This window comes from Artemia sp. Qi Xiang Cuo, chromosome 5 (assembly GCF_049724085.1).
Source record: "Artemia sp. Qi Xiang Cuo chromosome 5, ASM4972408v1, whole genome shotgun sequence".
NCBI lineage: Eukaryota > Metazoa > Arthropoda > Branchiopoda > Anostraca > Artemiidae > Artemia > Artemia sp. Qi Xiang Cuo.
In genome coordinates, this window is record NC_142798.1 from 67,388,291 (window position 1) to 67,460,379 (window position 72,089).

At 33.9% G+C, this 72,089-nt stretch overlaps 9 non-coding genes across 9 annotated transcripts; all 9 read left to right on the forward strand.

Annotated features, from left to right (window-relative positions):
- The first annotated feature begins 24,876 nt into the window (after positions 1 to 24,876).
- On the forward strand, positions 24,877 to 24,958 carry TRNAS-GCU (transfer RNA serine (anticodon GCU)). Its single transcript has one exon. It is a non-coding gene; the product is annotated as a tRNA-Ser (tRNA).
- Positions 24,959 to 25,240: 282 nt separating this feature from the next.
- TRNAS-GCU (transfer RNA serine (anticodon GCU)) lies at positions 25,241 to 25,322 on the forward strand. The gene has a single exon. It is a non-coding gene; the product is annotated as a tRNA-Ser (tRNA).
- A 2,446-nt stretch (positions 25,323 to 27,768) lies between these two features.
- Positions 27,769 to 27,847, forward strand: TRNAS-CGA (transfer RNA serine (anticodon CGA)). The gene has a single exon. It is a non-coding gene; the product is annotated as a tRNA-Ser (tRNA).
- Positions 27,848 to 32,082: 4,235 nt separating this feature from the next.
- TRNAS-CGA (transfer RNA serine (anticodon CGA)) lies at positions 32,083 to 32,164 on the forward strand. The gene has a single exon. It is a non-coding gene; the product is annotated as a tRNA-Ser (tRNA).
- Positions 32,165 to 33,012: 848 nt separating this feature from the next.
- Positions 33,013 to 33,094, forward strand: TRNAS-CGA (transfer RNA serine (anticodon CGA)). The gene has a single exon. It is a non-coding gene; the product is annotated as a tRNA-Ser (tRNA).
- Positions 33,095 to 33,364: 270 nt separating this feature from the next.
- Positions 33,365 to 33,446, forward strand: TRNAS-AGA (transfer RNA serine (anticodon AGA)). Its single transcript has one exon. It is a non-coding gene; the product is annotated as a tRNA-Ser (tRNA).
- A 5,056-nt stretch (positions 33,447 to 38,502) lies between these two features.
- TRNAS-CGA (transfer RNA serine (anticodon CGA)) lies at positions 38,503 to 38,584 on the forward strand. Its single transcript has one exon. It is a non-coding gene; the product is annotated as a tRNA-Ser (tRNA).
- Positions 38,585 to 39,467: 883 nt separating this feature from the next.
- Positions 39,468 to 39,549, forward strand: TRNAS-CGA (transfer RNA serine (anticodon CGA)). The gene has a single exon. It is a non-coding gene; the product is annotated as a tRNA-Ser (tRNA).
- A 1,403-nt stretch (positions 39,550 to 40,952) lies between these two features.
- Positions 40,953 to 41,034, forward strand: TRNAS-GGA (transfer RNA serine (anticodon GGA)). Its single transcript has one exon. It is a non-coding gene; the product is annotated as a tRNA-Ser (tRNA).
- Positions 41,035 to 72,089: the final 31,055 nt, after the last annotated feature.

Genomic DNA, 72,089 nt, shown 5'->3' on the forward strand with positions numbered 1-72,089 from the left:
AACAGACATGCAAACAGAGAAAGACAGTTGCTTTAGATATACAAACCAATAAAAACAATTGATAACTTTGGAACCACGATAATGCAAATTAGGCTATAAGCATTCAAAAAAATTACATGTACTGAAAAAAAAAGTATGGTCTTAAAGCCGAAACAAAATTTACATAAATGGCATTGCACAAACACGTGAGGCATTGAAATTTGTTTCTAATATTTTATAATAAAGAACGACCTCTTGCCTCTGCTAAATTTTATAGGCCACTTATTTATAGTATAGGCTAGTACAGTTATATTATATTAAAAGACGATCATTAGGATACCAAACCATTGAATATATTGGATTCTTCGAGGTTCGTCTCATACTATTCCAAATAAGAAAAACCTTAGGATTTTTCCTGTTTGTAATCATGGTTTATCAAACAGTTCGTGGCAAATAACTGTATAGTAAGGGCGACTCGTCTCAATAGTAACCAAAACTCTAAAATATGGAATTTTTACATTTTATGATGATTTTAAATATTTGATAACCATATATGACGTAACCAGTGATTACGTTAAGATTAAAAAAATCAATTTTAATCTTATTTTAGTTTTAGTTCAGAATCGATAAGGTTATAAACTGCAAAAATATTTATGGTATTTGAGCAATAATTTTAATCTTGTATTTTAAACTGGAAAAATACCCGAAAATTTTAAAATTAGTTTTATTTTTGGTTAGGTGTTTGATATTTAATACGTTACTTAAACACAAAGTGTTAGATGAAATTTAACTCAATATTAAAAATTTTTTATTGGAATGGTTTCACAAGCAAGAAAAAGGAAAATTAAGCATAAGAAAAGATATCAAAGTCGAGCTATACAACTTAATGGCTAAGGCAAAGAGAAGTATGAGAAAAACAAGGACCTTCTCAAATTGATTGCCAAAAACCGATATTAGCAGGATGAGAAAGCAGCAGCTCTTAAAAACGTCGTGTTTTAATCAAACAGTTCTTAGTAACGAACTGTATAGTAAGAGCGACTCGTCTCAATAGTAACCAAAACTCTAAAAAACGGAATTTTAATATCAATAGATATATCAAAATAATTGGAATTTTATTCTAATTTAATTTATGATAGGATTAATCATTATTGGTCCTTAGGTCATTTTCCCGTAATAAATTGTCACCAAGCTCAAAGGTAAAGTTAAATATATACCTTGCCTTAATCAAACCCGCCAAATGCAACACCAAAATGAACCATATTAATTTGTTAATGTTAGTGCTGAGCTCAATCAACAAGATACTTTCTTAAAGGAAAAATAAAAGCTAAAATCAGGCGATTCTAATTTCAGGCGATCAATACCATTCTTATTCAACGCTGAAGGGAAAAAGTTGGAAGACCCAGAAGCTATAGCAAACTTGCTTAACACTACCTTCGCTTCGAACTTCTCCTCAGACTCATCAGCTGAACCCTCATGTCCTGACCCCAGACATATCGAACATCCTATGCCGAAACTCATCATCACGACTGAAGAGGTTAAGAAAAGACTATCAAAGCTGGACCCTAACAAAGCCAAAGGACCAGACGGCATCCATCCCAGGCTGCTCAAAGAAATCTCTGATATAGTCACCGAACCGCTCTGCTCCTTGTATAATCTGTCTTTGAAGACAAAGAAACTACCACCTGATTGGCGTACAGCAACAATAACTCCAATATTTAAGAAAGGTTCCAGAAGCCAGCCAGAGAACTACCGGCCCATAAGCCTTACCTCAGTCGTTGCTAAGCTGATTGAAGGAATTGTCAATGATGCCGTTATAGCTCACATGACAAGGAATGGTCTCCTTTACAGCGGCCAACATGGCTTTAGAAAAGGAATGTCCATTGAAACGAACCTGATCCAAGCTTATGAATCAATCACTGAGGTTATCGAATCGGGATCCCCTGTAGACGTGTTCCTACTGGACCAGGCAAAAGCCTTTGATAAAATGTCCCACCGGTACCTGATGATTAAACTGTCAGCATATCACATTGATGTAGACGTAGCCCAGTGGATCCATAGCTTTCTGTCTGATAGAATCCAGATTGCTGCAGTCTACGACCACAACGGAAACCTCGTGTACTCGGCACCAGTAAATGTCAGAAGTGGTGTGCCACAGGGAACTAAGTTGGGCCCGACTTTATTCAACCTCTACATTAACGATGCTCCTGAGGTTGTCCAGAATCTGCTGGAACTATATGCAGACGATTCCAAACTTTTTGGACCTGCCGCTTCTGACGAAGACTGCAATGCCCTGCAACAAGACTTAACAAACCTCTGCCAATGGGCCTCAACTTGGACACTAGAGTTTAACCCAAGCAAATGTAAAGTTTTACATCTTGGACTGAACAACCCTTGCCATAGCTACCATATGTTGGACTCTACTGGTGCTATAACACCCATCCAAAGCGCAGAGGAAGAACGTGATCTCGGGGTAATCATAGATAATAAGCTGAAGTTCCATAGTCACTGCCGAACTCAAGCCGCAAAGGCAAACAAGATCCTAGGCCTAATCAAGCGATCAGTGACTAGTCGCCACCCCAGGGTCATTAAGAAGCTTTACACAGCCCTTGTCCGCCCTCATCTTGAGTTTGGGATGGCAGTTGCAAACCCCCACTTCAAATGCGATGCAGAGTTGCTTGAAAAAGTCCAGAGAAGAGCTACTAGGCTCCCATTTGTCAACCAACAAATCCCATATGAGCAACGCCTAGAAAAGCTTGATTTGCAAACTCTGACCTACCGTAGAAAAAGGGGGGACGTAATTTTGGCATATAAGTTGATGAATAGCAGTGTTATCAAGCCCATTCTCGAACAGGACCAGTCTAGCAGAGCGCGAGGTAACCCCATAAAACTCCGCCAAAGATTCAGCAGAAAGCGTGAGAAATATAACTTCTTCACCAATCGCGTTGTTCCGTTGTGGAATTCACTGAGCGATTCAACTGTTTCCGCAGCTTCAGTTAACAGCTTCAAGACTGGCGTTGACCATGACTGGAGGAACAAGCCATGGAGGACGCAGTGGGATGAGCCTGCATCCACCACTAGGGTCTATTAGTGTGTGATATTCAACTGTCCTGTATACGTGTAGGATGTGATGATCCATTAATGAATTGTGCAACGAACTCCTGTCAATACTACCTGGCGACATCTACAGGTTCCTGCAACCTTAGTCGCTAGAAGATGCGATTTAAGGTAATTTAAGGTAAAACCTCAAAGGTAAGAAACCAGTGTGACATAAATCAAATAATGTAATTTGGGGTCACATCCGTGTTAATCTTCGTAAGAAATAATGTAACTAGCAATTTTTATTGTTAGTAAGAGCTTTGCTTTGTCCTTTAGTTTGCAGTTACCCCTTCAACCATGATGGTTGTAACCTTTGATTGTGACTTCACCCATCATTTGGTTTGCAAAATCATGATATGTTTGATAATATCATATTAAATAACAGTTGCCGTAGCGTTATGGCAAGGAGATAATCCTTAAGACATAAAGGATTTGATGTCAAGCCTTTCTACGGTAACGGTTCTAATATAGTGACAGCCAAGGCATTTGTAGTTTTGGTAACTTTCTTCAACATTTCTTCCAAACGATCCAAAAATTTTGATTCCTAAGAAGAAAAGAACTGGCTGATATCCTACTTCATAAAACCAGGATATTTCAAAATAATTTGCATATAATACCATTTTGAAGTGAATCAAATAATGCATAACAAAGTAAATGGCAAAGTAAATGACGCAGTAGGTTTTAGACTTTTACAAGAGAGAGAAGGAGGCGATACCCAAACTCTCGTTTGTAGTGATTTTTGTTCGTTTCAAGATTTATTTATTCATTTACATTAATATCTATTGATGTTTGTTTGCAGTGATTGTTTATTTAATTTCGGTTTGTTTAAGTTTCATTAATGCTTCAATATCAAAATATTTTTTTTCGTTTTAAGCTTGATTTTGATGTTCAATCTAAGCATTAATCGCTCTAAGATCTATTTATTTTATTTATATTATTACTTGTTGTATGTTTTTGCTATGATTGTTTATTTAATTTCTGTTCGTTTTGGGTTTCATTCATTCTTTAATAGTAATTTCAGGTCATTTTGGCACGGATTCGATCCCTGGCATGGCCAGTTATTTGGGTTTGGGACGCGGGTCAGTGGTGTGACTCTATAAGCTTATCCAGAGTCGATCCAGCTCTAAATGGGTACCTGGAGAAATCTGGGGAAGGTAAGCAGGAAGGGTGTGCGAAAGCACAGGATGACTTGCCCCCAGCCCCCCATTGTACTTCCTGGCTGAAGGGCCATGAAACGGAGATCAGCACTGCCAGTTTGGTTCTTAAGGGTCTAGTGCCGTCATACTTCCTTACTACTTACTACAGGTTATTTTGAGTTTGAATTTCAACAGGTATTTGTATCTACTGAGCTTAAGTTTAAAATGGTCTTTACTTTTTCTTTGAAAAACTTATTTTTCAGAAAGTTTTTTTTTAAAGTAATAATAATAAAACACTGGAGCCATATGGCCTTTACTATAGGCCATGCTATAAGGTTGCCTCTGATTAATGTTTGATGCAGTTTTTTTCAGGTATTTGCCTGTAAGTGTTTTGATTGTACCAACTGTTTATATATTTAATATTCTGATATACTCTGAATAAATGTTCACTATTTCAACTGTGAAAATTGATTCTTGACTTACATAATTTTTTAACTCATTTTAATTTATTAAAATTCAAATTATATTAATCATATAATTTGAATTGGGGTTTACAGACAATCGAGGACTATCTAAGGCAGAATTACACAAGGATTTTCAATCAACCTTTGGTAGCAAAGTGGATTGCTCTTTGCTTGGCAATACGGAGCCCAGGGTTTGATCTCAGCTATTGCAGGGCAAACGGGGAGAGGCAGACGGGGGAGCAGTCATTTGCATGTATTCCCATAATGCATTATTTGATACCATATGTGCCAAACATGGCCCATGAGGAACTATTTATTATTTTTCCTAAAAGATTTAAATCTCTGTGACAGGAGAATCAAAACGTGTCGCCTCAGTCCCCTTCCCTCCCACAGCCAGGATTTGAGTAGAAAGATGTGCTTATTGCACCTTGTTCGCACCGAAATAATCCGAGGATTTTGGAAGAGCAAACTGGGCCCGTGGCTCCTAACATAGCACCTTGTCAAATCTCTTCTACAACAAAAGGTATGTTACCCCATGTTTGAATCAAAATCACGCAATTATTTTGAATCTGCGTTATTGGAGCCATAAAGTGGCCCTATTTTTCCGTCAGCCACCATCCCCCTATTGCCCACTTTTTAGCTGAAAGGTGGGGGGCAGGGGGAGAACATTATCCGAAGCTACACCTCGAAAGGATCCAAAACCTCTATGATTAGAGAAACAAAGTAAGCCAGTGCCCCCCCCCCCCGACTCAAAAGAATTCCCGCCAAGTTTTAACGGAAACGTAGGCAGTTTGGACCTACTCTGAACCAGAATCATGCATTGAAATTCTGACACGTTTGATTCTAAGATCAAATTGGAACTGTAGGTCTTCTGATGCTCCCAAAAACTATTTAGCAGATAAGTAAGCATATTGTAGCCTGTTTGAACCAGAATTCCATAAGGACTTCCTATCCGTGTCACTGTACTTCACATAATCTCTATTTTCCTAAGCCTCTTTAGATCTTGATGGAATTAAGGCATTCGCTAAAGATCTCGAGGTATCAGTACTATTAGTCTTAAATTCTGTCCATGCTGACATTCAATGCCTGTGTCTTTCAGAACCATCATGTTTCTTTAATATAGCAGAACTTTCTTTCAACTTGCAAAATTCTGACTCAATGAAAGCCCTTTTTCCAGCAGTTTCTCCAGCCCTTAGAGTCCTCATAGAAAAATAGCGACAAGAAAAACAAATCATGGAATTCAAGCTTCTTGAGCATTCAACCCATTCATAAGTCTTATTGTAATTTGCACTGAATTTCCTACCGTTAGAAGTGGAAGCCGGATATATCTAAAGAATAGGTTGAGCTGGTTTTTCGTAACGCGTCATAGAGATATCTGAGAAATGTGTTGGACCACTACGGGAACCCGCAAGGGGTTCAGGGACTCAGACCGAACTTTCATGTTTACCTGAGCCAGTTATTGTTCCACATATTTCCGAAGGAATGTCAGAGGTGGGGGAATTTATTTCCACTAGCCCGACACTTTGAGCGCTGTTACTATTGCCAGTTTCTTCATTTTTCTTTCGCATTTTCACCGTAAAAAATTTAAAGTTTGCTGTCACTTTTTACTAATAGCTTGATTACGGACTCTTCGCAAGAAACAATAAAGAAATACTGACCAGCTGACGCTTAGTTTTGAACAAACCCTACTCAGAAATTACATTTCCAGTCAAAAATTGTGTAATAAAACAGCGTAGACGAGCTCGTAGACATTCCAAAACAAGATTGTTGCCTTATGGTAGAATTAGGCTGGTACAAGAGTGGGAAAGACGGGAAATTTCAAAACAAGGTCATTATAAAGTAACAGTGCTATTTAATAGCTGTGCAAAACGATGACCAGGGGCGACCGATAGAAATGACCAGTTAGCCAGTCTCGCTGGTTTAATATAGCAAATGACTAAGATAGAAAATGGCTGCGAAATATAAATGAAAAGTTATTTTAAAAGTCTAGGAGGGCATGTCCCAGCCCACTTACACCCCCCCCCCCTCTCAAAAGCAAAACTTCAGATTTCAGTCTTGATTCTTCGATACATAGCCATCTATAGAAGACGTACAAAACTTGCATAACGTGCAAAATGTATCGAGAATTACTGCAAAATCTCAGGATCTATCAAAATAAAATCAAGTATCTATTTACTTATACCCCATGCTAGCGTTATGCAGCTAAACTATTCAATCCAGGGACATAAAATTTTTGCAGGATAACTTTGGAATCACGATAAAACAAATTAGGCTATAAGCATTCAAAAAAATTACATATACTGAAAAATGAAAGTATGACCTTATGGCCGAAACAAAATTTACATAAATGGTGCACAAACACGTGAGGCATTGAAATTTTTTTCTAATATTTTATAATAAAGAACGACCTCTTGCCTATACTAAATTTTATAAGCCACTTATTTATCGTATAGGCTAGTACAGTTATATTATATTAAAAGACGATCATTAGGATACCAAACCATTGAATATATTGGACTTAGTCAGCTGCCTGATTCTTCGAGGTTAGTCTCATACTATTCCAAATAAGAAAAAACCGTAGGATTTTTCCTGTATGTAATCATGGTTACTATGTATAAGGGTTACCTGTTTGTAATAAGGGCTACTATGCATCAAAGAATCAAGACTGAAATCTGAAGTTTTGCTTTTTGTGGGTAGTTAACTCAACTTGGAAATTACATACAATGTCTTGACTTGATACGACGTCTATTATTTTTAAACATATCAAATGTATTTTATTTGACGGTGAATTATTTGACTGTGTGAGGTAGGGTTGAAGCTTTTCAACAGCTTCAAAGCTTCTCTTGGTTTACGTTGCAGATGTACCGAAATTCTTTGCGATAATTTTTTTCGTTGTGGTTACCTTAAAGATCAACCTATCTCGTCCATTATATACTGTTATTATTTGAAAAAAACGTTTTCTAAAGAGTTAAAGAGGCTGAGTTACAAGGTCGAACCTTAAAACGTACAGGGATTAGGAGGCACAGTTGGGGGCTACCACCCCCAAACCCCCCGCTTTCGCAGCCTTTAAATATAAAAAAATTTCTTTAAACTGAAAGTAAGGAGCGACATTAAAACTTAAAACGAACAGAAATTATTCCGTATATGAAAGAGGCTGTGCCCTCCTCAACGCCTCGCTCTTTACGCTAAAGTTTGACTTTCTCACAACTCTTTTTTTAAACAATAAAAACTTTAGCGTAAAGAGCGAGGCGTTGAGGAGGGCACAGCCTCTTTCATATACGGAATAATTTCTGTTCGTTTTAAGTTTTAATGTCGCTCCTTACTTTCAGTTTAAAGAAATTTTTTTTTATATTTAAAGGCTGCGAAAGCGGGGGTTTGGGGGTGGTAGCCCCCCAACTGTGCCTCCTAATCTCTGTACGTTTTAAGGTTCGACCTTGTAACTCAGCCTCTTTAACTCTTTATAAAACTTATTTTTTTTCAAATATTTTCTGCACTTTTTTGTACATTTTATTACTTTTTATTGCTTGACTAACTGTTAGCTGATCGTGTGGGGAGTTGAAGCTGGGGGGCTGCCACCCCCCAAATCCCCCGCTCTTTAACATTCGTGTGTTAAGGCTTTTAATTCCTGAATACTCAAATCACTTCGTAGAGGGTGCCTCCTAATCCCTGTACGTTTTAAGGTTCGAACTTGTGACTCAGCCTCTTTAACAGCCCCCCAACTGTGCCTCCTAATCCCTGTACGTTTTAAGGGTCGACCTTGTAACCCAGCCTCTTTAACTCTTTAGAAAACGTAATTTTTTTCAAATAATTTAAAAAAGAAACTGAGTTTCTTTTCAAAGTATATAAAAAAGTTGCTCTGATGGTGAATCGAACCCGGGTTTTCCGCCTGAGAGTCTGGGGTATCAGCCGCTGGACTATACAAACACAATAGTAATTGTTGTTTAGCAAATTGAAGCTATTTTCGACGCAAGCAAATTCCCAAAAATCTTGATATGTGGTTTTTGGAAAACAGGGAAGGAGTGATCAGATTAAGCTGAAATTTCGAGGATAAGCTGCCACGCCCCAGGAAAGCTTATCCTCGAAATTTCAGCCCGATCAGACAACGTTAAAGGGGGGTTGTGGTGGGAAAAATTAACATGGGCTAATATAGGAAAACGAGGTTTTTCGTAAATGTAAATTCGGGGGATAATTTATTTCGGTCTGAAAATATCAAAAGGCCCTAAAAGGTCGAATTCTGCTTCGAACGAGTCCTCATTCAACCGCATCCGTTGCCAACAGTGGCCTGTAGGCGTGGCTAAGAAAAAAAAAGAAATGAATTTTAAGTGGCTATATTTGGTTTTTTTGAAAACAAGGAAGGAGTAATCGGATTGAGCTGAAATTTCGAGGATAAGCTTCCGGGCCCTAGGAAAGCTTAACCTTTGAATTTCAGCCGAATCGTACGACTTTAAAGGGGGGCTGTGGTGCGAGGGTCGAAACTTCCGGCCCAGTTTACCACCTGAAGATAAAGTCAGAGGAGGATGAAATTTTGCAAGTTTCTTAGTTTGAGCTTGGGCTACAAAATGCAATTACCGCCATCTCTCTGCGACCTCTAGGACCTGAAATCGCTTAACATTGTGGTGGGTCGCCTCTTTATAGAGGCACAAGTGTGCCTCCTTGATAGTATGTGTGGCCAAACCATTCAGAATTTTTTTGGGCAGTCTTTCCATAGAGTTTGTATAAGAGACCAGAATAAATGACAGAAACTAAAAGCTAACATTTACTTAGAAAATCTTAGAAAACCCGTTTAATCTTTCCCGTTTTTCGCTCGATACATTCAGTTTTAATGAAATTTGCACCATCAGTAAGTGGGAATTTTGTTCTATCGATTAGGTGGAGTGTTTTCTTTTTGAAGTTCAGGAAAGGGCAGTCCCATTTTTTTTTTAGCACATTTTCTAAGAAAATGCTGTAAACCAGCTCAAAAGAATTATCATTAGAGCAATTTTGCCGCTTTGGTTGACAACCTTGCCGACAAAAGAGACGCAAAATTTAATTCTTCTCGGTCAAGTTTCACTGTCAAACCACAGATTCTTGACAGATCTTGATGATGGCTACTTCTCTGAGAGAATACGCTAACGGGCCCTTTGTCTTTGTGATGGTTAGCCGACACTGAGACTCGCAAAAGGATTTTAAAGTACCGTCTTCTCTTAAACAGGGACTATTGACACTAGTAAGCCCGTAGTTCAATGCACCCTTCTGCCTTTGAGATTAGGACTGTTATATGTAACTAGTCGTCCAAAATAACAATGGCTATTTTCTTTAATTTCATCAACTGTTACAAGTCTAAGGTGAAGAGATACACCAATCTGGTCCCTCGGTAAGGATTCAAGCGTCGGATTGCCACCATCAGGTACAACTGACATAGCTAGATTCAGACCAATATTCGAAAAATAACTCTGAACTTCATTACGTATAAAAAATGTCGAAAAAATTTGAAGATATACATGGTCACAAGTGAACGAAATGAATCTAATAAGAAAACAAGAAATTTGAATATTTCAATTGATTTAATTCCACTAAATAAACATTAGGCTGTATGTTTGACGTCATATTTTCAATGTTACAAAAATGATGTAGCTAAAATAAAATTTATGCTGCACATATATTGTTGCCTCTAAGGTATAAAAATAATATTAAAAGTGAATTTTAGTGAGTGGAAAATTATTTGCACTCTCATTAAATATGTGCATTTTTGTCTAAAGCGAAAAATTCAACATAATAAAAAATTAGGATCATTTAAGTGAAGTAGATCTTATGCTTTTGGAAAAATTCAATTAGCTTAAATAATGCCTGCCTCATGATGTACCAAATAGACAAAATCATTTAACATTGAATGTGAACTAGAAGCGGAACTATATGAGGCTTTGTCACCGAAACTGAGAGTTTCTGAAGACTCTCTACTATTAAAATTGGCGAAAATCATCTAATTTTAGAGTCAATTTTCGGCAAAGGACGAATGAAAATCAGAATATTCAACGGAATATTAATCCCTTACTACAGGTGGATTTGAACCCACAAATCTCTAATCATGAGGTACACTTTCATCCATTATGCTGTAGTAAGGAATTCATTGATTTGATTTTTCCATAAAACTGTGCATATATATACAATATATATACAGATTTTGTTAAACGTATTCTAATGGCAATCTTTGGCAATTTCAATTGAATCATTTTAATTTAGAGTATAGATAAGACTATGTTATATTATATGATAATCAGTATCAGTTTTCAGTGCTAGTGTTTGTTCTTTATAGTTATTACGTGTTTGAGTCATAAATTATAATTTTATTTTATTTACTATGGGCTGAAGTTCATTCTTTATTTTAAATTGATTTTCAAGCCAAAATATTTCCCTTGCTGTTCAAGCCAAGCAACTGAAAGTTTACTATATAGGGGTTTCGGACAAGGCGGTTCTAATGGTTTACATTTTGCTTATCTGACTTTTTATGAGTTATGGGTTTTTATATTTCTTAACATTGGACGTGGTCGTCTCTTACTAGGTTGCTAGCTACCGCTGCAACCCGGATTACGATGAACTCTATCGGTTCTTTATGTAAACTTTACTAGCCTATAGTATAGTTAAGTGGCCTATACAATTTAGTATAGGCAAGAGTTCGTTCCTTATTATATTGATCTGACTCCATTTTTAGGAACTATGAGTTTTTATATTTAGTAACATTGGACGTGATCGTCTCTTACTAGGTTGCTAGCTACCGCTGCAACCCAGGCTAGGTTGCTAGCTACCGCTGCAACCCGGATAATTGACAAACACCATTTATGATGAGCTATATTCGTCCTTTATGTAACTACACCTGGAACCACCATATATCAGTTAGTATGGGAGATCCTTCTTTACTGTAATCTTTATTATAACCCCAAAAATTACTGTATTTTACATAGTAATGGATAATTATATAAAAAAACCTAATCGACAAATACCATTTATGATGAACTGTATCGGTCCTTTATGTAATTCAAGGAATCGAGCAGCTAACTAAGTCCAATATATGCAATGGTATTTTCTTCGGATGATCGTCTTTTAATTAGGTTTCTAGCTACCGCTGCAATCACGAACTATTTCAAAAAATGTTTTATTTGTAATTACAGGAGGAACTAGATGTAGCAAGTTACTATTGAGACGAGTCGCTCTTACTATACATAATAAATTCACCATGTATCAGTTACTATGGGCGAGAGATCGTTATTTACTGTAATTCGTTCTTTACTGTAATGTTATTCAAGCTAAGGTTCGTTCTTTACTGTAAAATTGCTCCTTCCAAAATTAATATACGAATTTTCTAAGAAGTACGCCTCCGTGAATTCACTGTGTTGTCGAACATTTTCCATTGCATCTATAAACTGTTCCGCAGTTGCCAATCCATACCTTGGAAGCTTTTCGTTAAACTGACAACATTTCTTTCGGATATTACTATGAAGCTTTGCCAAAGCATTTCTAGCCGACTTTTCAACAGCATCCGCTCTTTCAAAGAGAATTTTAATCTGTAATTTTGAATACTTTTCGTGATCCCGATAAAACATGCGTAAAATGTTTCTCAATTTACAAAGATCAGCCTGCATTTTTGCCATCTTCTTGTATTTCTGAATGTAATTTTTCCCTTTGTCCTTATGCGTTCTTCGGTACAACCTCGCAGAGAATTTAATTTTTTCATTATAGATTTTGTCACCCCAGTAACGCTCCTTGATCTTTTGTTTGGCTGTCTCAATTTTTACTTCTTGATACACCTGGACGGTTGAATACGTTTGCTTTTGGTTTTTCTTATATTTGATGTGGTAATCTTCATCATTGTGATAACTCTCCTTGAACTTTTGTTTGGGTGTCTCAATTTTTGCATGTCTATAATCTTCATCATTGTGATAACACATCTTGCTGTTTTGTTTTCCTCTCTCAATTATTACTTCTCGATACGCCTGTTCGGTTGAATACCTTTGTTTTGCTCTCTCAATTATTACTTCTCGATACACCTGGTCGGTGGAATACCTTTGTTTTGTTCTCTCAATGATTACTTCTCGATACGTCTGGTCGGTTGAATACCTTTGCTTTTTTCTTTTCAAGATACTATCTCTGTTGTTTGTGTAGTACTGTTTTTTCAACTTGCGTGCAGCTTGCTTGATTGAAACCATTATGTAATTATGAATGAGAACATTTAAAGTTCTGACGCTTCTTATATAGTAATTATCTGCTTACAACTGTCACAATGCATTGTGGGGTATACATCCCTGATGTTAGCTACCTTATCAAGGCTCTCACCAAATAATTTTATTATTGTATTTTCATCCACAGAAACTCTAATATTGGTATCACCGTAAATGAAGTCTTGACTATTATTACGACAGAGTCTACTTGACACTTCTTCTATATAATGACTTAGTTCCTTGTATGAGCCCTCGACTTTTAGTAGATTAATATGTTGTATAATCTTAGATTTTGATACTGCCTTATATACGCTATTAATGAAACAGTTCAAGACAGGAAAATGTGGAGCTAGTGCCCTTAGAGAACGCAAATAGCTCTGACATCCCTCATTTGGGCTACAGTATAACGAATGCCCATGCTTTCTTGTGTCCCTGTAATTGATTTCACAATAATCGAAGCCGCCAAGGTAGAAATTAACCACTTTGTCAGTTGAAAATTTTAATGCTATATTATTTTCAAGGATATCAAAAATAATTTGACATAATTCAATATCCGTCGGATAGAGCTTCCAGATATCAGGGTGACATTGCCAAGTAACCTTCTGCCCAATTTTTGGTTTTGAATGTTTACTCAGATTGTTATAGGTGACTTCAGCCATCATAATTTACTTGTCAGATCTAGATTCAGAGCATTTTTCAATAGTTGCCTCGTACTTTTCAGGACAGTTTGTTCTACTACACAGAGAATTTTTTGCCAAATATTCAGTAGAACTAAAAGAACTGTTTAAAACACAATTAGAAATGCTTTTTTCTTGAGTCGGTGTTCCAGGAATTTGTTCTAAATCATTAGTCTTACAAACACATTTACTAATAACCCTAACAGGCTCGTTTTCGCCATAATTGAAAAACATTGCTTTTCCTTCGCTGTTGATAGGTATGCTTGTATATATATATTTTTATTGCTGCTACATAAACTGCAATTGCTCCTTCCAAAATTAATATACTAATTTTCAAAGAAGTACGCCTCCGTATATTCACTGTGTTGTCGAACATTTTCCATTGCATCTATAAACTGTTCCGCAGTTGCCAATCCATACCTTGGAAGCTTTTCGTTAAACTGACAACATTTCTTTTGGATATTACTATGAAGCTTTGCCAAAGAATTTCTAGCCGACTTTTCAACAGCATCCGCTATTTCAAAGAAAATTTTAATCTGTAATTTTGAAAACTTTTCGTGATCCCGATAAAACATGCGTAAAATGTTTCTCAATTTACAAAGATCAGCCTGCATTTTGCCATCTTCTTGTATTTCTGAATGTAATTTTTCCCTTTGTCCTTATGAGTTCTTCGGTACAACCTCGCAGAGAATTTAATTTTTTCATTATAGATTTTGTCACCCCAGTAACGCTCCTTGATCTTTTGTTTGGCTGTCTCAATTTTTACTTCTAGATACACCTGGACGGTTGAATAACTTTGCTTTTGGTTTTTCTTATATTTGATGCGGTAATCTTCATCATTGTGATAACTATCCTTGAACTTTTGTTTGGCTGTCTCAATTTTTGCATGTCTATAATCTTCATCATTGAGATAACACATCTTGCTGTTTTGTTTTGCTCTCTCAATTATTACTTCTTGATACGCCTGGTCGGTTGAATACCTTTGCTTTTTTCTTTTCAAGTTACTATCTCTGTTGTTTGTGTAGTACTGTTTTTTCAACTTGCGTATAGCTTGCTTGATTGAAACCATTATGTAATTATGAATGAGAACATTTACAGTTCTGACGCTTCTTATATAGTAATTATGACGTCACGGCGTAATGATTTTATTGACGTCATAGCGCAATGATATTCTTTCATGACGTCTTCAGAAACAACAATATATTTTCGTGTTTTTCTATTCACGTCATAGCTCTAATATAAAACTATGACGACATTCAATATTTATCTAGTAGGGTTTCAGACAAGGTAATTCTAATGATGTACTTTTGTTTTGATTTGACTCTATTCTTAGGAGTTTTGTTATATTTCTTAGCATTGGACTGATCGTCTCTGACTAGATTGCTAGCTACTGCCGCAACCCAGATTCACATATATATTTATTTATGAGAGGCAACCTGACCGAGTGGTCCAAGGCACTGGTGTTAGCCACCAGTCTCTTCGGAGGCGTGGGTTCAAATCTTGCCGCTGGTATACGATTATGTTTGAAAGACTGCAGTGTGAAAAGACATCGAAAATGCAGTTTTTGGTGGAAAAATTTATTCTCTTTTAGAAATAATTTATTTTCGTTACAAAAGGTTTTTAACCCAATTAATTTCCTTTAAAATGAGCTATTGAACAACCCTCTACGATGTTCCAGTGCCAAGCTATCTCTGGATACAAAAGAAAAGAGAAAAAAAATATCCCGTTTGTGGAGAATAACGTGGTAAAAGTCAATTTGCTTGATTTTCAAGCCAATATATTTTCTTTGTTATTCAAGCTAAAGGGCTGTAAGTTTCCTTTATAGAGGTTTCGGACAAGGCGGTTCTAATGGTGTACTTTTTGTTTTGATTTGACTCCATTCTTAGGAACTATGGGTTTTTATATTTCTTAACATTGGACGTGATCGTTTCTTACTAGGTTGCTAGCTACCGCTGCAACCCGGATTAAAATGAGACGCTAAACAACTCTCTACGTTGTTCCAGTCCCAAGCTATCTGAGGAGAAGAAGAAAGAAAAAAAGATGCCGTTTGTGGAGAATAACGTGGTTAAAGTCAATTTTCTTGATTTTCGAGCCAATATATTTTCTTTGTTATTCAATCCAAATGAAACTTAGAGATGAAAAAAACTAACAAAATGAAAAATAAAATCAAAAAGGTTTGAATATACTATATAGACTATAGTAAACTATATAAACTATTATAATAAACTATATAGAAGTTTTGGACAAGGCGGTTCTAATAGTGTACTTCGTTTTTAACTGAATCTTTTTCTAGGAGTTATGGGTTTTTATGTTTCTTAACATTGGACGTGATCGTCTCTTACTAGGTTGCTAGCTACCTCTGCAACCCGGATCATATACAATGCTCTACAGTTCGTTTTTTAATGTAATAAAAATAATTCGCTTTAATTACAAAATGTTTTTAACCCCATTAATTTCCTTTAAGATAAGCCATTGAACAACTCTCTACGATGTTTCAGTGCCAAGCTATCTGTTGAATTACTAACATATACTATAATTAAGTGGCGTATAAAATTTAGTATAGGCAAGAGGTCGTTCTTTATTATAATAATCCCGATAAAACATGCGTAAAATGTTTCTCAATTTACAAAGATCAGCCTGCATTTTTGCCATGTTCTTGTATTTCTGAATGTAATTTTTCCCTTTGTCCTTATGTGTTCTTCGGTACAACCTCGCAGAGAATTTAATTTTTTCATTACAGCTTTTGTCACCCCAGTATCTACCCATTATTCTGGTAGCAACTTTTTTCTTATGTTTGTTTCGGTGATCTTTATCATTATCATACCGTTCCTTGCTCTTTTGTCTAGCCTGCTCAATTGTTGCTTCTCTGTAATCTTCATCATTACCATACCGTTCCTTGATCTTTTGTCTGGCTGTCTCAATTTTTGCATGTCTATAAACTACATCATTGTGATAACACATCTTGCTGTTTTGTTTTGCTCTCTCAATTATTACTTCTCGATACGCCTGGTCGGTTGAATACCTTTGTTTTGCTCTCTCAATTATTACTTCTCGATACGCCTGGTCGGTTGAATACCTTTGTTTTGCTCTCTCAATTATTACTTCTCGATACTCCTGGTCGGTTGAATACATTTGCTTTTTTCTTTTCAAGTTACTATCTCTGTTGTTTGTGTAGTACTGTTTTTTCAACTGCATCATTGATCAATCTTTAACATTAATTATAATCTTATTTTAGTTACTATGGACTGGAAGTTTCTTCTTTACTGTAATTTGATTTATGTCTAATATTCATCTAAACTATCGGAGAAATTAGGGTCCTTGTTTTACCGGAAAGCAAAGTTGTGGAAACTTTGAGTACTTAAACACTCACGGAGTGATTTTGGGGCCAAGCACACTTTAACATCCGATGTAAGTTCGGAACTGCAGCGGAGATTGGATTAGTACCAATCATTCTTCTAAAAAAATTGACTAAATCAGTTTACACACATTTGTGTAGTGATGCACGGAAACTAGGCTAGGTACTTGTTGAGGAAAATTCCATCAAAACAGCCACAGATTAATGGTCTTCAGAAGAAAAGTGACTTTACATCAACGCCTTAGAAATAAAATCTGTTTATCTAGGATTAAAAAGTTTGCCCACGATAGCAAAGGCATACATTTTATATTTTATATTTCTTAGCATTGGACTGATCGTCTCTTACTAGGTTGCTAGCTACTACTGCAACCCGGATTCACATATATATTTATGAGAGGCAGCCTGTCCGAGTGGTCCAAGGCACTGGTGTTAGCCACCAGTCTCTTCGGAGGCGTGGGTTCAAATCTTACCGCTGGTAATATGTTTGAAAGACTGCAGTGTGAAAAGACATCAAAAATGCAGTTTTTGGTGGAAAAATTTATTCTCTTTTAGAAATAATTTATTGTAGTTACTATAGATTTCTAACCAAATTAATATCCTTTAAAAAGAGCCATTGAACAACTATCTACGATTTTCCATTGCCAAGCTATCTCTGGAAACAAAGAAAAAAAACAGAAAAAAAATATGCCATTTGTGGAGAATCCTGTAGTAGCTGCCACTTTTCTTGATTTTCAAGCCAATATATTTCCCTTGTTGTTCAAGCCAAGGGACAGAAATTTTACTATAAAGGGGTTTGGGACAAGGCGGTTCTAATAGTATACTTTTTGTTTTGATCTGACTCCCTTTTTAGGAGCTATGGGTTTTTATATTTCTTAACATTGGACGTGATCGTCTCTTACTAGGTTGCTAGCTACCGCTGCAACCCGGATTACACTCATTATTATGACCACAAACTGTTACATTTAATACTTAAGTTACTATGGGTTACAGTTCATTCCTTATTGTAAACTAAAATAAATAAAAAATGAATATTTCTCATTGGAAATATAGGACAACAATACAGAGATACGTAATTTACGGGTTAAGCCAAAAAAATTTGAACTAAGATGATATAAAATTAATGGCGTATAAAATGGTGTAGCGAGTCAATTGAAGCAAAAGGAAAACCAAACTAATTTTTAAATTTTCAGGTTTTTTCTGGTTTGAATTAAAAAATGGAAATTATTGTTTAGACACCGTAAATATTTTTGTACTTTACAGCTAAATAAAATTATATTTTTTTAAATTTTCAGGAATTATTCTAGTTTCAGTTGACAAATAAGATTTTTTTTCTTCAAGGAATCGAGCAGCTAACTTAGTTTAATATATACAATGGTATGTTCTTCAAATGATCTCTTTTAATTAGGTGCCTAGCTACCGCTGCAAACCGGAACTATTAAAAATATTTTATCTTTAATAACAGAAGTAACTAGATGTAGCAAGTTTTACTATTGAGACGAGTCGCTCTTAATATACAACATATAGTTCGTTATAAAGAACTGTTTGCTTTGATGTATCTATTGGTACCAAAATTTCGTTATTTAGAGTTTCGGTTACTATTTAGAAAATAAAAAATTTTTTCTTTAGAGTGTCGGTTACTATTGAGACAAGTAGCTATTATTACTATAGATTTCATTACCATGAACTGTTAGATTGCTTCAAAATTCAAATATCTTTGAAAAGACTGCAGTATGAAAATACATCAAAAATGCAATTTTTTTGACAAAATTGATTCTACTTTAAAAAGTATTTTATTTTTAATTACAAAAGTGACTAGATGTTGCAATTTTCTTTAAAATGAGCTATTATACAGCTCTCTATGATTTTCGAGTGCCCAGCTAGTTAAGGAGAAAAATCAAGCGGAAAGAAAAAAATATCCCGTTTAGGCAGAATGTTGTAGTAGCTACCATTTTTCTTGATTTTCAAGCCAATATATTTTCTTTGTTATTCAAGCCAAGGGACAGAAAGTTAACTATAGAGAAGTTTCAGACAAGGTGGTTCTAATGGTGTAATTTTTGTTTTGATCTGACTCTTTTCTTAGTAGTTAGGGGTTTTTATATTTCTTAACATTGGATGTGATCGTCTCTTACTAGGTTGCTAGCTACCGCTGCAACCCGGATAACGTTTTTTGGTAAAGGCTCGCAGAGTTTTTCGCTTCCCTCAATTTTTGCTTCCCTATAATCTTCATCATTCTGATAACACTCCTGGCTGTTTTGTTTGGCTTCTCAATTTTTGCTTCTTGATACGCCTGGTCGGTTGAGTACCTTTACTTTTCTCTTTTCAAGATGCTATCTCTGTTTTTTGTGTAGTACTTTTTTTTACTTTCGTGTAGCTTGCTTGATTGAAACCATTATGTAACCATTACTTGAATGTTTAAGTCACGATTCAAGTACCAAGAACCTAACAAAAAATTAAACTAATTTAAAAATTTTTAGGTATTTTTCTAGTCTAAATTAAAAGATTAAAACTATTGCTCAGATACCATAAATATTTTTGCAGTTTATAACTTTAGCGATTCTGAGCTGAAAACAAAAATAAAAATAGTTCAAAAATTTATTTGAACTGAAATCAAATAAATTGATCTTTTCAATTTTTACGTCAAGTCACTCATTACGTAATATATGGCTATTAGTACACAATAGGTTTTAGATATTACGTCAAGTCACTTATTACGTCATATATGGTTATTACACAATCGGTAGAATATTTGTTCTTTATTATAAAAACTTCAAAAACGCATAAAAAACTTGTTCATATTCATTTTTGTACATTTTGTAATTTTAAAATTTTCAGGTATTTTGCTTGTCTAAATTAAAGGATTAAAAATATTGCTCACATAGCATAAATATTTTTGCAGTTTATAACTTTAGTGATTCTGAACAGAAAACGAAAATAAAATAAAAATGGATTTTTTCAATTTTTGCGTTACGTCGCTCATCACGTCATATATGGTTATTAGTGCACAATAGGTTTTAGATATTAGGTCATGTCACTTATTATGTCATATATGGTTATTAGTAGACAATCGGTAGAATGTTCGTTCTTTATTATAAAAACTTAAGAAACGCATTAAAAACTTGTTCATATTCATTTTTTTTTACATTTTGTTTATATTCAATTTTGTTATATTCATTTTATATTCGTTATTATGAGGCGGACAAACATTTCAGGGGAGGGGGGTTTAAACCCACTAAACCCTCTGGATACGTCCTTGAATCTTATTAATTTCCTTTAAAATGAGCCATTGAACAGCTCTACGATGTTCCAGTGCTAAAAGTTTAAATACAACTATACCAAGAACTGTTTGATTGCTTCAAAAATCAAATATCTTTGAAAAGACAGCAGCATGAAAAGACATCAAAAATACAGTTTTTAGTAGAAAAATTAATCCTGTTTAAAAAATAATTTGTTTTAGTTACAAAAGGTTTTTAACCCAATTAATTTCCTTTAACATGAGCCATTGAACATGAAATATAAAACAACATGAAATATGAACATGAAATATGCAACCCAGATTCAAGCCTTTACTATAGTTAAGTTACCAATACAAGTTAATATAGGCAAGAGTTCGCTCTTTATTATACTTTTAGAAATAATTTACTTGAGTTACAAAAGATTTTTAAATTAATTTCCTTTAAATTGAGCCATTGAACAACTATTTACGGTGTTCTAGTACCGAGCTATCTGTGGAAAAGAAAAAAAAAATATCCCGTTTAGGTAGAATGTTGTAGTAGCTGCCACTTTTCTTGTTTTTCAAGCCATTAGATTTCCCTTGTTGTTGAAGCAAAGTGACGGCACGTTTTCTATATAGGGGTATCAGAGAAGGCGGTTCTAATGGTGTGCTTTTTGTTTTGATCTGACTCTTTTTTTTAGGAGTTATGGGTTTTTATATTTCTTAACATTGGACGTGATCGTCTCTTATTAGGTTGCTAGCTACCGCTGCAACCCGGAACTATTTAATCTGAATCTTTTCTCAGGAGTTATGGGTTACTTTAGTTTTTACTATGGGGCGTGATCGTCTCTTACTAGGTTGCTAGCTACCACTGCAACCCGAATTCTAGAATAGTTATGTGAAGTGCTATAATCCTTCCGTTACTATGGACTACAGTTTGTTCTTTAATGTAAACATCCAACGACTATGACGTCATTGATCAATATTGAATATAATAAATTAAGTTTTTCGCAAAAAATAATTAATTAAAAAAAAATTAAGTACCATTAGCACTAGATCTAGAGATTTCCTTTAAAATGAGCCATTGAACAACTCTCTACGATGTTCCAGTGCCAAGCTATCTGTGGAAAAGAAGAAGAAGAAGAAAGAAGAAAATATCCCGTTTGTGGATAATAATGTGGTTCAAGTCAATTTTCTTGATTTTCAAGCCAATATATTTTCTTTGTTATTCAGGCCAAAGGGCAGTAAGTTTCCTTTATAGGGGTTTCGGACAAGTCGGTTCTAATGGTGTACTTTTTGTTTTAATCTGACTTTTTTTTTAGGAGTTAGGGGTTTTTATATTTCTTAACATTAGACGTGATCGTCTCGTACTAGGTTGCTAGCTACTGCTGCAACCCGGATTATTCAAATGATCGTCTTTTAATTGAAAAATTTAATATATTGACCTTAAATATAACTCTGCTAGCCTATACTCTACAGTTAAGTGACCTATAAAATTTAGTATAGGCAAGAGGTCGTTCTTTATTATAACAACTGTGGAACAGTTTACAGATGTAATGCGAAATATTATACATCACTGTGAATATATGGAGGAATAATTGTCCTTTGCTTAGTTTCAGCTTAAATTCGATGATCGAGCCCTTATGTAACTAACTACATCCAACGACTATGACGTCATTGATCAATATTATATATAAAAAATTAAGTTTTTCGTAAGAAATAATTAATTTACAAAAAGTAAGTACAAATAGCACTAGATCTAGAGCTTTCCTTTAAAATGAGCCATTGAACAACTCTTTACGATGTTCCAGTACCAAGCTATCTGTGGAAAAGAAGAAGAAGAAAGAAAAAAAATATCCCGTTTGTGGAGAATAACGTGGTTAAAGTCAATTTTCTTGCTTTTCAAGCGAATTTATTTTCTTTGTTATTCAAGCCAAAGCGCGGTAAGTTTCCTTTATATGGTTTTCGGCCAAAGCGGTTCTAATGGTGTACTTTTTGTTTTGATCTGACTCTTTTTTTAGGGGTTAGGGGTTTTTATATTTCTTAACATTGGACGTGATCGTCTCTTACTAGGTTGCTAGCTACCGCTGCAACCCGGACTACCGTTGCAACCCGGGTGATCAATATTGTATATAAAAAATTAAGTTTTTCGTAAAAAATAGTTAATTCAAAAAAAATAAAGTACAAATAGCACTAGATCTAGAGATTTCCATTAAAATGAGCCATTGAACAACTCTCTACGACGTTCCAGTGCCAAGCTATCTGTGGAAAAGAAGAAAAAAGAAGAAAAAATCCCGTTTTGTGGAGAATAACGTGGTTAAAGTCAATTTTCTTGATTTTCAAGCCAATATTTTTTCTTTTTTATTCAAGCCCAAGGGTGGTAAGTTTACTTAATAGGGGTTTCGGACAAGGCGGTTCTAATAGTGTACTTTTTTTGATCTGACTTTTTTCTTAGGAGTTAGGGGTTTTTATATTTCTTAACATTAGACGTGATCGTCTCTTACTAGGTTGCTAGCTATCGCTGCAACCCGGATTAGTATAGGCAAGAGTTCGTTCTTTATTATAAAATCCTTTAAAATGAGCTATTGAACAACCCTCTACGATGTTCCAGTGCCAAGCTATCTGCGGAAAAGAAAAAAGAAAAAAAGAAAAAAAAAATATCCCGTTTAGGCAGAATGTTGTAGTAGCTGCCACTTTTCTTGATTTTCAAGCCAATATATTTCCCATTGCAATACAGGGGTTTCGGACAAGGTGGTTCTAATGGTGTACTTTTGAATTTGATCTGACTCCTTTGTTAGGAACTATGGGTTTTTGTATTTCTTAACATTGGACGTGATTGTCTCTTACTAGGTTGCTAGCTACCACTGCAACCCGGATATTATAATTGGTATGATGAAATATTAATATGTATATGGTTCTTAAATCATGCTATTTTATAGTCCCTTATGGTGTAGCGGATAGGATAGCTGGCTTTCATCTGGCAGGCCCGGGTTCGGTTCCCGGTATTAGAAAATTTTTAACTCTATAATCTTCGAACATTAGAAGCTCTAAACCTTTTATAATTTATAATGAACCACATCGATCCTTTATGTAATATGTTGTAACGATCGAAACTAAATGATATTTTAATAAAATATTTTTAACCCCATTAATTTTCTTTAAAATGAGCCATTGAACAACTCTCCACGATTTTCCAGTGCCAAGCTATCTGTGGAATTACTAATCTATACTATAATTAAGTGGCGTATAAAATCTAGTATAAGCAAGAGGTCGTTCTTTATTATATAACAAGAAAGAAAGAAAAAAATATCCCGTTTAGGCAGAATGTTGTAGTAGCTGCCACTTTTCTTGATTTTCAAGCCAATATATTTCCCTTGGTGTTCAAGCCAAATGACAGAAAGTTTCCTATACAAGGGTTTCGGACAAGGCGGTTCTAATGGTGTACTTTTTGTTTTGATCTGACTCCTTTTTTAGGAACTATGGGTTTAAATATATTTCTTAACATTGGACGTGATCGTCTTTTACTAGGTTGCTAGCTACCGCTGCAACCCGGATTAATTTTCTTTAAAATGATCCATTGAACAAGTCTCTACGATGTTACAGTGCTAAGCTATCTATGGAATATAAAGTTTAAAATACAACCTTACCACGAACTGTTTGATTGCTTCAAAAATCAAATGTCTTTGAAAAGACAGCAGTACGGAAAGACATCAAAAATACAGTTTTTAGTGGAAAAATTAATCCTGTTTTAAAATAATTAGTTTTAGTTACAAAAGGTTTTTAACCCAATTAATTTCCTTTAAAATGAGCCATTGAACAACTTTCTACGATGTTCCAGTGCAAAGCTATCTCTGGATATTTATATAATGTATGTATTGGGTTTTTATTCCAGTGACCGTCTTTTAGTGGAAAATTTTAATATATTGACCTTAAATATAATAACTGTACTAGCCTATACTATAGTTAAGTGGCCTATAAAATTTAGTATAGGCAAGAGGTCGTTCTTTATTATAATTGTTCTCTAATACGCTGAAACTGATGGTGTGATTTTCATTAAGATTGTATGACTTTTTAAGGGTGTTTTCCCCTTTTTTCGAAAATAGGGCAAATTTTCCCAGGCTTGTGATGAGTACGACTAAACTTGATGATACTTAAATATTTAAAATCAGCATAAAATCCAATTCTTTTGATGTATCTATTGATATTAAAATTCCGTTTCTTAGAGTTTCCGTTACTATTGAGATGAGTCGCTCTTACTATACAGTTCATTGCCACGAACTGTTTGACCAAGCTTGATCTTTACTGTGAGTTCGGTCTGTACTGTTAGGTTTCTAGCTACTGCTGCAGCCCAAATATTGTGAAATTACAAACAGAAAAATTGGCACAGTAAGAGACGACCTGGCTAGAACCTACGATTATGACGTCATTGAACAGGATTGGCTTTAAAAATGCAGTTTTTAGCGGTAAAATTGATTTTTTAAAATAATTTGTTTTTATTACAAAAGCTTTTTAACCCCAATAATTTTCTTTAACGCAAGCCATTAAATAACTCTCTACGATGTTCTAGTGCCAAACTATCTGTTGAAAAGATAAAATAAAAAGATGCCGTCTATGCAAAATATCGTCAAATAAAGATGCCGTTTATCAGGCAGCTAAGTTAGTCCAATATATGCAATGGTACCGCTGCATAATTGTCCTTTACTATGTTTCAGCTTTATCCGATGATCAAGCCTTTATGTAAATATATAATTAGCTTTATCGGATAAGATGAGGTGGCCGAATGGTTAAGGCGTTGGACTGCTAATCCAATATGTTCTGCACATGTGGGTTCAAATCCCACCCTTGTCGATTTTGTCTATACTCGGACCTTTTACGAAAAGCTGCTATTCCTTCAGAAATTTCTGAACGCATGCGTGAATTAAGATCACAGTGGGGCTACACAGGAGCTGAAACGTAGTATCCTCAAAATAGATGAAACATTCATAAGCCAAAACTATATAATCGGCACTATACAATAAGACGAGGCGGCCGAGGGGCAAAGACGTTGGACTGCTAATCCAAGGATGACTTTTTATAATAATATTTAGTTTAATATTTAGCTAATTATATATAATTAGCTTTATCGAATAAGACGAGGTGGCCGAATGGTTAAAGCGTTGGACTGCTAATCTAATGTGTTCTGCACATGTGGGTTTGAATCCCACCTTTGTCGATTTTGTCTATAATCAGATTTTTTTTGAAAAGCTGCTACTCCTTCAGAAATTTCTGAACGCTTGCGTATACAGGAGCATGTATATCCTATACAGGAACTGAAACGTAGCATTCTCAAAACAGATGAAACAATCATAAGCAAAAACTATATAATTGGCTCTACGGATATAAGATGCTGATCCAAGGAGGCCTTTTTATTATAATATTTAGCTAATTATATATAATTAGCTTGGTTAAGGCGTTGGTTTGCCAATCCAATGTGTTGTGCACTTTTGGGTTCGAATCCCACCCTTTTCGATTTTGTTTATACTCAGATTTTTTACGAAAAGCTGCTATTCCTTCAGAAATTACTGAACGCATGCGTGAATTAAGATCACAAAACAGAAAAAGTCATTGGCTTTTTCTTAATTGGAATAGTAAGAGACGACCAGGCTACATCTTACGATTGTAAAAGTCAAGGGACGGTAAGTTTCCTATATAGGGGGTTCCAGACAAGGCGGTTCTAACAGTGTGCTTCGTTTTTGATCTGATTCTAGTTTTAGGAGTTATGGGCTAATTTATTTTTTACTAAGGGGCGAGGTCGTCTCTGACTAGGTTGCTAGCTACCACTGCAACCCGAATTGCTAGCTACCGCTGCAACCTAGATTTGTGCATAATCATCATCAAAACAAGGGCCTGTAGTGGTATCCTTTATGTAACAATACCATTGGCTATAGTCCCTTCATTACTATAAAAATCACAAACAGGAAAAAGCCTATGGCTTTTTCTTATTTCGAATAGTAAGAGACAAATTTCAGAGAATCAGAAAGCTAACTAAATCCGATACGTGCCATATCTTTTGCTTTACTAGGTTTCAGCCATCCCCAAAGCCTTGATACCGATGAAACTTATGTAATCCCTTTTTATGATCTACTAGACTGATCTTTCTATAATTGCCTATACATGTTAATATAGGCAAGAGTTCGTTCTTTATTATACTATGGGTTACAGTTCGTTTCTTTTAGTAATTTTTCTTCTTTGAAATAGTAAGAGACGAACCTCAAACGATCAAGTAGCTAACTAAGTCCAATGCATGCAATAACTTTTTAATCCAATGATCGTCTTTTAATGTAACATATCAGTTACTATGGGAGAGAGATCGTTCTTTACTGTAACATTAAGCAGATTACCCTGAATTAAACTGAAAACAACGTATCACAAAAAATTAGGAATTCAATAATAACCATATCTATATTAAAAACTTATTACTTTCAAGCGGTCGTTGCCGAGTGGTTAAGGCGTCTGATTAGAAATCAGATTTCAATAATAATCATATTTATATTTAAAACTTACAAATCCTAGTGGCTGTGACAATTTTGATTGGTTTCACCATTTACCATAATCTAGAAGGAGATGATCAAAAGGACCAACCTTGATAAAACCATGAAAAGGGGGATGGTTCTCGGCTAGTATATGTTCTATTGCATAAGAGTCTTGATTGGAATGATTATTTTGATATAGCCTATTATGTTTAGTTCATAATGGGAATTTTTTTCAAGATTACCAATACCTTAATTTAGTATTAAAAATGATATTATGCATATACCCTGAATTAAACTGAAAACAACGTATCATAAAAATTAGAAATTCAATAATAACCATATCTATATTAAAAACTTACAACTTTCAAGCGGTCGTAGCCGAGTGGTTAAGTAGTCTGATTCGAAATCAGATTCCCTCTGGGAGCGTAGGTTCGAATCCTACCGGGGGTGAACATTTTTATCTGTTTAACCATTTACCACGATCTAGAAGGAAATGATTGGTTAACATATGTACTGTTGTATAAGAGTGTGGATTGGAATGATTATTTTGTTATAGCCTATTATGTCTATTTCCTGAAGGGGATTTCTTTTCAAGATTACAAAGGCCTTAATTTAATACTTTTATAAAATAATATTATACCTGAATTAAGTTGAAAACAATGCATCATAACCAAATGCAAACTAAATAGTAACCAAATCTATATTCAGAACTCATAATTTTCAAGCAGTCCTGACCGAGTGGTTAGGGCGTCTGATTAGAAATCAGATTTCAATAACAATTATATTTATATTAAAACTTACAAATCTTAGCGGCTGTGACAATTTTGATTTGTTTCACCATTTACCATAATCTAGAAGGACATGATCAAAAGGACCAACCTTGAAAACACCATGAAAAGGGGGATGGTTCTTGGCTAGTATATGTCCTATTGCATAAGAGTCTTGATTGGAATGATTATTTTGATATAGCCTATTATGTTTAGTTCTAAAAAGGGGATTTTTATCAAGATTACAAATACGTTTATTTAGTATTATAAAAATGATATTATACCTATACCCTGAATTAAACTGAAAACAACGTATCATAAAAAAATAGGAATTCAATAACTACCATAAATTATATTAAAAACTTATAACTTTCTAGCGTTCGTGGCCGAGTGGTTAAGGCGTCTGACTCGAAATCAGATTCTGTTTGGGAGCGTAGGTTCGAATCCTACTATCAAAAGGACCAACCTTGATCAAAAGGACCAACCTTGATAAAACCATGAAAAGGGGGATGGTTCTCGGCTAGTATATGTTCTATTGCATAAGAGTCTTTATTGGAATGATTATTTTGATATAGCCTATTATGTTTAGTTCATAATGGGAATTTTTTTCAAGATTACCAATACCTTAATTTAGTATTAAAAATGATATTATGCATATACCCTGAATTAAACTGAAAACAACGTATCATAAAAAATTAGAAATTCAATAATAACCATATCCATATTAAAAACTTACAACTTTCAAGCGGTCGTAGCCGAGTGGTTAAGTAGTCTGATTCGAAATCAGATTCCCTCTGGGAGCGTAGGTTCGAATCCTACCGGCGGTGAACATTTTTATCTGTTTAACCATTTACCACGATCTAGAAGGAAATGATTGGTTAACATATGTACTGTTGTATAAGAGTGTGGATTGGAATCATTATTTTGTTATAGCCTATTATGTTTATTTCCTGAAGGGGATTTATGTTTATTTCCTAAAGGGGATTTTTTGTCAAGATTACTAAGGCCTTAATTTAATATTTTATAAAATGATATTATACATGTACCCTGAATTAAATTAAAAACAATGCATCATAACCAAATACGAACTGTGTAGTATGCATATCTATATTCAGAACTCATAATTTTCTAGCAGTCGTTGCCGAGTGGTTAAGGAGTCTGACTAGAAATCAGAATTCAATAATAATCATATTTATATTTAAAAATTACAAATCTTAGCGGCTGTGACAATTTTGTTTTGTTTCACCATTTACCATAATCTAGAAGGACATGATCAAAAGGACCAACCTTGAAAACACCATGAAAAGGGGGATGGTTCTTGGCTAGTATATGTCCTATTGCATAAGAGTCTTGATTGGAATGATTATTTTGATATAGCCTATTATGTTTAGTTCTAAAAAGGGGATTTTTATCAAGATTACAAATACGTTTATTTAGTATTATAAAAATGATATTATACCTATACCCTGAATTAAACTGAAAACAACGTATCATAAAAAATTAGGAATTCAATAATAACCATATCTATATTAAAAACTTATAATTTTCAAGCGGTCGTGGCCGACTGGTAAATGTGTCTGATTCAATAACAGACACCCCTCTGGGAGGGTAGGTTCGAAACCTACCGGTGGTGAACATTTTTATCTGTTTAACCATTTACCACGATCTAGAAGGAAATGATTGGTTAACATATGTACTGTTGTATAAGAGTGTGGATTGGAATGATTATTTTGTTATAGCCTATTATGTCTATTTCCTGAAGGGGATTTCTTTTCAAGATTACAAAGGCCTTAATTTAATACTATTATAAAATAATACTATACCTGAATTAAGTTGAAAACACTGGATCATAACCAAATGCAAACTAAATAGTAACCATATCTATATTCAGAACTCATAATTTTCAAGCAGTCGTAACCGAGCGGTTAGGGCGTCTGATTAGAAATCAGATTTCAATAACATTCATATTTATATTTAAAACTTACAAATCATAGCGGCTGTGTCAATTTTTTTTTGTTTCAACAATTAACATAATATATAAGGACATGATCAAAAGGACCAACCATGAAAAAACCATGAAAAGGGGGATTGGTCCTTACGATCATCTCCTTGTAGATTATGGTAAATGGTGAAACCAATCAAAATTGTCACAGCCATTAGGATTTGTAAGTTTTAAATATAAATATGATTATTATTGAAATCTGATTTCTAATCAGACGCCTTAACCACTCGGCCACGACCTTTATTGCATAAGATTCTTGATTTTTAATGATTGTTTTGATATAGCCTATTATGTTTAGTTCATAAAGGGAATTTTTATCAAGATTACCAATACCTTAATTTAGTATTAAAAATGATATTATACATATACCCTGAATTAAACTGAAAACAACGTATTATAAAAAATTAGGAATTTAATAATAACCATATCTATATTAAAAACTTATAACTTTCAAGAGGTTGTAGCCGAGCAGCTAAGGCGTCTGATTAGAAATCAGATTCCCTCTGGGAGCGTAGGTTTGAATCCTACCGGCGGTGAACATTTTTATCTGTTTAACCATTTACCACGATCTAGAAGGAAATGATTGGTTAACATATGTACTGTTGTATAAGAGTGTGGACTGGAATCATTATTTTGTTATAGCCTATTATGTCTTTTTCCTGAAGGGGATTTCTTTTCAAGATTACAAAGGCCTAAATTTAATACTATTATAAAATAATACTATACCTGAATTAAGTTGAAAACACTGGATCATAACCAAATGCAAACTAAATAGTAACCATATCTATATTCAGAACTCATAATTTTCAAGCATTCGTAACCGAGCGCTTAGGGTGTCTGATTAGAAATCAGATTTCAATAACAATCATATTTATATTTAAAACTTACAAATCATAGCGGATGTGACAATTTTGATTTGTTTCACCATTTACCATAATCTAGAAGGACATGATCAAAAGGACCAACCTTGAAAACACCATGAAAAGGGGATGGTTCTTGGCTAGTATATGTCCTATTGCATAAGAGTCTTGATTGGAATGATTATTTTGATATAGCCTATTATGTTTAGTTCTAAAAAGGGAATTCTTATCAAGATTACAAATACGTTATTTAGTATTATAAAAATGATATTATACCTATACCCTGAATTAAACAGAAAACAACGTATCATAAAAAATTAGGAATTCAATAATAACCATATCTATATTAAAAAATTTTAACTTTCGAGTGGTCGTTGCCGAGTGGTTAATGTGTCTGATTCAAAATCAGATTGCCTTTGGGAGCGTATGTTCGAATCCTACCGGCTGCAAAATTTTTTATCCGTTTAACCATTTACCACAGTCTAGAAGGTACAAATCTAGATATGTACTGTTGTATAAGAGTGTGGATTGGAATGATTATTTTGTTATAGCCTATTTTGTTTATTTCCTAAGGGTTATATCTTTTTAAGATTACTAAGGCCTTAATTTAATACTTTATAAAATTATATTATACCTATACCCTGAATTAATCTGAAAACAACGTATCACAAAAATTAGGAATTCAATAATAACCATATCTATATTAAAAACTTATAACTTTCAGGCGGTCGTGGCCGAGGGGTTAAGGCGTCTGATAAGAAATCAGATTTCAATAATAATCATATTTATATTTAAAACTTACAAATCATAGTGGCTGTGACAATTTTGATTGGTTTCACCACTCTGGTGAAACTACGCTCCCTCTGGGAGCGTAGGTTCGAATCCTACCGGCTGCGAGAATTTTGTATCCGTTTAACCATTTACTCAATCAAGAAGGAATTGATCGGTTAGCATATGTCCTGTTGCATAAGAGTGTGGATTGGAATGATTATTTTGTTATAGCCTATTATGTTTATTTCATACAGGGGATTTTTTGTCAAGATTACTAAGGCCTTAATTTAATACTTTATAAAATAATATTATACCTGTACCCTGAATTAAATTGAAAACAATGTATCATAACCAAATACGAACTCAATAGTAAGCATATCAATATTCAGAACTCATAATTTTCAAGCAGTCCGGGCCGAGTGGTTAAGGCGTCTGATTAGAAATCAGATTTCAATAACAATCATATTTATATTTAAAACTTACAAATCCTAGTGGCTGTGAAAGTTTTGATTTAATTCACCATTTACCAAAATCTAGAAGTACATGATCAAAAGGACCAACCTTGATAAAACCATGAAAAGGGGGGGGGGTCGGTTCTCGGCTAGTATATGTTCTATTGCATAAGAGTCTTGATTGGAATGATTATTTTGATATAGCCTATTATATTTACTTCATAAAGGAAATTTTTATCAAGGTTACCAAATACCTTAATTTAGTATTAAAAATTATATTATACATATACCCTGAATTAAACTGAAAACAATGTATCATAAAAAATTAGGAATTCAATAATAACCATATCTATATTAAAAACTTATAACTTTCAAGCGATCATAGCCGAGTGGTTAAGGCGTCTGATTCGAAATCAGATTCCCTTTGGGAGCGTAACCTATTATGTTTAGTTCCAAAAAGGGAATTTTTATCAAGATTACAAATACTTTAATTTAGTATTAAAAAATGATATTATACCTATACTCTGAATTAAACTGAAAACAACGTATCATAAAAAATTAGGAATTCAATAATAACCATATCTATATTAAAAACTTATAACTTTCGTGCGGTTGTGGCCGAGTAGTTAAGGCGTCTGATTCGAAATCAGATTCCCTTTGGGAGCGTAGGTTCAAATCCTACTGGTTACGAAATTTTTATCCGTTTAACTATTTACCACAATCTAGAAGGTACAAATCTAGTCAGTACTGTTGTTTAAGAGTGTGGATTGGAATGATTATTTTGTTATAGCCTATTTTGTTTATTTCCTAGGGGTTATATCTTTTCAAGATTACTAAGGCCTTAATTTAATACTTTAAAAAATTATATTATACCTATACCCTGAATTAAACTGAAAACAACGTATCACAAAAATTAGGAATTCAATAATAACCATATCTATATTAAAAACTTATAACTTACAAGCGGTCGTGGCCGAGTGGTTAAGGCATCTAATTGGAAATCAGATTTCAATAATAATCATATTTATATTTAAAACTTACAAATCCTAGCGGGTGTGACAATTTTGATTGGTTTCACCATTTACCATAATCTAGAAGGAGATGATCAAAAGGTCCAACCTTGATAAAACCATGAAAAGGGGGATGGTTCTCGGCTAGTATATGTTCTATTGCATAAGTCTTGATTGGAATGATTATTTAGATATAGCCTATTATGTTTAGTTCATAAAGGGAATTTTTATCAAGATTACCAATACCTAATTTAGTATTAAAAATGATATTATACATATACCCTGAATTAAACTGAAAACAACGTATCATAACAAAATTAGGAATTCAATAATAACCATATCTATATTAAAAACTTATAACTGTCAAGTGGTCTTGGCCGATTGGTTAAGACGTCTGATTAGAAATCAGATTTCAATAACAATCAATAATAACAATTTTAAACCCTGAATTAAACTGAAAACAACGTATCATAAAAAATTAGGAATTCAATAATAACCATATTTATATTAAAAACTTATGCCTTTCAAGCGGTCGTGGCCGAGTGGTTAAGGCGTCTGATTCGAAATCAGATTCCCTTTGGGAGCGTAGGTTCGAATCCTACCGGCTGCGAGAATTTTTATCCGTTTAACCATTTACCACAATCTAGAAGGTACAAATCTAGATATGTACTGTTGTATAAGAGTGTGGATTGGAATGATTATTTTGTTATAGCCTATTTTGTTTATTTCCTAAGGGTTATATCTTTTCAAGATTACTAAGGCCTTAATTTAATACTTTATAAAATTATATTATACCTATACCCTGAATTAAACTGAAAACAACGTATCACAAAAAATTACTAAAATTTACTAAAATTTATTAAAAACTTATAACTTTCAAGCGGTCGTAGCCGAGTGGTTAAGGCGTCTGATTAGAAATCAGATTCCCTCTGGGAGCGTAGGTTCGAATTCTACCGGCGGTGAACATTTTTATCTGTTTAACCATTTACCACGATCTAGAAGGAAATGATTGGTTAACATATGTACTGTTGTATAAGAAGGTGGATTGGAATGATTATTTTGTTACAGCCTATTATCTTTATTTCCTGAAGGGGATTTCTTTTCAAGATTACAAAGGCCTTAATTTAATACTTTTATAAAATAATATTGTACCTGAATTAAGTTGAAAACAATGCGTCATAACCAAATGCAAACTAAATAGTAACCATATCTATATTCAAAACTCATAATTTTCAAGCAGTTGTGACCGAGTGGTTAGGGCGTCTGATTAGAAATCAGATTTCAATAACAATCATATTTATATTTAAAACTTACAAATCTTAGCGGCTGTGACAGTTTTGATTTGTTTCACCATTTACCATAATCTAGAAGGACATGATCAAAATGACCAACCTTGAAAACACCATGAAAAGGGGGATGGTTTGTGGCTAGTATATGTCCTATTGCATAAGAGTCTTGAGTGGAATGATTATTTTGATATAGCCTATTATGTTTAATTCTAAAAATGGAATTTTTATCAAGATTACAAATACGTTAATTTAGTATTATAAAAATGATATTATACCTATACCCTGAATTAAACTGAAAACAACGTATCATAAAAAATTAGGAATTCAATAATAACCATATCTATATTAAAAACTTATAACTTACAAGCGGTCGTGGCCGAGTGGTTAAGGCATCTAATTGGAAATCAGATTTCAATAATAATCATATTTATATTTAAAACTTACAAATCCTAGCGGGTGTGACAATTTTGATTGGTTTCACCATTTACCATAATCTAGAAGGAGATGATCAAAAGGTCCAACCTTGATAAAACCATGAAAAGGGGGATGGTTCTCAGCTAGTATATGTTCTATTGCATAAGAGTCTTGATTGGAATGATTATTTTGATATAGCCTATTATATTTAGTTCATAATGGGAATTTTTTTCAAGATTACCAATACCTTAATTTAGTATTAAAAATGATATTATGCATATACCCTGAATTAAACTGAAAACAACGTATCATAAAAAATTAGAAATTCAATAATAACCATATCTATATTAAAAACTTACAACTTTCAAGCGGTCGTAGCCGAGTGGTTAAGTAGTCTGATTCGAAATCAGATTCCCTCTGGGAGCGTAGGTTCGAATCCTACCGGCGGTGAACATTTTTATCTGTTTAACCATTTACCACGATCTAGAAGGAAATGATTGGTTAACATATGTACTGTTGTATAAGAGTGTGGATTGGAATCATTATTTTGTTATAGCCTATTATGTTTATTTCCTGAAGGGGATTTATGTTTATTTCCTAAAGGGGATTTTTTGTCAAGATTACTAAGGCCTTAATTTAATATTTTATAAAATGATATTATACATGTACCCTGAATTAAATTAAAAACAATGCATCATAACCAAATACGAACTGTGTAGTATGCATATCTATATTCAGAACTCATAATTTTCTAGCAGTCGTTGCCGAGTGGTTAAGGAGTCTGACTAGAAATCAGAATTCAATAATAATCATATTTATATTTAAAACTTACAAATCTTAGCGGCTGTGACAATTTTGTTTTGTTTCACCATTTACCATAATCTAGAAGGACATGATCAAAAGGACCAACCTTGAAAACACCATGAAAAGGGGGATGGTTCTTGGCTAGTATATGTCCTATTGCATAAGAGTCTTGATTGGAATGATTATTTTGATATAGCCTATTATGTTTAGTTCTAAAAAGGGGATTTTTATCAAGATTACAAATACGTTTATTTAGTATTATAAAAATGATATTATACCTATACCCTGAATTAAACTGAAAACAACGTATCATAAAAAATTAGGAATTCAATAATAACCATATCTATATTAAAAACTTATAATTTTCAAGCGGTCGTGGCCGACTGGTAAATGTGTCTGATTCAATAACAGACACCCCTCTGGGAGGGTAGGTTCGAAACCTACCGGTGGTGAACATTTTTATCTGTTTAACTATTTACCACGATCTAGAAGGAAATGATTGGTTAACATTTGAACTGTTGTATAAGAGTGTGGATTGGAATGATTATTTTGTTATAGCCTATTATGTCTATTTCCTGAAGGGGATTTCTTTTCAAGATTACAAAGGCACCTTAATTTAATACTATTATAAAATAATACTATACCTGAATTAAGTTGAAAACACTGGATCATAACCAAATGCAAACTAAATAGTAACCATATCTATATTCAGAACTCATAATTTTCAAGCAGTCGTAACCGAGCGGTTAGGGCGTCTGATTAGAAATCAGATTTCAATAACATTCATATTTATATTTAAAACTTACAAATCATAGCGGCTGTGGCAATTTTGATTTGTTTCACCATTTACCATAATCTAGACGGTCATGATCAAAAGGACCAACCGTGAAAACACCATGAAAAGGGGGATTGGTCCTTACGATCATCTCCTTGTAGATTATGGTAAATGGTGAAACCAATAAAAATTGTCACAGCCATTAGGATTTGTAAGTTTTAAATATAAATATGATTGTTATTGAAATCTGATTTCTAATCAGACGCCTTAACCACTCGGCCACGACCTTTATTGCATAAGATTCTTGATTTTTAATGATTGTTTTGATATAGCCTATTATGTTTAGTTCATAAAGGGAATTTTTATCAAGATTACCAATACCTTAATTTAGTATTAAAAATGATATTATACATATACCCTGAATTAAACTGAAAACAACGTATTATAAAAAATTAGGAATTCAATAATAACCATATCTATATTAAAAACTTATAACTTTCAAGAGGTTGTAGCCGAGCAGTTAAGGCGTCTGATTAGAAATCAGATTCCCTCTGGGAGCGTAGGTTTGAATCCTACCGGCGGTGAACATTTTTATCTGTTTAACCATTTACCACGATCTAGAAGGAAATGATTGGTTAACATATGTACTGTTGTATAAGAGTGTGGATTGGAATCATTATTTTGTTATAGCCTATTATGTCTATTTCCTGAAGGGGATTTCTTTTCAAGATTACAAAGGCCTTAATTTAATACTATTATAAAATAATACTATACCTGAATTAAGTTGAATACACTGGATTATAACCAAATACAAACTAAATAGTAACCATATCTATATTCAGAACTCATAATTTTCAAGCATTCGTAACCGAGCGCTTAGGGTGTCTGATTAGAAATCAGATTTCAATAACAATCATATTTATATTTAAAACTTACAAATCATAGCGGATGTGACAATTTTGATTTGTTTCACCATTTACCATAATCTAGAAGGACATGATCAAAAGGACCAACCTTGAAAACACCATGAAAAGGGGGATGGTTCTTGGCTAGTATATGTCCTATTGCATAAGAGTCTTGATTGGAATGATTATTTTGATATAGCCTATTATGTTTAGTTCTAAAAAGGGAATTCTTATCAAGATTACAAATACGTTATTTAGTATTATAAAAATGATATTATACCTATACCCTGAATTAAACTGAAAACAACGTATCATAAAAAATTAGGAATTCAATAATAACCATATCTATATTAAAAACTTTTAACTTTCGAGTGGTCGTTGCCGAGTGGTTAATGTGTCTGATTCGAAATCAGATTGCCTTTGGGAGCGTATGTTCGAATCCTACCGGCTGCAAAATTTTTTATCCGTTTAACCATTTACCACAGTCTAGAAGGTACAAATCTAGATATGTACTGTTGTATAAGAGTGTGGATTGGAATGATTATTTTGTTATAGCCTATTTTGTTTATTTCCTAAGGGTTATATCTTTTTAAGATTACTAAGGCCTTAATTTAATACTTTATAAATTATATTATACCTATACCCTGAATTAATCTGAAAACAACGTATCACAAAAATTAGGAATTCAATAATAACCATATCTATATTAAAAACTTATAACTTTCAGGCGGTCGTGGCCAAGGGGTTAAGGCGTCTGATTAGAAATCAGATTTCAATAATAATCATATTTATATTTAAAACTTACAAATCATAGTGGCTGTGACAATTTTGATTGGTTTCACCACTCTGGTGAAACTACGCTCCCTCTGGGAGCGTAGGTTCGAATCCTACCGGCTGCGAGAATTTTGTATCCGTTTAACCATTTACTCAATCAAGAAGGAATTGATCGGTTAGCATATGTCCTGTTGCATAAGAGTGTGGATTGGAATGATTATTTTGTTATAGCCTATTATGTTTATTTCATACAGGGGATTTTTTGTCAAGATTACTAAGGCCTTAATTTAATACTTTATAAAATAATATTATACCTGTACCCTGAATTAAATTGAAAACAATGTAGCATAACCAAATACGAACTCAATAGTAATCATATCAATATTCAGAACTCATAATTTTCAAGCAGTCCGGGCCGAGTGGTTAAGGCGTCTGATTAGAAATCAGATTTCAATAACAATCATATTTATATTTAAAACTTACAAATCCTAGTGGCTGTGAAAGTTTTGATTTAATTCACCATTTACCAAAATCTAGAAGGACATGATCAAAAGGACCAACCTTGATAAAACCATGAAAAGGGGGGGGTGGTTCTCGGCTAGTATATGTTCTATTGCATAAGAGTCTTGATTGGAATGATTATTTTGATATAGTCTATTATATTTAGTTCATAAAGGAAATTTTTATCAAGGTTACCAAATACCTTAATTTAGTATTAAAAATTATATTATACATATACCCTGAATTAAACTGAAAACAACGTATCATAAAAAATTAGGAATTCAATAATAACCATATCTATATTAAAAACTTATAACTTTCAAGCGATCATAGCCGAGTGGTTAAGGCGTCTGATTCGAAATCAGATTCCCTTTGGGAGCGTAACCTATTATGTTTAGTTCCAAAAAGGGAATTTTTATCAAGATTACAAATACTTTAATTTAGTATTAAAAAATGATATTATACCTATACTCTGAATTAAACTGAAAACAACGTATCATAAAAAATTAGGAATTCAATAATAACCATATCTATATTAAAAACTTATAACTTTCGTGCGGTTGTGGCCGAGTAGTTAAGGCGTCTGATTCGAAATCAGATTCCCTTTGGGAGCGTAGGTTCAAATCCTACTGGTTGCGAAATTTTTTATCCGTTTAACCATTTACCACAATCTAGAAGGTACAAATCTAGTCAGTACTGTTGTTTAAGAGTGTGGATTGGAATGATTATTTTGTTATAGCCTATTTTGTTTATTTCCTAGGGGTTATATCTTTTCAAGATTACTAAGGCCTTAATTTAATACTTTAAAAAATTATATTATACCTATACCCTGAATTAAACTGAAAACAACGTATCACAAAAATTAGGAATTCAATAATAACCTATATTAACTATATATTAACTATATTAACCTATAATAAACTATATTAAAAACTTATAACTTTCAAGCGGTCGTGGCCGAGTGGTTAAGGCATCTAATTGGAAATCAGATTTCAATAATAATCATATTTATATTTAAAACTTACAAATCCTAGCGGGTGTGACAATTTTGATTGGTTTCACCATTTACCATAATCTAGAAGGAGATGATCAAAAGGTCCAACCTTGATAAAACCATGAAAAGGGGGATGGTTCTCAGCTAGTATATGTTCTATTGCATAAGTCTTGATTGGAATGATTATTTTGATATAGCCTATTATGTTTAGTTCATAAAGGGAATTTTTATCAAGATTACCAATACCTAATTTAGTATTAAAAATGATATTATACATATACCCTGAATTAAACTGAAAACAACGTATCATAAAAAATTAGGAATTCAATAATAACCATATCTATATTAAAAACTTATAACTGTCAAGTGGTCTTGGCCGATTGGTTAAGACGTCTGATTAGAAATCAGATTTCAATAACAATCAATAATAACAATTTTAAACCCTGAATTAAACTGAAAACAACGTATCATAAAAAATTAGGAATTCAATAATAACCATATTTATATTAAAAACTTATATCCTTCAAGCGGTCGTGGCCGAGTGGTTAAGGCGTCTGATTCGAAATCAGATTCCCTTTGGGAGCGTAGGTTCGAATCCTACCGGCTGCGAGAATTTTTATCCGTTTAACCATTTACCACAATCTAGAAGGTACAAATCTAGATATGTACTGTTGTATAAGAGTGTGGATTGGAATGATTATTTTGTTATAGCCTATTTTGCTTATTTCCTAAGGGTTATATCTTTTCAAGATTACTAAGGCCTTAATTTAATACTTTATAAAATTATATTATACCTATACCCTGAATTAAACTGAAAACAACGTATCACAAAAAATTACTAAAATTTACTAAAATTTATTAAAAACTTATAACTTTCAAGCGGTCGTAGCCGAGTGGTTAAGGCGTCTGATTAGAAATCATATTCCCTCTGGGAGCTTAGGTTCGAATTCTACCGGCGGTGAACATTTTTATCTGTTTAACCATTTACCACGATCTAGAAGGAAATGATTGGTTAACATATGTACTGTTGTATAAGAAGGTGGATTGGAATGATTATTTTGTTACAGCCTATTATGTTTATTTCCTGAAGGGGATTTCTTTTCAAGATTACAAAGGCCTTAATTTAATACTTTTATAAAATAATATTGTACCTGAATTAAGTTGAAAACAATGCGTCATAACCAAATGCAAACTAAATAGTAACCATATCTATATTCAAAACTCATAATTTTCAAGTAGTTGTGACCGAGTGGTTAGGGCGTCTGATTAGAAATCAGATTTCAATAACAATCATATTTATATTTAAAACTTACAAATCTTAGCGGCTGTGACAGTTTTGATTTGTTTCACCATTTACCATAATCTAGAAGGACATGATCAAAATGACCAACCTTGAAAACACCATGAAAAGGGGGATGGTTTGTGGCTAGTATATGTCCTATTGCATAAGAGTCTTGAGTGGAATGATTATTTTGATATAGCCTATTATGTTTAATTCTAAAAATGAAATTTTTATCAAGATTACAAATACGTTAATTTAGTATTATAAAAATGATATTATACCTATACCCTGAATTAAACTGAAAACAACGTATCATAAAAAATTAGGAATTCAATAATAACCATATCTATATTAAAAACTTATAACTTTCAAGCGGTCGTGGCCGAGTGGTTAAGGCGCATGATTTGAAATCAGATTCCCTTTAGGATCGTAGTATCGAATCCTACCGGCTGCGAAAATTTTTATCCGTTTAACCATTTACCACAATCTAGAAGGTACAAATCTAGATATGTACTGTTGTATAAGAGTATGGATTGGAATGATTATTTTGTTATAGCAAATTTTATTTATTTCCTAAGGGTTATATCTTTTCAAGATTACTAAGGCCTCAATTTAATACTTTATAAAATTATATTATACCTATACCCTGAATTAAACTGAAAACAACTTATCAAAAAAAATTAGGAATTCAATAATAACCATATCTATATGAAAAACTTATAACCTTCAAGCGGTCGTGGCCGAGTGGTTAAGGCGTCTGATTGGAAATCAGATTCTCTCTGGGAGCGTAGGTTCGAATCCTACCGGCTGCGAAAGTTTTTTATCCGTTTAACCATTTACCCCAATCAAGAAGGAGTTGATCGGTTAGCATATGTTCTGTTGCATAAAAGTGTGGATTGGAATTATTATTTTGTTATAGGCTATTAGGTTTATTTTTTAAAGGGGATTTTTTGTCAAGATTACTAAGGCCTTAATTTAATACTTTATAAAATGATATTATACCTCTACCCTGAATTAAATTAAAACAATGCATCATAACCAAATACGAACTCAATAGTAAGCATATCTATATTCAGAACTCATAATTTTCAAGCAGTCCAGGCCAAGTGGTTAAGGCGTCTGATTATAAATCAGCTTTCAATAACAATCATATTTATATTTAAAACTTACAAATCCTAGTGGCTGTGAAATTTTTGATTTAATTCACCATTTACCATAATCTAGAAGGACATGATCAAAAGGACCAACCTTAATGAAACCATGAAAAGGGGGATGTTTCTTGGCTAGTATATGTCCTATTACATAAGAGTCTTGATTGGAATAATTATTTTGATATAGCCTATTATGTTTAGTTCCTAAAGGGAATTTTTATCAAGATTACCAATACCTTAATTTAGTATTAAAAATGATATTATACATATACCCTGAATTAAACTGAAAACAACGTATCATAAAAAATTAGGAATTCAATAATAACCATATCTATATTAAAAACTTATGATTTTTAAGTGGTCATGGCCGAGTGGTTAAGGCGTCTGATTAGAAATCAGATTCCCTCTGGGAGCCTAGGTTTGAATCGTACCGGCTGCGGAAATTTTTATCTGTTTAACCATTTACCACGATCTAGAAGAAGATGATTGGTTAGCATATGTACTGTTGCATAAGAGTTTGGATTGGAATTATTATTTTGTTGTAGCCTATTATGTTTATTTCCTATAGGCGATTTCCTTTTAAGATTACAAAGGCCTTAATTTAATACTTTTATAAAATAATATTATGCCTATACCCTAAATTAAATTGAAAACAATGCATCATAACCAAGTACAATCTAAATAGTAAGCCTATCTATATTCAGAACTCATAATTTTCAAGCAGTCGTGACCGAGTGGTTAAGGTGTCTGAGTATCAATAACAATCATATTTATGTTTAAAACTTACAAATCCAAGCGGCTGTGACAATTTTGATTTGTTTCACCATTTACCATAATCTAGAAGGACATGATCAAAAGGACCAACCTTGATAAAACCATGAAAAGGGAGATGGTTCTTGGGTAGTATATGTCCTATTGTATAAGAGTCTTGATAGGAATGATTATTTTGATATTGCCTTTAAAACTTACAAATCCAAGCGGCTGTGACAATTTTGATTTGTTTCACCATTTACCATAATCTAGCAGGACATGATCAAAAGGACCAACCTTGATAAGAACATGAAATGGGGGATGGTTCTTGGCTAGTATAGGACCTATTGCATAAGAATCTTGATTGGAATAATTATTTTGATAAAGGTTAAGGCGTCTGATTTGAAATCAGATTCCCTCTGGGAGCGTAGGTTCGAACCCTACCGGCTGCGACAATTTTTTATCCGTTTAACCATTTACCCAAATCTAGAATGAATTGATCGGTTAGCATTAGTCATGTTGCATAAGAGTGGGGATTGGAATGATTATTTTGTTATAGCCTATTATGTTTATTTCCTAAAGGGGATTTTTTGTCAAGATTACTAAGGCCTTAATTTAATATTTTATAAAATGATATTATACTTATACCCTGAATTAAATTGAAAACAATGCATCATAACCAAATACGAACTGTATATTATGCATATCTATATTCAGAACTCATAATTTTCAAGCAGTCGTGGCCGAGTGGTTAAGGCATCTGATTAGAATTCTGATTTCAATAATAATCATATTTATATCTAAAACTTACAAATCCTAGTGGCTGTGACAATTTTGATTTGTTTTACCATTTAACATAATCTAGAAGGACATGATCAAAAGGACCAACCTGGATAAAACCATGGAAAGGGGGATGGTTCTTGGCTAGTATATGTTCTATTGCATAAGAGTCTTGATTGGAATGATTATTTTGATATAGCCTATTATGTTTAGTTCATAAAGGGAATTTTTATCCCGATTACCAATACCTTAATTTAGCATTAAAACATGATATTATACATATACCCTGAATTAAAGTGAAAAAATGTATCATAAAAAATTAAGAATTCAATAATAACCATATCTATATTAAAAACTTATAACTGTCAAGTGGTCGTGGCTGAGTGGTTAGGGCGTCTGATTAGAAACCAGATTTCAATAACAATCTTATTTATATTTTAAACTTACAAATCTCAGCGGCTGTGACAATTTTGATTTGTTTCACGATTTACCATAATCTAGAAGGACATGATCAAAAGGATCAACCTTGAAAACACCATGAAAAGGGGGATTGTTCTTGACTAGTAAAATATTGTCAAATATTCTTCAAAGTAAAAACTATTATATGTTCTATCTATATGTGTTGCATAATCATGCATTTGGTTGTTTATTTTAACTTTTCAGTTACTATGGCCTAGATTTTGTTCTTTATTACTGTTTTCAAAACGTTTTTTTTCCCTTTTTTGTTACTATGGGCTCTGGTTCGCCTTTCACTAGGTTGTGCCAACTACAGCAAATATGATTTTTCAAAACATATTTTAAACTTTTCGTTAGTATGGGCTTCGGTTTGTCTTTTACTTGATTGCAGCTATAGCTACAACCATCATTTACAGCTCGTTCTTTACTATAATACTGCTGCAACCTAAATTCACATATATATTTATTTATGAGAGGCAGCCTGGCCGAGTGGTCCAAGGCACTGGTGTTAGCCACCAGTCTTTTCGGAGGTGTGGGTTCAAATCTTACCGCTGGTATACGATTATGTTTTAAAGACTGCAGTGTGAAAAGACATCAAAAATGCAGTTTTTGGTGGAAAAATTTATTCTCTTTTACAAATAATTTATTTTAGTTACTATAGATTTCTAACCCAATTAATTTCCTTTAAAATGAGCTATTGAACAACCCTCTACGATGTTCCAGTGCCAAGCTATCTGTGGATACAAAAAAAGAAAAAAAAATATCCCGTTTAGGCAGAATGTTGTAGTAGCTGCCACTTTTCTTGATTTTCAAGCCAATATATTTCCCTTGCTGTTCAAACCAAGCGACAGAAATTTTACTATACAGGGGTTTCGGACAAGGCGGTTCTAATGGTATACTTTTTGTTTTGATCTGACTCTTTTTTTTAGGAACAATGGGTTTTTATATTTCTTAACATTGGACGTGATCGTCTCTTACTAGGTTGCTAGCTACCGCTGCAACCGGGATATGATTTATGTACAAAAATCAAAATATCTTTGAAAAGACTGCAGTGTGAAAAGACATCAAAATGCAGTTTTTGGTGGAAAAATGTATTCTCTTTTAGAAATAATTTATTTTAGTTACTATAGATTTTTAACCCAATTAATGTCCTTTAAAATGAGCTATTGAACAACTCTCCACGATGTTCCAGTGCCAAGCTATCTCTGGATACAACAAAGAAAAAAAGAAAAAAAGAAAAATATCCCGTTTAGGCAGAATGTTGTAGTAGCTGCCACTTTTCTTGATTTTCAAGCCAATATATTTCCCTTGCTGTTCAAGCCAAGGGACAGAAATTTTACTATGCAGGGGTTTCGGACAAGGCGGTTCTAATGGTGTACTTTTTGTTTTGATCTGACTCTTTTTTTAAGAACTATGGGTTTTTATATTTCTTAACATTGGACGTGATCGTCTCTTACTAGGTTGCTAGCTACCGCTGCAACCCGGATTTTTATATTTCTTAACATTGGACGTAATCGTCTCTTACTAGGTTGCTAGCTACCGCTGCAACCCGGATGAAGACATTCATTATTTATCTAGTAGGGTTTCAGACAAGGTAGTTCTAATGATGTACTTTTGTTTTGATCTGACTCTATTTTTAGGAGTTTTGGGTTTTTATATTTCTTAGCATTGGACTGATCGTCTCTTGCTAGATTGCTAGCTACTGCTGCAACCCAGATTCACATATATATTATTTATGAGAGGCAGCCTGGCCGAGTGGTCCAAGGCACTGGTGTTAGCCACCAGTCTCTTCGGAGGCGTGGGTTCAAATCTTACCGCTGGTATACGATTATGTTTGAAAGACTGCAGTGTGAAAAGACATCAGAAATGCAGTTTTTGGTGGAAATATTTATCCTGTTTTAGAAATAATTTATTTTAGTTACTATAGATTTTTAACCCAATTAATTTCCTTTAAAATGAGCCATTGAACAACTCTCTACGATGTTCCAGTGCCAAGCTATCTCTGGAAAAGAAAAAAGAAAAAAGAAAACAAAAATATCCCGTTTAGGCAGAATGTTGTAGTAGCTGCCACTTTTCTTGATTTTCAAGCCAATATATTTCCCTTGCTGTTCAAGCCAAAGGGCGGTAAGTTTCCTTTCAAGGGGTTTCGGACAAGGCGGTTCTAATGGTGTACTTTTGAATTTGATCTGACTCTTTTTTTAGGAACTATGGGTTTTTACATTTCTTAACATTGGACGTGATTTTCTCTTACTAGGTTGCTAGCTACCGCTGCAACCCGGACTATAAAGTTTCCTAGCTACCGCTGCAACTAGCTTTACCTAGCTGTACGCTGGGTTACAGTTCGTTCCTTATTGTAACATCAAAAATGTAATTTTTTTGACAAAATTGATTCTACTTTAAAAAGTATTTTATTTTTAAATACAAAAGTGACTAGATGTTGCAATTTCCTTTAAAATGAGCTATTATACAGCTCTCTATGATTTTCCAGTGCCCAGCTAGCTGAGGAGAAAAATCAAGCGGAAAGAAAAAATATCCCGTTTGTGGAGAATAATGTGGTAAAAGTCTATTTTCTTGATTTTCAAGCCAATATATTTTCTTTGTTATTCAAGCCAAAGGGCGGTAAGTTTCCTTTATAGAGGATTCGGACAAGGCGGGTCTAATGGTGTACTTTTTGTTTTGATCTGACTCTTTTTTTAGGAGTTGGGGGGTTTTATATTTCTTAACATTGGAGGTGATCGTCTCTTACTAGGTTGCTAGCTACCGCTGCAACCCGGATTACAAACAGGAAAAAGCCTACGGTTTTTTCTTCTTTGGAATAGTAAGAGACGAACCTCAAAGAATCAGGCAGCTAACTAAGTCTAATCTAAGCAATTGTTTGTTCTTCTCATGATCATCTTTTAATTTGGCGTTTCTTACTAGGTTGCTAGCTACCACTTAAACCCGGATTATGTAATAGGTTGCTAGCTACCGCTGCAATCTAGATATTCTTATTTCTGCTACTATGGGCTAAGGTTCGTTCTTTCATGTAAAACTAGCAAAAAAATTTTTAAGCCTGATGAAGATTTAACTAATGTGTCAAAAGTAAGGTTGCAGGTCGACGATTTTGTTTTGGCCTTATTATAATTGGTATCGTGAAAGAATAATATGCATATGGCTCTTAAATCATAGTTCTTTATGGTTCCATATGGTCTAGTGGCTAGGATAGTTAACTTTCACTTAACAGTCTCGGGTTCGAGTCCCGGTGTGGGAAAATTTTTAACTCTATAATCTTCGAACATTTGAACCTTTTATAATCTATAATGATGTATAATATAAATACTGTAATCTTAACTATAGTGAAGTTGCGTATGCAAGTTAGTATAGGGAAGAGTTCGATCTTTATTATACTTTATTATATTATGATCGATCCTTATTTCCCACTATACAAGTTTGTATAGGCAAGACTTCGTTATTTATTGTAATTTTTGGTTATTCTTTCTTTTTTTCCACTCGCGTGAGACCATATTTTTTCAAGGTTTAAAATTATTAAGTACACAAAATCCCGTGTCGAGTATCTAAAACCTAGCATAAAACAAAACTAATTTTAAAATTTTCAGGTATTTATCTTGTCTGAATTACAAAATTAGTATTATTGGTTAGACACCATAAATATTTTTGCAGTTTACATAATAAGTTTAGCGATTCTGGACTTAAAACTAAAATAATTGCAATGATGAGACAATAATATGGAGATATGTACTTTACGGGTTAAAAACCAAAAAAAGTTTGGTTCCAGGATACAATAATAAATTTGAAGTGAGATGAAAAAAATTTTTCTTCCAGGAGACAAAAAGCAAAACTAATTTAAGAATTTTCATGTATTTTTGTTGTTTAAATTAAAAAATTACTATTACTGATTAGGCATCATAAATATTTTTGCAGTTCACATAATAATTTTAGCGATTAAGCCAAAAAAGAAAATTTTGGTTCCAGGAGTTTCGGTTACTATTGAGACAAGTAGCTATTATTACTATAGAGTTCATTACCGTGGACTGTTTTATTGCTTCAAAATTCAAATATCTTTGAAAAGACTGCAGTATGAAAATACATCAAAAATGCAATTTTTTGACAAAATTGATTCTACTTTAAAAAGTATTTTATTTTTAAATACAAAAGTGACTAGATGTTGCAATTTCCTATAAAATGAGCTATTATACAGCTCTCTATGATTTTCCAGTGCCCAGCTGGCTGAGCAGGAAAAAAAAGCGGAAAGAAAAAATATCCCGTTTGTGGAGAATAACTTGGTAAAAGTCAATTTTCTTGATTTTCAAGCCAATATATTTTCTTTGTTATTCAAGCCAAAAGGCGGTAAGTTTCCTTTATAGAGGATTCGGACAAGGCGGTTCTAATGGTGTACTTTTTGTTATGATCTGACTCTTTTTTTAGGAGTTGGGGGGGTTTATCTTTCTTAACATTGGAGGTGATCGTCTCTTACTAGGTTGCTAGCTACCGCTGCAACCCGGATGACCTTAAATATAATAACTGTACTAGCCTATACTATAGTTAAGTGGCCTATAAAATTTAGTATAGGAAAGAGGTCGTTCTTTATTATAAAGATTTTTAACCCAATTAATTTCCTTTAAAATGAGCTATTGAACAACCCTCTACGATGTTCCAGTGCCAAGCTATCTGTGGAAAAGAAGAAAAAAGAAAAAAATCTCCCGTTTAGGCAGAATGTTGTAGTAGCTGCCACTTTTCTTGATTTTCAAGCCAATATATGTCCCTTGCTGTTCAAGCCAAGGGACTGAAAGTTTCCTATACAGGGCTTTCGGACAAGGCGGTTCTAATGGTGTACTTTTTGTTTTGATCTGACTCCTTTGTTAGGAACTATGGGTTTTTATATTTCTTAACATTGGACGTGATCGTCTCTTACTATGTTGCTAGCTACCGCTGCAACCCGGATATAATTTGACGAAATCAATAAGAATTCCAAATAGGGATAGGTCCTTTTATTAGACAGTGAAACTAAAATATAAAACAAAGACTCTAAATATTTCGATGACACAGTCTATCATCATCATCAGTAGAGTTACTCTAGGAGTATAATAATACTAATATAATTTTGTTTTGATCTGACTTTTTTTTAGGAGTTATGGGATTTTATATTTCTTAACATTGGACGTGATCGTCTCTTACTAGGTTGCTAGCTATCGCTGCAACCCGGATACTATAACATCCAGGATGACGTCAGTTACAACTTGAGTTCCGTTTTATGCTATATCATTACAAACAGAACCTGAAGCAATCAAGTAGCTAACTAAGTCCAATGTATGCAGTGGTATGTTATTCCAATGATCGTCTTTTAATGTAACCATTGAACAACTCTCTATGATGTTCCAGTGCCAAGCTATCTGTGGAATTACTAACCTATAATATAATTAAGTGGCGTATAAAATTTAGTATAGGCAAGAGGTCGTTCTTTATTATAATTTTTAACCCCATTAATTTCCTTTTAAATGAGCCATTGAACAACTCTCTGCGATGTTCCAGTGCCAAGCTATATGTGGAATTACTAACCTATACTATAATTAAGTGGCGTATAAAATTTAGTATAGGCAAGAGGTCGTTCTTTATTATAACTATTAATGTAACCATTGAACAACTCTCTACGATGTTCCAGTGCCAAGGTATATGTGGATTTACTAACCTATACTATAATTAAGTGGCGTATAAAATTTAGCATAGGTAAGAGGTCGTTCTTTATTATAACTATTGAACAACCCTCTACGATGTTCCAGTGCCAAGCTATCTGTGGATACAAAAAAAAGAAAAAAAAAATATCCCGTTTAGGCAGAATGTTGTAGTAGCTGCCACTTTTCTTGATTTTCAAGCCAATATATTTCCCTTGCTGTTCAAACCAAGCGACAGAAATTTTACTATACAGGGGTTTCGGACAAGGCGGTTCTAATGGTATACTTTTTGTTTTGATCTGACTCTTTTTTTTAGGAACAATGGGTTTTTATATTTCTTAACATTGGACGTGATCGTCTCTTACTAGGTTGCTAGCTACCGCTGCAACCGGGATATGATTTATGTACAAAAATCAAAATATCTTTGAAAAGACTGCAGTGTGAAAAGACATCAAAAATGCAGTTTCTGGGGGAAAAATGTATTCTCTTTTAGAAATAATTTGTTTTAGTTAGTATAGATTTTTAACCCAATTAATGTCCTTTAAAATGAGCTATTGAACAACTCTCTACGATGTTCCAGTGCCAAGCTATCTCTGGAAACAAAGAAAAAAGAAAAAATATCCCGTTTAGGCAGAATGTTGTAGTAGCTGCCACTTTTATTGATTTTCAAGCCAATATATTTCCCTTGCTGTTTAAGCCAAGGGACAGAAATTTTACTATACAGGGGTTTCGGATAAGGCAGTTCTAATGGTGTACTTTTTGTTTTGATCTGAATCGTTTTTTAGGAGCTATGGGTTTTTATATTTCTTAACATTGGACGTGATCGTCTCTTTCTAGGTTGCTAGCTACCGCTGCAACCCGTATTAGTTACAAAAGTTTTTTAACCCAATTAATTTGCTTTAAAATGAGCCATTGAACAACTCTCTACGATGTTCCAGAGCAAAGCTATCTCTGGAAAAGAAGAAAAAATAAAAAAATATCCCGTTTGTGGAGAATAACGTGGTTAAAGTCAATTTTCTTGATTTTCAAGCCAATATATTTTCCTTGCTGTTCAAGCCAAAGGGCAGTAAGTTTCCTTTCAAGGGGTTTCATACAAGGCGGCTCTAATGGTGTACTTTTTGTTTTGATCTGACTCCTTTTTTAGCAACTATGGGTATTTACTTTTCTTAACATTGGACGTGATACTAGGTTGCTAGCTACCACTGCAACCCGGATTACTAACCTATACTATAGTTAAATGGCCTATATAATTTAGTATAGGCAAGAGGTCGTTCTTTATTATAATCCAGTGCCCAGCTAGTTGAGGAGGAAAATCAAGCGGAATGAAAAAAATATCCCGTTTAGGCAGAATGTTTTAGTAGCTGCCATTTTTCTTGATTTTCAATCCAATATATTTTCTTTGTTATTCAAGCCAAGGGACAGAAAGTTAACTATAGGGAAGTTTCAGACAAGGTGGTTCTAATGGTGTAATTTTTGTTTTGATCTGACTCTTTTCTTAGGAGTTAGGGGTTTTTATATTTTTTAACATTGGACGTGATCGTCTCTTACTAGCTTGCTAGCTACCGCTGCAACCCGGATACTATAACAACCAGGATGACGTCAGTTAAACTTGAGTTCCGTTTTATGCTATATCATTACAAACAGAACCTGAAGCAATCAAGTAGCTAACTAAGTCCAATGTATGCAGTGGTATGTTATTCCAATGATCGTCTTTTAATGTAACCATTGAACAACTCTCTACGATGTTCCAGTGCCAAGCTATCTGTGGAATTACTAACCTATACTATAATTAAGTGGCGTGTAAAATTTAGTATAGGCAAGAGGTCGTTCTTTATTATAATTTTTAAACACATTAATTTCCTTTAAAATGAGCCATTGAACAACTCTCTGCGATGTTCCAGTGCCAAGCTATATGTGGAATTACTAACCTATACTATAATTAAGTGGCGTATAAAATTTAGTATAGGCAAGAGGTCGTTCTTTATTATAACTTTTAATGTAACCATTGAACAACTCTCTACGATGTTCCAGTGCCAAGCTATATGTGGATTTACTAACCTATACTATAGTGAAGTGGCCTTTAAAATTTAGTATAGGCAAGAGGTCGTTCTTTATTATAACTATTGAATAACCCTCTACGATGTTTCTGTGCCAAGCTATCTCTGGATACAAAGAAAAAAAATATCCCGTTTAGGCAGAATGTTGTAGTAGCTGCCACTTTTCTTGATTTTCAAGCCAATATATTTCCCTTGCTGTTCAAACCAAGCGACAGAAATTTTACTATACAGGGGTTTCGGACAAGGCGGTTCTAATGGTATACTTTTTGTTTTGATCTGACTCTTTTTTTTAGGAACAATGGGTTTTTATATTTCTTAACATTGGACGTGATCGTCTCTTACTAGGTTGCTAGCTACCGCTGCAACCGGGATATGATTTATGTACAAAAATCAAAATATCTTTGAAAAGACTGCAGTGTGAAAAGACATCAAAAATGCAGTTTCTGGGGGAAAAATGTATTCTCTTTTAGAAATAATTTGTTTTAGTTAGTATAGATTTTTAACCCAATTAATGTCCTTTAAAATGAGCTATTGAACAACTCTCTACGATGTTCCAGTGCCAAGCTATCTCTGGAAACAAAGAAAAAAGAAAAAAATATCCCGTTTAGGCAGAATGTTGTAGTAGCTGCCACTTTTATTGATTTTCAAGCCAATATATTTCCCTTGCTGTTTAAGCCAAGGGACAGAAATTTTACTATACAGGGGTTTCGGATAAGGCAGTTCTAATGGTGTACTTTTTGTTTTGATCTGAATCCTTTTTTAGGAGCTATGGGTTTTTATATTTCTTAACATTGGACGTGATCGTCTCTTTCTAGGTTGCTAGCTACCGCTGCAACCCGTATTAGTTACAAAAGTTTTTTAACCCAATTAATTTTCTTTAAAATGAGCCATTGAACAACTCTCTACGATGTTCCAGAGCAAAGCTATCTCTGGAAAAGAAGAAAAAATAAAAAAATATCCCGTTTGTGGAGAATAACGTGGTTAAAGTCAATTTTCTTGATTTTCAAGCCAATATATTTTCCTTGCTGTTCAAGCCAAAGGGCAGTAAGTTTCCTTTCAAGGGGTTTCATACAAGGCGGCTCTAATGGTGTACTTTTTGTTTTGATCTGACTCCTTTTTTAGCAACTATGGGTATTTACTTTTCTTAACATTGGACGTGATACTAGGTTGCTAGCTACCACTGCAACCCGGATTACTAACCTATACTATAGTTAAATGGCCTATATAATTTAGTATAGGCAAGAGGTCGTTCTTTATTATAATCCAGTGCCCAGCTAGTTGAGGAGGAAAATCAAGCGGAATGAAAAAAATATCCCGTTTAGGCAGAATGTTGTAGTAGCTGCCATTTTTCTTGATTTTCAAGCCAATATATTTTTTTTGTTATTCACCAAGGGACAGAAAGTTAACTATAGGGAAGTTTCAGACAAGGTGGTTCTAATGGTGTAATTTTTGTTTTGATCTGACTCTTTTCTTAGGAGTTAGGGGTTTTTATATTTCTTAACATTGGATGTGATCGTCTCTTACTAGGTTGCTAGCTACCGCTGCAAACCGGATTAATGTAACTTTATGTACAGCTTTTTCTTCTTTGAAATAGTAAGAGACGAACCTCAAACGATCAAGTCGCTATCTAAGTCCAATGCATGCAATAAATTTTTATTCCAATGATCGTCTTTTAATGTAACATATCAGTTACTATGGGAGAGAGATAGTTCTTTACTGTAAACAACCCGGATAAGAGACGAACCTCAAACAATCAAGTAGCTAACTAAGTCCAAAGTATGCAATGGTTTGTTATTCCAATGATCGTCTCTTAATGTAAACAATGGATGTGATCGTCTCTTACTAGGTTGCTAGCTACTGCTTCAACCCGGATAATTTACAAACACCCTTTATGATGAGCTATATTCGTCCTTTATGTAACTACACCTGGAACCACCATATATCAGTTAGTATGGGAGAAAGATCGTTCTTTACTGTAACAAAATCAAATATCTTTGAAAAGACTGCAGCATGAAAATACATCAAAAATAATATTTTTTTGACAAAATTGATTCTACTTTAAAAAGTATTTTATTTTTAAATACAAAAGTGACTAGATGTTGCAATTTCCTTTAAAATGAGCTATTATACAGCTCTCTATGATTTTCCAGTGCCCAGCTAGCTGAGCAGGAAAAAATAGCGGAAAGAAAAAAATATCCTGTTTGTGGAGAATAACGTGGTAAAAGTCAATTTTCTTGATTTTCAAGCCCATATATTTTCTTTGTTATTCAAGCCAAAGGGCGGTAAGTTTCCTTTATAGAGGATTCGGACAAGGTGGTTCTAATGGTGTACTTTTTGTTTTGATCTGACTCTTTTTTTAGGAGTTGGGGGTTTTATATTTCTTAACATTGGAGGTGATCGTCTCTTACTAGGTTGCTAGCTACCGCTGCAACCCGGATTAGGAACTATGGGTTTTTATATTTCTTAACAATGGACGTAATCGTCTCTTACTAGGTTGCTAGCTACCACTGCAACCCGGATTATAATTGGTATGGTGAAATAATAATATACATATGGCTCTTAAATCATACTTCTTTATGGTTCCATATGGTCTAGTGGCTAGGATAGTTAACTTTCACTTAACAGGCTCGGGTTCGATTCCCGGTGTGGGAAAATTTTTAACTCTATAATCTTCGAACATTTGAACCTTTTATAATTTATAATGATGTATAATATAAATACTGTAATCTTGAGTATAGTGAAGTTGCGTATGCAAGTTAGTATAGGGAAGAGTTCGTTCTTTATTATTCCTTATATACTAATTATGACGTCACTCTATTCACGTCATAACTCTAATATAAAACTATGATGACGTTCATTATTTATCTAGTAGGGTTTCAGACAAGGTATTTCTAATGATGTACTTTTGTTTTGATCTGACTCTATTTTTAGGAGTTTTGGGTTTTTATATTTCTTAGCATTGGACTGATCGTCTATTACTAGGTTGCTAGCTACTGCTGCAACCCAAATTCACATATATATTTATTTATGAGAGGCAGCCTGGCCGAGTGGTCCAAGGCACTGGTGTTAGCCACCAGTCTCTTCAGAGGCGTGGGTTCAATTCTTACCGCTGATATACGATTATGTTTGAAAGACTGCAGTGTGAAAAGACATCAAAATGCAGTTTTTGGTGGAAAAATTTATTCTCTTTTAGAAATAATTTATTTTAGTTACTATAGATTTTTAACCCAATTAATTTCCTTTAAAATGAGCTATTGAACAACCCTCCACGATGTTCCAGTGCCAAGCTATCTCTGGATACAAAAAAAGAAAAAAAAGAAAAAAAAAGAAAAAAATATCCCGTTTAGGCAGAATGTTGTAGTAGCTGCCACTTTTCTTGATTTTCAAGCCAATATATTTCCCTTGCTGTTCAAGCCAAGGGACAGAAATTTTACTATGCAGGGGTTTCGGACAAGGCGGTTCTAATGGTGTACTTTTTGTTTTGATCTGACTCCTTTTTTAGGAGCTATGGGTTTTTATATTTCTTAACATTGGAGGTGATCGTCTCTTACTAGGTTGCTAGCTACCGCTGCAACCCGGATTTTTATATTTCTTAACATTGGACGTGATCGTCTCTTACTAGGTTTCTAGCTACCGCTGCAACCCGGATGAAGACATTCATTATTTATCTAGTAGGGTTTCAGACAAGGTAGTTCTAATGATGTACTTTTGTTTTGATCTGACTCTATTTTTAGGAGTTTTGGGTTTTTATATTTCTTAGCATTGGACTGATCGTCTCTTGCTAGATTGCTAGCTACTGCTGCAACCCAGATTCACATATATATTATTTATGAGAGGCAGCCTGGCCGAGTGGTCCAAGGCACTGGTGTTAGCCACCAGTCTCTTCGGAGGCGTGGGTTCAAATCTTACCGCTGGTATACGATTATGTTTGAAAGACTGCAGTGTGAAAAGACATCAGAAATGCAGTTTTTGGTGGAAATATTTATCCTGTTTTAGAAATAATTTATTTTAGTTACTATAGATTTTTAACCCAATTAATTTCCTTTAAAATGAGCCATTGAACAACTCTCTACGATGTTCCAGTGCCAAGCTATCTCTGGAAAAGAAAAAAGAAAAAAGAAAACAAAAATATCCCGTTTAGGCAGAATGTTGTAGTAGCTGCCACTTTTCTTGATTTTCAAGCCAATATATTTCCCTTGCTGTTCAAGCCAAAGGGCGGTAAGTTTCCTTTCAAGGGGTTTCGGACAAGGCGGTTCTAATGGTGTACTTTTGAATTTGATCTGACTCTTTTTTTTAGGAACTATTGGTTTTTCCATTTCTTAACATTGGACGTGATTTTCTCTTACTAGGTTGCTAGCTACCGCTGCAACCCGGACTATAAAGTTTCCTAGCTACCGCTGCAACTAGCTTTATCTAGCTGTACGCTGGGTTACAGTTCGTTCCTTATTGTAACATCAAAAATGTAATTTTTTTGACAAAATTGATTCTACTTTAAAAAGTATTTTATTTTTAAATACAAAAGTGACTAGATGTTGCAATTTCCTTTAAAATGAGCTATTATACAGCTCTCTATGATTTTCCAGTGCCCCGCTAGCTGAGGAGAAAAATCAAGCGGAAAGAAAAAAATATCCCGTTTGTGGAGAATAACGTGGTAAAAGTCTATTTTCTTGATTTTCAAGCCAATATATTTTCTTTGTTATTCAAGCCAAAGGGCGGTAAGTTTCCTTTATAGAGGATTCGGACAAGGCGGTTCTAATGGTGTACTTTTTGTTTTGATCTGACTCTTTTTTTAGGAGTTGGGGGGTTTTATATTTCTTATCATTGGAGGTGATCGTCTCTTACTAGGTTGCTAGCTACCGCTGCAACCCGGATTACACACAGGAAAAAGCCTACGGTTTTTTCTTCTTTGGAATAGTAAGAGACGAACCTCAAAGAATCAGGCAGCTAACTAAGTCTAATCTAAGCAATTGTTTGTTCTTCTAATGATCATCTTTTAATTTGGCGTTTCTTACTAGGTTGCTAGCTACCACTTAAACCCGGATTATGTAATAGGTTGCTAGCTACCGCTGCAATCTAGATATTCTTATTTCTGCTACTATGGGCTAAGGTTCGTTCTTTCATGTAAAACTAGCAAAAAAATTTTTAAGCCTGATGAAGATTTAACTAATGTGTCAAAAGTAAGGTTGCAGGTCGACGATTTTGTTTTGGCCTTATTATAATTGGTATGGTGAAAGAATAATATGCATATGGCTCTTAAATCATAGTTCTTTATGGTTCCATATGGTCTAGTGGCTAGGATAGTTAACTTTCACTTAACAGTCTCGGGTTCGAGTCCCGGTGTGGGAAAATTTTTAACTCTATAATCTTCGAACATTTGAACCTTTTATAATCTATAATGATGTATAATATAAATACTGTAATCTTAACTATAGTGAAGTTGCGTATGCAAGTTAGTATAGGGAAGAGTTCGATCTTTATTATACTTTATTATATTATGATCGATACTTATTTCCCACTATACAAGTTTGTATAGGCAAGAGTTCGTTCTTTATTGTAATTTTTGGTTATTATTTCTTTTTTTCCACTCGCGTGAGACCATATTTTTTCAAGGTTTAAAATTATTAAGTACACAAAATCCCGTGTCGAGTATCTAAAACCTAGCATAAAACAAAACTAATTTTAAAATTTTCAGGTATTTATCTTGTCTGAATTACAAAATTAGTATTATTGGTTAGACACCATAAATATTTTTGCAGTTTACATAATAAGTTTAGCGATTAAGCCAAAAAAGAAAATTTTGGTTCCAGGAGTTTCGGTTACTATTGAGACAAGTAGCTATTATTACTATAGAGTTCATTACCGTGGACTGTTTTATTGCTTCAAAATTCAAATATCTTTGAAAAGACTGCAGTATGAAAATACATCAAAAATGCAATTTTTTTGACAAAATTGATTCTACTTTAAAAAGTATTTTATTTTTAAATACAAAAGTGACTAGATGTTGCAATTTCCTATAAAATGAGCTATTATACAGCTCTCTATGATTTTCCAGTGCCCAGCTAGCTGAGCAGGAAAAAATAGCGGAAAGAAAAAAAATATCCCGTTTGTGGAGAATAACGTGGTAAAAGTCAATTTTCTTGATTTTCAAGCCAATATATTTTCTTTGTTATTCAAGCCAAAGGGCGGTGTTTCCTTTATAGAGGATTTGGACAAGGCGGTTCTAATGGTGTACTTTTTGTTTTGATCTGACTCTTTTTTTAGGAGTTGGGGGGTTTTATATTTCTTAACATTGGAGGTGATCGTCTCTTACTAGGTTGCTAGCTACCGCTGCAACCCGGATGACCTTAAATATAATAACTGTACTAGCCTATACTATAGTTAAATGGCCTATAAAATTTAGTATAGGAAAGAGGTCGTTCTTTATTATAAAGATTTTTAACCCAATTAATTTCCTTTAAAATGAGCTATTGAACAACCCTCTACGATGTTCCAGTGCCAAGCTATCTGTGGAAAAGAAGAAAAAAGAAAAAAATCTCCCGTTTAGGCAGAATGTTGTAGTAGCTGCCACTTTTCTTGATTTTCAAGCCAATATATTTCCCTTGCTGTTCAAGCCAAGTGACTGAAAGTTTCCTATACAGGGCTTTCGGACAAGGCGGTTCTAATGGTGTACTTTTTGTTTTGATCTGACTCCTTTGTTAGGAACTATGGGTTTTTATATCTCTTAACATTGGACGTGATCGTCTCTTACTATGTTGCTAGCTACCGCTGCAACCCGGATATAATTTGACGAAATCAATAAGAATTCCAAATAGGGATAGGTCCTTTTACTAGACAGTGAAACTAAAATATAAAACAAAGACTCTAAATATTTCGATGACACAGTCTATCATCATCATCAGTAGAGTTACTCTAGGAGTATAATAATACTAATATAATTTTGTTTTGATCTGACTTTTTTTTAGGAGTTATGGGATTTTATATTTCTTAACATTGGACGTGATCGTCTCTTACTAGGTTGCTAGCTATCGCTGCAACCCGGATAATATAACAACCAGGATGACGTCAGTTAAACTTGAGTTTCGTTTTATGCTATATCATTACAAACAGAACCTCAAGCAATCAAGTAGCTAACTAAGTCCAATGTATGCAGTGGTATGTTATTCCAATGATCGTCTTTTAATGTAACCATTGAACAACTCTCTATGATGTTCCAGTGCCAAGCTATCTGTGGAATTACTAATCTATGCTATAATTAAGTGGCATATAAAATTTAGTATAGGCAAGAGGTCGTTCTTTATTATGATTTTTAACCCCATTAATTTCCTTTAAAATGAGTCATTGAACAACTCTCTACGATGTTCCAGTACCAAGTTATCTGTGGAATTACTAACCTATACTATAATCAAATGGCATATAAAATTTAGTATAGGCAAGAGGTCGTTCTTTATTATAACTTTTAATGTAATCATTGAACAACTCTCTACGATGTTCCAGTGCCAAGCTATATGTGGATTTACTAACCTATACTATAATTAAGTGGCGTATAAAATTTAGCATAGGTAAGAGGTCGTTCTTTATTATAACTATTGAACAACCCTCTACGATGTTCCAGTGCCAAGCTATCTCTGGATACAAAAAAAAGAAAAAAAAAATATCCCGTTTAGGCAGAATGTTGTAGTAGCTGCCACTTTTCTTGATTTTCAAGCCAATATATTTCCCTTGCTGTTCAAACCAAGCGACAGAAATTTTACTATACAGGGGTTTCGGACAAGGCGGTTCTAATGGTATACTTTTTGTTTTGATCTGACTCTTTTTTTTAGGAACAATGGGTTTTTATATTTCTTAACATTGGACGTGATCGTCTCTTACTAGGTTGCTAGCTACCGCTGCAACCGGGATATGATTTATGTACAAAAATCAAAATATCTTTGAAAAGACTGCAGTGTGAAAAGACATCAAAAATGCAGTTTCTGGGGGAAAAATGTATTCTCTTTTAGAAATAATTTGTTTTAGTTAGTATAGATTTTTAACCCAATTAATGTCCTTTAAAATGAGCTATTGAACAACTCTCTACGATGTTCCAGTGCCAAGCTATCTCTGGAAACAAAGAAAAAAGAAAAAAATATCCCGTTTAGGAAGAATGTTGTAGTAGCTGCCACTTTTATTGATTTTCAAGCCAATATATTTCCCTTGCTGTTTAAGCCAAGGGACAGAAATTTTACTATACAGGGGTTTCGGATAAGGCAGTTCTAATGGTGTACTTTTTGTTTTTATCTGAATCCTTTTTTAGGAGCTATGGGTTTTTATATTTCTTAACATTGGACGTGATCGTCTCTTTCTAGGTTGCTAGCTACCGCTGCAACCCGTATTAGTTACAAAAGTTTTTTAACCCAATTAATTTGCTTTAAAATGAGCCATTGAACAACTCTCTACGATGTTCCAGAGCAAAGCTATCTCTGGAAAAGAAGAAAAAATAAAAAAATATCCCGTTTGTGGAGAATAACGTGGTTAAAGTCAATTTTCTTGATTTTCAAGCCAATATATTTTCCTTGCTGTTCAAGCCAAAGGGCAGTAAGTTTCCTTTCAAGGGGTTTCATACAAGGCGGCTCTAATGGTGTACTTTTTGTTTTGATCTGACTCCTTTTTTAGCAACTATGGGTATTTACTTTTCTTAACATTGGACGTGATACTAGGTTGCTAGCTACCACTGCAACCCGGATTACTAACCTATACTATAGTTAAATGGCCTATATAATTTAGTATAGGCAAGAGGTCGTTCTTTATTATAATCCAGTGCCCAGCTAGTTGAGGAGGAAAATCAAGCGGAATGAAAAAAATATCCCGTTTAGGCAGAATGTTGTAGTAGCTGCCATTTTTCTTTATTTTCAAGCCAATATATTTTTTTTGTTATTCAAGCCAAGGGACAGACATTTAACTATAGGGAAGTTTCAGACAAGGTGGTTCTAATGGTGTAATTTTTGTTTTGATCTGACTCTTTTCTTAGGAGTTAGGTGTTTTTATATTTCTTAACATTGGATGTGATCGTCTCTTACTAGGTTGCTAGCTACCGCTGCAAACCGGATTAATGTAACTTTATGTACAGCTTTTTCTTCTTTGAAATAGTAAGAGACGAACCTCAAACGATCAAGTCGCTATCTAAGTCCAATGCATGCAATAAATTTTTATTCCAATGATCGTATTTTAATGTAACATATCAGTTACTATGGGAGAGAGATAGTTCTTTACTGTAAACAACCCGGATAAGAGACGAACCTCAAACAATCAAGTAGCTAACTAAGTCCAAAGTATGCAATGGTTTGTTATTCCAATGATCGTCTCTTAATGTAAACAATGGATGTGATCGTCTCTTACTAGGTTGCCAGCTACCGCTGCAACCCGGATAATTGACAAACACCATTTATGATGAGCTAAATTCGTCCGTTATGTAACTACACCTGGAACCACCATATATCAGTTAGTATGGGAGAGAGATCGTTCTTTACTGTAACTTTATTATAATCAAAATCAAATATCTTTGAAAAGACTGCAGTATGAAAATACATCAAAAATAATTTTTTTTTGACAAAATTGATTCTACTTTAAAAAGTATTTTATTTTTAAATACAAAAGTGACTAGATGTTGCAATTTCCTTTAAAATGAGCTATTATACAGCTCTCTATGATTTTCCAGTGCCCAGCTAGCTGAGCAGGAAAAAATAGTGGAAAGAAAAAAATATCCTGTTTGTGGAGAATAACGTGGTAAAAGTCAATTTTCTTGGTTTTCAAGCCAATATATTTTCTTTGTTATTCAAGCCAAAGGGCGGTAAGTTTCCTTTATAGATGATTCGGACAAGGTGGTTCTAATGGTGTACTTTTTGTTTTGATCTGACTCTTTTTTTAGGAGTTGGGGGGTTTTATATTTCTTAACATTGGAGGTGATCGTCTCTTACTAGGTTGCTAGCTACCGCTGCAACCCGGATTAGGAACTATGGGTTTTTATATTTCTTAACATTGGACGTGATCGTCTCTTACTAGGTTGCTAGCTACCACTGCAACCCGGATTATAATTGGTATGGTGAAATAATAATATACATATGGCTCTTAAATCATACTTCTTTATGGTTCCATATGGTCTAGCGGCTAGGATAGTTAACTTTCACTTAACAGGCTCGGGTTCGATTCCCGGTGTGGGAAAATTTTTAACTCTATAATCTTCGAACATTTGAACCTTTTATAATTTATAATGATGTATAATATAAATACTGTAATCTTGAGTATAGTGAAGTTGCGTATGCAAGTTAGTATAGGGAAGAGTTCGTTCTTTATTATTCCTTATATACTAATTATGACGTCACTCTATTCACGTCATAACTCTAATATAAAACTATGATGACGTTCATTATTTATCTAGTAGGGTTTCAGACAAGGTATTTCTAATGATGTACTTTTGTTTTGATCTGACTCTATTTTTAGGAGTTTTGGGTTTTTATATTTCTTAGCATTGGACTGATCGTCTATTACTAGGTTGCTAGCTACTGCTGCAACCCAAATTCACATATATATTTATTTATGAGAGGCAGCCTGGCCGAGTGGTCCAAGGCACTGGTGTTAGCCACCAGTCTCTTCAGAGGCGTGGGTTCAATTCTTACCGCTGGTATACGATTATGTTTGAAAGACTGCAGTGTGAAAAGACATCAAAATGCAGTTTTTGGTGGAAAAATTTATTCTCTTTTAGAAATAATTTATTTTAGTTACTATAGATTTTTAACCCAATTAATTTCCTTTAAAATGAGCTATTGAACAACCCTCCACGATGTTCCAGTGCCAAGCTATCTCTGGATACAAAAAAAGAAAAAAAAAGAAAAAAAAAGAAAAAAATATCCCGTTTAGGCAGAATGTTGTAGTAGCTGCCACTTTTCTTGATTTTCAAGCCAATATATTTCCCTTGCTGTTTAAGCCAAGGGACAGAAATTTTACTATGCAGGGGTTTCGGACAAGGCGGTTCTAATGGTGTACTTTTTGTTTTGATCTGACTCCTTTTTTAGGAGCTATGGGTTTTTATATTTCTTAACATTGGACGTGATCGTCTCTTACTAGGTTGCTAGCTACCGCTGCAACCCGGATTTTTATATTTCTTAACATTGGACGTGATCGTCTCTTACTAGGTTGCTAGCTACCGCTGCAACCCGGATGAAGACATTCATTATTTATCTAGTAGGGTTTCAGACAAGGTAGTTCTAATGATGTACTTTTGTTTTGATCTGACTCTATTTTTAGGAGTTTTGGGTTTTTATATTTCTTAGCATTGGACTGATCGTCTCTTGCTAGATTGCTAGCTACTGCTGCAACCCAGATTCACATATATATTATTTATGAGAGGCAGCCTGGCCGAGTGGTCCAAGGCACTGGTGTTAGCCACCAGTCTCTTCGGAGGCGTGGGTTCAAATCTTACCGCTGGTATACGATTATGTTTGAAAGACTGCAGTGTGAAAAGACATCAGAAATGCAGTTTTTGGTGGAAATATTTATCCTGTTTTAGAAATAATTTATTTTAGTTACTATAGATTTTTAACCCAATTAATTTCCTTTAAAATGAGCCATTGAACAACTCTCTACGATGTTCCAGTGCCAAGCTATCTCTGGAAAAGAAAAAAAGAAAAAAGAAAACAAAAATATCCCGTTTAGGCAGAATGTTGTAGTAGCTGCCACTTTTCTTGATTTTCAAGCCAATATATTTCCCTTGCTGTTCAAGCCAAAGGGCGGTAAGTTTCCTTTCAAGGGGTTTTGGACAAGGCGGTTCTAATGGTGTACTTTTGAATTTGATCTGACTCTTTTTTTTAGGAACTATGGGTTTTTACATTTCTTAACATTGGACGTGATTTTCTCTTACTAGGTTGCTAGCTACCGCTGCAACCCGGACTATAAAGTTTCCTAGCTACCGCTGCAACTAGCTTTACCTAGCTGTACGCTGGGTTACAGTTCGTTCCTTATTGTAACATCAAAAATGTAATTTTTTTGACAAAATTGATTCTACTTTAAAAAGTATTTTATTTTTAAATACAAAAGTGACTAGATGTTGCAATTTCCTTTAAAATGAGCTATTATACAGCTCTCTATGATTTTCCAGTGCCCAGCTAGCTGAGGAGAAAAATCAAGCGGAAAGAAAAAAATATCCCGTTTGTGGAGAATAACGTGGTAAAAGTCTATTTTCTTGATTTTCAAGCCAATATATTTTCTTTGTTATTCAAGCCAAAGGGCGGTAAGTTTCCGTTATAGAGGATTCGGACAAGGCGGTTCTAATGGTGTACTTTTTGTTTTGATCTGACTTTTTTTTAGGAGTTGGGGGGTTTTGTATTTCTTAACATTGGAGGTGATCGTCTCTTACTAGGTTGCTAGCTACCGCTGCAACCCGGATTACAAACAGGAAAAAGCCTACGGCTTTTTCTTCTTTGGAATAGTAAGAGACGAACCTCAAAGAATCAGGCAGCTAACTAAGTCTAATCTAAGCAATTGTTTGTTCTTCTAATGATCATCTTTTAATTTGGCGTTTCTTACTAGGTTGCTAGCTACCACTTAAACCCGGATTATGTAATAGGTTGCTAGCTACCGCTGCAATCTAGATATTCTTATTTCTGCTACTATGGGCTAAGGTTCGTTCTTTCATGTAAAACTAGCAAAAAAATTTTTAAGCCTGATGAAGATTTAACTAATGTGTCAAAAGTAAGGTTGCAAGTCGACGATTTTGTTTTGGCCTTATTATAATTGGTATGGTGAAATAATAATATGCATATGGCTCTGAAATCATAGTTCTTTATGGTTCCATATGGGCTAGTGGCTAGGATAGTTAACTTTCACTTAACAGGCTCGGGTTCGAGTCCCGGTGTGGGAAAATTTTTAACTCTATAATCTTCGAACATTTGAACCTTTTATAATCTATAATGATGTATAATATAAATACTGTAATCTTAACTATAGTGAAGTTGCGTATGCAAGTTAGTATAGGGAAGAGTTCGATCTTTATTATACTTTATTATATTATGATCGATCCTTATTTCCCACTATGCAAGTTTGTATAGGCAAGAGTTCGTTCTTTATTGTAATTTTTGGTTATTATTTCTTTTATTCCACTCGCGTGAGACCATATTTTTTCAAGGTTTAAAATTATTAAGTACACAAAATCCCGTGTCGAGTATCTAAAACCTAGCATAAAACAAAACTAATTTTAAAATTTTCAGGTATTTATCTTGTCTGAATTACAAAATTAGTATTATTGGTTAGACACCATAAATATTTTTGCAGTTTACATAATAAGTTTAGCGATTCTGGACTTAAAACTAAAATCATTGCAATGATGAGACAATAATATGGAGATATGTACTTTACGGGTTAAAAACCAAAAAAAGTTTGGTTCCAGGATACAATAATAAATTTGAAGTGAGATGAAAAAAAATTTTCTTCCAGGAGACAAAAAGCAAAACTAATTTAAGAATTTTCATGTATTTTTGTTGTTTAAATTAAAAAATTACTATTACTGATTAGGCATCATAAATATTTTTGCAGTTTACACAATAATTTTAGCGATTAAGCCAAAAAAGAAAATTTTGGTTCCAGGAGTTTCGGTTACTATTGAGACAAGTAGCTATTATTACTATAGAGTTCATTACCGTGGACTGTTTTATTGCTTCAAAATTCAAATATCTTTGAAAAGACTGCAGTATGAAAATACATCAAATATGCAATTTTTTTGACAAAATTGATTCTACTTTAAAAAGTATTTTATTTTTAAATACAAAAGTGACTGGATGTTGCAATTTCCTATAAAATGAGCTATTATACAGCTCTCTATGATTTTCCAGTGCCCAACTAGCTGAGCAGGAAAAAATAGCGGAAAGAAAAAAATATCCCGTTTGTGGAGAATAACGTGGTAAAAGTCAATTTTCTTGATTTTCAAGCCAATATATGTTCTTTGTTATTCAAGCCAAAGGGCGGTAAGTTTCCTTTATAGAGGATTCGGACAAGGCGGTTCTAATGGCGTACTTTTTGTTTTGATCTGACTCTTTTTTTAGGAGTTGGGGGGTTTTATATTTCTTAACATTGGAGGTGATCGTCTCTTACTAGGTTGCTAGCTACCGCTGCAACCCGGATGACCTTAAATATAATAACTGTACTAGCCTATACTATAGTTAAGTGGCCTATAAAATTTAGTATAGGAAAGAGGTCGTTCTTTATTATAAAGATTTTTAACCCAATTAATTTCCTTTAAAATGAGCTATTGAACAACCCTCTACGATGTTCCAGTGCCAAGCTATCTGTGGAAAAGAAGAAAAAAGAAAAAAATCTCCCGTTTAGGCAGAATGTTGTAGTAGCTGCCACTTTTCTTGATTTTCAAGCCAATATATTTCCCTTGCTGTTCAAGCCAAGGGACTGAAAGTTTCCTATACAGGGGTTTCGGACAAGGCGGTTCTAATGGTGTACTTTTTGTTTTGATCTGACTCCTTTGTTAGGAACTATGGGTTTTTATATTTCTTAACATTGGACGTGATCGTCTCTTACTATGTTGCTAGCTACCGCTGCAACCCGGATATAATTTGACGAAATCAATAAGAATTCCAAATAGGTATAGGTCCTTTCACTAGACAGTGAAGCTAAAATATAAAACAAAGACTCTAAATATTTCGATGACACAGTCTATCATCATCATCAGTAGAGTTACTCTAGGAGTATAATAATACTAATATAATTTTGTTTTGATCTGACTTTTTTTTAGGATTTATGGGATTTTATATTTCTTAACATTGGACGTGATCGTCTCTTACTAGCTTGCTAGCTACCGCTGCAACCCGGATACTATAACAACCAGGATGACGTCAGTTAAACTTGAGTTCCGTTTTATGCTATATCATTACAAACAGAACCTGAAGCAATCAAGTAGCTAACTAAGTCCAATGTATGCAGTGGTATGTAATTCAAATGATCATCTTTTAATGTAACCATTGAACAACTCTCTAAGATGTTCCAGTGCCAAGCAGTATGTGGAATAGCCAATCTATGATATCATTAAGTGGCGTATAAAATTTAGTATATGCAAGAGGTCGTTCTTTATTATAATTTTTAACCCCATTAATTTCCTTTAAAATGAGCCATTGAACAACTCTCTGCGATGTTCCAGTGCCAAGCTATCTGTGGAATTACTAACCTATACTATAATTAAGTGGCGTATAAAATTTAGTATAGGCAAGAGGTCGTTCTTTATTATAACTTTTAATGTAACCATTGAACAACTCTCTACGATGTTCCAGTGCCAAGCTATGTGTGGATTTACTAACCTATACTATAAATAAGTGGCGTATAAAATTTAGTATAGGCAAGAGGTCGTTCTTTATTATAACTATTAATTTCCTTTAAAATGAGCCATTGAACAACTCTCTACGATGTTCCAGTGCCAAACTGTCTCTGGAAAAGAAAAAAGAAGAAAAAAAGAAAAAAAAATATCCCGTTTAGGCAGAATGTTGTAATAGCTGCCACTTTTCTTGATTTTCAAGCCAATATATTTCCCTTGCTGTTTCAAGCCAACGGACAGAAAGTTTCCTATACAGGGGTTTCGGACAAGGCGGTTCTAATGGTGTACTTTTGAATTTGATCTGACTCCTCTGTTAGGAACTATTCGTGATTTTCAAGCCAAAATATTTCCCTTGCTGTTTCAAGCCAACGGACAGAAAGTTTCCTATACAGGGGTTTCGGACAAGGCGGTTCTAATGGTGTACTTTTGAATTTGATCTGACTCCTCTATTAGGAGCTATGGGTTTTTACATTTATTAAAATTGGACATGATCGTCTCTTACTAGGTTGCTATCGACCGCTGCAACCCTGATCAAGCCAATATATTTCCCTTGCTGTTCAAGTAAAGGGACAGAAAGTTTCCTATACAGGGGTTTCGAAAAAGGCGGTTCTAATGGTGTACTTTTTGTTTTGATCTGACTCCTTTTTTTAGGAGCTATGGGTTTTTATATTTCTTAAAGAGGGACGTGATCGTCTCTTACTAGGTTGCTAGCTACTGCTGCAACCCGGACTATCTGTTGAATTACTAACCTATACTATAATTAAGTGGCGTATAAAAAAACTGATTACACACAGGAAAAAGCCTACGGCTATTTCTCCTTTGAAATAATAAGAGACGAGTCTCAAAGAATCAAGTAGCTAGCTAATTCCAATTTATGCAATTGTTTGTTATTCCAATGATCCTCTTTTATTGTAACTAGGTTTCAGCCATCTCTACAGCCATGATACTGATGGAAATTACATAATCCCTATTTATGTTTCAGTTAACATGGGCAACGTGTCGTTCTTTATTGTAATCTATTCACGTCATAGCTCTAATATAAAGCTATGACGACATTCATTATTTATCTAGTAGGGTTTCAGACAAGGTAGTTCTAATGATGTACTTTTGTTTTGATCTGACTCTATTTTTAGGAGTTTTGTTATATTTCTTAGCATGGGACTGATCGTCTCTTACTAGGTTGCTAGCTACTGCTGCAACCCAAATTCACATATATATTTATTTATGAGAGGCAGCCTGGCCGAGTGGTCCAAGGCACTGGTTTTAGCCACCAGTCTCTTCGGAGGCGTGGGTTCAAATCTTACCGCTGGTATACGATTATGTTTGAAAGACTGCAGTGTGAAAAGACATCAAAAATGCAGTTTTTGTTGGAAAAATTTATTCTCTTTTAGAAATAATTTATTTTAGTTACTATAGATTTTTAACCCAATTAATTTCCTTTAAAATGAGCTATTGAACAACCCTCTACGATGTTCTAGTGCCAAGCTATCTGTGGAAAAGAAAAAAAAAGAAAAAAAAGAAAAAAAATATCCCGTTTGGGGAGAATAACGTGGTTAAAGTCAATTTTCTTGATTTTCAAGCCAATATATTTCCCTTCCTGTTCAAGCCAAGGGACAGAAAGTTTCCTATACAGGGGTTTCGGACAAGGCGGTTCTAATGGTGTACTTTTTGTTTTGATCTGACTCCTTTGTTAGGAACTATGGGTTTTTATATTTCTTAACATTGGACGTGATCGTCTCTTACTAGGTTGCTAGCTACCGCTGCAACCCGGATTACTAGGTTGCTAGCTACCGCTGCAACCCGAATTAAAAAATTATTATCATATCTTATAATTAACTTTTATTTTATAAGTCTTCGATAGTCTAATGGTAAGCATGCCCACTTGTTACTTGTGAGAAGGGGGTTCGATTCCCCGTCGGGGAGAACTTTTAATATGTTGAATTAAAAGCACTATCTTTCCAGTTTAAAATTTAAAAAAGAAACTTGTTTATTTACATTCTAGCTAAAATAATGAAGATAATATGAATGAACCACAGGGTTCAGTTTCTTTGGACCTGAGTTCGTTTTTTAACTATAAATACAAACAGGAAAAAGCCTACGGCTTTTTCTTCTTTAATAGTAAGAGATGAAACTCAAACAATCAAGTAGCTAATAACTAAGTCCAATGTATGGAATGGTTTGTTATTTCAGTTATCGTCTTTTAATGTAAATTGATTGGAATAGTAAGAGACGACCTGGCTAAAAACTATGATTATGGCATCATTGATCAATCTTTAACATGAAATGTTCTTTGTTGTAATGGTTTGTTCTTTACTAGGTATCAGCCGTCTCTACAGCCATGATACTGATGGAAATTACATAATCCCTATTTCTGTTTCATTTTTAATGGGCTAGGTGTCGTTCTTTATTGTAAACATAGCCAAAAATAATGATTTCAATATAAATTAATATAGGCAAGAGGTCGTTCTTTATTATAATTATTTCAGTTAATTACAAAAGGTTTTTATATACAGCCGGTTCATTTAAAAGGAGCCATTACACAGCTCTTTATTATGACCACGAACTGTTTGATTTAAAACTTCAGTTGCTAAGGGTTAAAGTTCGTTCCTTATTGTAAATATACAGCTCTCTATGATTTTCCAGTGCCCAGCTAGCTGAGCAGGAAAAAAAAAGCGGAAAGAAAAAAATATCTCGTTTGTGGAGAATAACGTGGTAAAAGTCAATTTTCTTGATTTTCAAGCCAATATATTTTCTTTGTTATTCAAGCCAAAGGGCGGTAAGTTTCCTTTATAGAGGATTCGGACAAGGCGGTTCTAATGGTGTACTTTTTGTTTTGATCTGACTCTTTTTTTAGGAGTTGGGGGGTTTTATATTTCTTGACATTGGAGGTGATCGTCTCTTACTAGGTTGCTAGCTACCGCTGCAACCCGGATTTTGTTCGTCCTGCTCTTTATACCATGCAGAAAACCAAATCTTTATATTTTCTTCCCACTTCACCTCTTAAGGTTGGAGAAGTTTTTTATGCAAGGCCACTATGATCTTCCAAGATTTTTCTTAAGTTATATAAGAAAACTAATAGACAAATACCATTTATGATAAACTATATCGGTCCTTTATGTTACTATAATTAAGTGGCGTATAAAATTTAGTATAGGCAAGAGGTCGTTCTTTATTTTAAAATTTCTTGAGTCGGTGTTCCAGGAATTTGTTCTAAATCATTAGTCTTACAAACACATTTACTAATAACCCTAAAAGGCTCGTTTTCGCCATAATTGAAAAACATTGCTTTTCCTTCGCTGTTGATAGGTATGCTTGTATATATATTTTTATTGCTGCTACATAAACTGCAATTGCTCCTTCCAAAATTAATATACGAATTTTCTAAGAAGTACGCCTCCGTATATTCACTGTGTTGTCGAACATTTTCCATTGCATCTATAAACTGTTCCACAGTTGCCAATCCACACCTTGGAAGCTTTTCGTTAAACTGACAACATTTCTTTTGGATATTGCTATGAAGCTTTGCCAAAGCATTTCTAGCCGACTTTTCAACAGCATCCGCTCTTTCAAAGAGAATTTTAATCTGTAATTTCGAATACTTTTCGTGATCCCGATAAAACATGCGTAAAATGTTTCTCAATTTACAAAGATCAGCCTGCATTTTTGCCATCTTCTTGTATTTCTGAATGTAATTTTTCCCTTTGTCCTTATGAGTTCTTCGGTACAACCTCGCAGAGAATTTAATTTTTTCATTATAGCTTTTGTCACCCCAGTATCTACCCATTATTCTGGTAGCAACTTTTTTCTTATGTTTGTTTCGGTAATCTATATCGTTATCATACCGTTCCTTGCTCTTTTGTTTCGCTGTCTCAATTTTCCCTTCTCGATACCCCTGATCCGTAAGATACCTCTGTTTTGCTCTGTCATATTTCATTTTCTTAAATCCTGGATCACAAGACATCTTAGTAGCAATCCTTACGCGTGCTCGAGCTTTATTGCGTTCGGTGGCATTTTTATCTCTTTTAAATAAACTTTTCTGATATTTCAGGATGTTAGCTTTATTTTTTGTGTAGTAAAGTTTTCTATTAGTAGAAATTTGGATTGTTCTATTTTGATATTGTTTTTGGTTATTCTTTCTTTTTTTCCACTCGCGTGAGACCATATTTTTTCAAGGTTTAAAATTATTAAGCACACAAAATCCCGTGTCGAGTATCTAAAACCTAGCATAAAACAAAACTAATTTTAAAATTTTCAGGTATTTATCTTGTTTGAATTACAAAATTAGTATTATTGGTTAGACACCATAAATATTTTTGCAGTTTACATAATAAGTTTAGTGATTCTGGACTGAAAACTAAAATAATTGCAATTATGAGACAATAATATGGAATGTACTTTACGGGTTACAAACCAAAAAAAGTTTGGTTCCAGGATACAATAATAAATTTGAACTGAGATGAAAAAAATTTCTTCCAGGAGACAAAAAGCAAAACTAATTTTAGAATTTTCATGTATTTTTGTTGTTTAAATTAAAAAATTACTATTACTGATTAGGCATCATAAATATTTTTGCAGTTTACATAATAATTTTAGCGATTAAGCCAAAAAAGAAAATTTTGGTTCCAGGAGTTTCGGTTACTATTGAGACAAGTAGCTATTATTACTATAGAGTTCATTACATGGACTGTTTTATTGCTTCAAATTCAAATATCTTTGAAAAGACTGCAGTATGAAAATACATCAAAAATGCAATTTTTTTGACAAAATTGATTCTACTTTAAAAAGTATTTTATTTTTAAATACAAAAGTGACTAGATGTTGCAATTTCCTTTAAAATGAGCTATTATACAGCTCTCTATGATTTTCCAGTGCCCAGCTAGCTGAGCAGAAAAAAAGCGGAAAGAAAAAAATATCCCGTTTGTGGAGAATAACGTGGTAAAAGTCAATTTTCTTGATTTTCAAGCCAATATATTTTCTTTGTTATTCAAGCCAAAGGGCGGTAAGTTTCCTTTATAGAGGATTCGGACAAGGCGGTTCTAATGGTGTACTTTTTGTTTTGATCTGACTCTGTTTTTAGGAGTTGGGGGGTTTTATATTTCTTGACATTGGAGGTGATCGTCTCTTACTAGGTTGCTAGCTACCGCTGCAACCCGGATTCTGTTTGAAAGACTGCAGTGTGAAAAGACATCAAAATGCAGTTTTTGGTGGAAAAATTTATTCTCTTTTATAAATATTTTATTTTATTTAATATATATTTTTAACCAAATTAATTTCCTTAAAAATTTGCATTTTAAAACCCCACCCATTGGGACAATTGCAAAACTAAAACTGTAAAAAAAAAAAGAAAAATAAAAAGAAAAAAAAAAGAAAAAAATATCCCTTTTAAGCATAAGTTGTTTTTTGATGCCCCTTTTCTTTTTTTTAAATCACAAATATTTACCTTGGTGTTCAAGCCAGGGGACCGAAATTTTACTATGCAGGGGTTTCGGACAAGGCGGTTCTAATGGTTTACTTTTTGTTTTGATCTGACTCTTTTTTTAAGAACTATGGGTTTTTATATTTCTTAACATTGGACGTGATCGTCTCTTACTAGGTTGCTAGCTACCGCTGCAACCCGGATGATCGTCTCTTACTAGGTTGCTAGCTACCGCTGCAACCCGGATT